This window comes from Coenobita brevimanus, chromosome 14 (genome assembly GCF_032717465.1).
Source record: "Coenobita brevimanus isolate Jiangsu-jjx chromosome 14, ASM3271746v2, whole genome shotgun sequence".
NCBI lineage: Eukaryota > Metazoa > Arthropoda > Malacostraca > Decapoda > Coenobitidae > Coenobita > Coenobita brevimanus.
In genome coordinates this window covers 19,916,385-19,988,473 of record NC_136967.1, presented here as the reverse complement: position 1 = coordinate 19,988,473, position 72,089 = coordinate 19,916,385, and positions in this window count along the sequence as shown.

The window sequence follows — 72,089 nt, the reverse complement described above, 5'->3', positions numbered from 1 at the left end:
AAGAATTTAATCTGTCTAACTTCCTGCTATATAAAAGTCTGTCTTTAGTAACTAGAGGATGCATTTTAGATATTATTCCAGCTGTTCCAGACGATTTTATTCAGCTTCAGTGAGACTTTTCGAACTGAAAGTGTTACATATAGCCTCCAGTAATCCTAGCCATACGAAAGTTTCTGTGCACCACATAAATTCGTTAACGGGTAGCACTAGAAGAATATAAAACTATCTTTTCCTGGTTAACTCTAAAAAATACTTATCAACAGTTCAGAATTCCATTAAAACCCAAGGCAGCAACTCCTTCAATACAATTACGTCTTTTTCACTGTGTTCTTACTATCTCTAGAGCAGGGGTTCCCAACCTGGGGTAAATTACCCCAAGTGGGGTAATTTGGTCTTTTGTGAAGGGTAATGGGGGAGGTAACAAAAAAAAAAAAAATCTAAAAATCATACCAGTTATGATAGACTTCGGACCTATACTAAAATTCAGAGATGAATGTTTGAAGTCATGTTTATTTGGTATCAGTGTTAATAATAAAAATAAATTACTCCTTGCAATAACCCTCTTGGTTTTAGCCTAACCTTTAATTAAGTCCTACATTCAAACTAAAATCTAGGCATCAAAATGTTAAGCGGCTAAAATGCAATTGTGGAAACATAAGCAATGAGGGGTAATGAGTGAAGAGAGGTGTGGAAAATGGGGTAATGGGTAAATAAAGGTTGGGAACCCCTGCTCTAGAGGATCTGGTTCCGCTCAAGAAAGATTTTTATGTTTACTAGAGGTGTTGACAATAACTTTATTTAAATCTTCCAGTACTAGCTTGCACTCCTAAGATGAATAAAATCGTGTGAAGGCAGGGAGTATAAAAAATATATATATATATATATACATATATATATATATATATATATATATATATATATATATATATATATATATATATATATATATAAAGGACGTCCTCGGGATGAAGGGGTTAAATATCAGGGTGGTACGAGCGAGGCAAAAAATCAAGGATGCAGCACACACACACACACACACACACACACACACACACACACACACACACACACACACACACACAAACTTCTGACGCGACACGTAAAAGAAAGAGAACATCCACTAAAAACCCTTTCAACATGCCAGAGTTTTTGTGGTTTTTTCATACAGTTACAAGACGGTGTTATTCTATTTTGCTTAAGGGGATTTATCTTTTAAACTGGAGTACTTAAATTTAGCCTTTATTAATGCCTTCACTCTAAGAGGCCTCCTGAAAGCTGAATGAAACCGTCTAGAGATGGCAGGAGAAAGATACGTTCGTCGTTGTATTTAGGGGACCCCTTTATTACCGCTTCACCTCCAAGAAGGAATAAAATCGTCATGCGGTATCTGGAACATAATATACGGTAATAGTGTAAGGAAGTGAATCCTGGAGTTTTATTTTTTGTGTTAATTATTTGTTTATATTTTTTTTGTAGAGCCTGAATTATGAAAAGATTTCTGTCGTAAGCTTTATAAATTCGTCTCACGTTTACAGTCAGAATACAAAAACAAAACGATCTGAGTTTCTAAGAGCATCATCCCCTTCATTCAGGCGACGCCTTTGTCTACGTCATGCCTGCTGGGAGATAAGTTTTGCACTGAAGGGACAGAAAACAGCCATTATTCAGAGCTTTAAATCGAGGACCTTATTTTAATTCTACCCAAGTTAGGAAAAAGAAAATAGAAGTTAATGACGGCGGTACGTAATCAACCTTATTAAAAAATCTACCTTAAAATAAAAAGTAAAAAACGCCTGGAGATATGATGAATAAAATAGAAATTGTCATCATCTGATAAGAATAAAACAAAAAAAAGGCGCAGTCGTTAGTCCTTCCACACCGACGACTTTTTTATTTTTTCCTGACTAATATACACACTAGATAAGCCCCAGGAAACACCTTTATTCATGAATTGATTGTCCAGGGACTGTACCTAATCACTTCAGTCCCATCAAGGTTTTCCTCACCTGAAATTAATCGTCAGGAGATGGCGAAAGTAAAATAAGATACTGTCTCATCGTGCTGAAATCGTTAGGCGGAAAGCCAGAGAAAAATCTGGGACCGTTCGTTAAACTTAAAATGCTGATGGGAAGTGCTGGAGAAATCATGAAGAAAGAGAGAGAGAGAGAGAGAGAGAGAGAGAGAGAGAGAGAGAGAGAGAGAGACAGGGGAGAGGGGGGGAATGGACTGAAGAGACAGAAAGAAAGACGTGCGGGAATAAAGAACCTGAAAGAGAGAATGAGGAGGAGGAGAGAGAAAAGAGTCACACGTGGCGAGAAAAGAACTCTAAAGAGGAATTAAGAAGCTGGAAAAGAAAGAGATTGGGGTCTGAAGATTGAAGTGAGGTGGTCGTGGGAGAGGCTGAGGAAATGAAGGGAAGAATGATGAGCGGGAAGGGAATGTGTGTGTGTGTGTGTGTGTGTGTGTGTGTGTGTGTGTGTGTGTGTGTGTGTGTGTGTGTGTGTGTGTAATTTACCGGGTTGGTCAGGATCACTTGATGGTCGTGATCGTCAGCTTTTACCCTCCCGGAAGGGAGCTAAGAGCTCATATAGTCCGATCTAAGGGCAAGGCTGTGACATTCTCACACACACACACACACACACACACACACACACACACACACACACACACACGTCCCCTTGCTCAAGGGGGACAGTAACCACCCACTTCGTCAGTGAAACTTTTCGCAACCTGAAAGAGGCGCGAACTCCCGTCTTATAGATGGCAAGCGAGAACTAATCCACTAAGCCAGCGAGCGTAGAGAGAGAGAGAGAGAGAGAGAGAGAGAGAGAGAATTCATCTATAATCACTGACGCTACATACTGAAAACCAGGCTACAAGAGAAAAAAAAAGCGCACACACACACACACACACACACACACACACACACACACACACACACACACACACACACACACACACACTTGGCCATAAAGTGAAAAGGAAAAAAAAAAAACGATGTGTGGAAAGTCTGAAAGCGGCAGTCCCCTCCACGAAGACTAAGCAGGAAAAAAAAAAAAACATGGAAAGAAAGACACACGTAAGATGAAAAAATATATATACAAATGAAAATCCAAGCGAGAAGGGAGGGAATTTCAACAGCAGAAAAAAGAATATTGTAACTGGGAGAAAGAAATGTGTGAAAGGAGAGACCCATAATAAAATGGGAAATGCAAAGACACAATAAAGAATGACAAATAAATGGAACTATAAGGGACACTTTGAAGTTTCCATTTAATACAAATTGAATAAAATAGTCGAATAATAACAATATCATCATCGTCATCATCATCATCGTCAAAATCATTAAATATCCGTCGATTATTTTATCATCCATTCTGGTTTCCTTTTTTCTCCTTTTATTACTGCCCCATCAGGAGTGGAGAGGCATAAGGTTTGTCTATTAAATATGGTAAGGGTGGCTATTCCCGCTCGTCCCTGAATGGTATTATGTAAGAAATCGTAATATAACCACCCTTCTGACTGAACCCTTGCGAACCCCATCTAGTTAGAGTGCCTTAACCCACCACACGATATATCAGCTGTCCATCTGGTTATATGGTTACCACCCAGCGTAGTAAATGGTTCCCTTGTTGCGGGAAAGTATTTTGCTTGTCACTCAGTGTAAGGTCATCCGCACTACATCGAGTGGGTGAAAGGTACGCACATAACTATCATATAAATATTTGGAGAGAGAGAGAGAGAGAGAGAGAGAGAGAGAGAGAGAGAGAGAGAATTCCCCATAAGTCCGCAATAAGTGCTATGCAAGAGAAATTAAGTTACCGCATAATACGAAAAATCTCCTAACATAAAGTATAAGAAAAAGAAAATAAACACCATGAAACTTCAGGAAACAACAAAAATACAACACTCAAGCGAGCGGGAAAGAGGCTGGCCAACAATAACAAAGTATCCTCGAGTCGAAACATGCGCAAAAAGAGGGGAGATTCTAGAACGCAGAGAGAGAGAGAGAGAGAGAGAGAGAGAGAGAGAGAGAGAGAGAGAGAGAATTAATTAATTATTACAACTGCTGAATTATGAAAGCCTAGCTAAAAAGAGAAGGAAAAAGAAAAACGGCTAAGAACTGACATGAGAGAGAAAATCTGAGTGTGTGGGGAAGCCTGAAAGAAGCAGTCCTTTCCACGAGGCCTAAGCAGTAAAAAGGAAAGCAGATAATGTGTAAAGACAGACACTCGCAAGATTAAAAAGAAATGCGCAAAACCACACGAGAAGGAAGGAAGTCCCTACAGCAGTGTATATCTATCTATCTATCTATCTATCTATATATATATATATATATATATATATATATATATATATATATATATATATATATATATATATATATATATATATATGAACCACTGCTGCTGGGAGAAAGACCTAAAAGGAAGGAATGATAATAAAGCAGAAAATAAAACCAAAGATAAACAAAAATGAGAAGATGACAACTTATGAGTATTACTTAAACACAAAGCCGATCGAAATACTGAAATAAAAAAGAGAATGTCATTGACGTGACCATCATCCGAACCGGCTTTTCTCACCTATGAACGGAGTGAAGAAACAAGGCTTGCCTAATAAATACCGACATAATATGGCAGAGGTTAGCGGCCTCACTCATCCAGGAGTGGCAACATGAGAAATAAACCCAACCATTCTTCTAATTAAAACCCTTGCGGACTCCATCCGGTTGGACAGCCTTCACGTAGTGCACTGTCAGGAGTCCATATGATTTTATGATTACGATCCAACATCAGAATGTCGGTAGACACTCTATGTAGGGATGGGGCCGACGCGCCCATAAGCTTTAACAAATATAATCCTCCGTAACTCCCAAACACGGATGTATTAAAAAATTTAAAGGGTCTAGCTTTAATCCTCATGCTAGTCTGTATCTACAAGATTTTATGAAGTAGCTAAAACATAACGCTGACACGCACACACACACACACACACACACACACACACACACACACACACACACACACACACACACACACACACAAAAAAACGTTTTATCCATACTCTTCTTTTCCTTTTTCTTCTTCTGTTTCTTCTTTCTTAGAAACATCCAGCTCTAAAATGGCAAAGCTTATCACAGTTCTTTTTTTAACACGAAACTTTTATTCTTCAGTGCACAGGAAACATTATAGATACTGCACGACAGAGATCAAAAGTAAAAGTTTGGGAATAGGTTAGCCATTACAGTTTCAGATCGATTTTGCCCAAACTTGGCACAAAGGAAAAGGGTGAACAAAGGATGAAACGTTTAAAGTTTGAGAACACTTGGTCAAAACTAGAGGCCCAAGGATCGAGTCATGCTTTCGATCGTTTAACTAAAAAAAAAAAAAAAAAAAAAAAAAAAAATGACATACAGTTTGGATAGAACTTGGTGGAAAGATTTATGATCATCCATTCATTAAATTATTCAAATTTTAGAACAACAGGATAAAGGTAAAGGTCAACGTAAACAATTTTGATCCAGTTTGTACTAAAGTTAATAGAGGATTTCCTGGTCAGGCAAGAATGAGGTATTTCAACGTCGATCTCAATCTGCCAAGGAACAAGGTTACAGAGCTAAGCCAAAAGTTTGAACACAGACCGACCAAGGCGTAGGTGTTACACTCTCCGTGCTCCTTCTGGTAATTTTTCCAGAAAATTTTATTCACCCTATGAGATACTTTTCGAACTGAAGCGGGTTAGTTTGAGCCTTCATTAATTCCTTCACTACTATGACGCCCTTAAACTGAAAAAAACATTTTTATAATGATCTTTTTTATATACATGTGTTTAAAAATCAGTAAAAATACTAAAATTTGTGATGATGTATGGATAGCAATGCACCAAAAAACACAGGAACATGATTGGGAAAGGAAAAACGTCATTCCTATCCCTGCATTTTTTTTTTTACACCAGTACATGACATTATGGTCAAGCATCAGTGCACCCGAAAAGTTTCATGACAATGTTATAACTATTAACCAACGATGCGTTACACAAACGTATGGCACTAAAATGTGGGGATGGGATTACATGTCGTTTTTCCTGTCTCGACCTTCTTCTGTTGTTTCATTTTATCTATTTTATTTTATTTTTTGCGCACTACCATCTCAACATCTTCACCTTATTATTTTGTAAAAATACTTTTAATAAGTGGTTTCCTTGTTACAGAAGACCATTTAGTTTGTCACGGTGTAAAATCGCCCAATGGTAGAACTACTCGTACGTACATCGAGTGAGTATGGTGGACGTCCCAAAGAACAATATAACAGCCAATGAAATGAATTAAGAAAAGGCAGAAAAGTCCCCGACATTTCACAATATATAACCTATTACAAAAAAAGTATACATGTAAATAATTGTTAAATAATTATCAAATAACACAATATCTCTCCTAACATAAAATTTCAATCGAAAAGCCAAAAGAGAAGAAAGTTGCAGGGCAAAGGAGAATAAAATAATCATGAAATTTCAGAGGATGAAAGAAAAAAAACACACAAGCGGGACGGAGTGTTTGCCCAACAACAATAAAACATAAGGGAACTGATAAATGCGCAAAATGAAGGAAGATTCAACGACGGAGAGAGAGAGAGAGAGAGAGAGAGAGACTGTGTGTGTGTGTGTGTGTGTGTGTGTGTGTGTGTGTGTGTGTGTGTGTGTGTGTGTGTGTGTGTGTGTGTGTGTGTGTGTGTGTGTGTGTGTGTGTGTGTGTGTGTGTGTTCCTCAATGAGCATTTGTGTGCGTGACAGTGTGTGTATGAATGAAGTCAACCCACAGCACACAAGCAACAAGTCTCGCTCGCCTGGAAGAGATCAACAAAGACTGGGGGGCTTGAGTGGAGTGGGGAGGGAGCGGTACAAAGCCTCCCTAACAAAGAGAAAGTGACGCCCCCCGCAGCAGTATTAAGAGTTCGGTTCAACCAGCGGACGCCGTGAATCAGGAGCAAAAGCACCCGGACAAAGCGGTCTCTTTAACACGCCATTCTGGGGATCCTGGTGGTTGGAGTGTGGCCAGTTTGTGAAGATCAAGAGAAAAAGAAAAATCCTTAGCCTCATGAGGATTCCATTTTGTCATTTCAACTCACGATTGGTTCCTTTCACACCGAGTGCAGGTCTTCTGGAACTAAATTTTGGATGTTTTGTTGTGTGTGATCTTGTGGAGCTTCTTTTATTGTTTCAAGATCCTTCCTCACCCAATTTCTTAGCTGGGAATTAGGCTTGAAGTGATAAATATGATGATGATGATAACGCAGATATCAAGAAACGAGGTTTGGCCTAAGAAGAAATCAGTATAATCATTTAAGATATAGGAGCTACTTCACCACATGGCCACGGTATCCCATGAGAAGTTATTGGAGTTCACTTCACCACAACATTTCATTATGCGGCAAGTGAACCGTAGTCAAACTTGTGGAATACGTCACAATGCGCCCATTTTAATATATTGTACCACTCAGTGATTAGGAGGTGGAAGAAATAACTGGAGCACTATGCCTACACAAGGAAAAGCGGAATGGGTTAGACGGGACGAAAAATAGTGAACATGTTATCATTTTTATCACGACTGTCCTGGATGAAATTTGGAATTATGCATCTGCCAATAACTGGATGGCTACAAGAAATCTTTCTAAATAGAGAGACAGACAGATTGTTACTATGGTAAATCTGTGAAAACGATGGGAAGAATCACATTCCCCTGAAAATGTTGTCACTTTAATCATCACTATCATCATAATCCACACACACACACACACACACACACACACACACACACACACACACACACACACACACACACACACACACACACACACACACAGGGTGGGCTGCATACAAAAGAAACAGAAAAAAATCCCAGTGAACGGCTAACTCACGCATTCATGCACACGTCTATCAAGCCTTCGAAATGTTTATTCCACCCCACTGGCAAAGACTAACAGCATATTTTTAGTTTTTCATAGTAAGGGAAACTCTGTTGATCTAGTACAGCGAAAGACAGCCTATTATATTCAGCCAATAGCGAGTCCTATGGGAGTGAAAGTGTCAAGAGTGTCATTATTAACCCTCTAAGATCAGTACAACGCTAGTGTTTATTCCAGGTACTGGTACACAATTTTATTCTGCTGAAAGTGATTATGGAAGCCTTGAATTGTTTACAAAAAAAAAAAATAATAACTCACCGCAGCATCTGAAGTGTATGTGTGTGGTGTTTCCAAAGCAATTTTATTTAGAGCAAGAGAAGAGACTTACCACTAGGAAACACTGCTGTTATTTTCCCATAAATCCACACTCGATTCCACCCTTGGGGGGAAAGCTGACATAGCCGTGGTGATGATGTCTGAACAGTGTGTGTGTGTGTGTGTGTGTGTGTGTGTGTGTGTGTGTGTGTGTGTGTGTGTGTGTGTGTGTGTGTGTGTGTGTGTGTGTGTGTGTGTGTGTGTGTGTGTGTGTGTGTGTGTGTGTGTGTGCAATTTGTGGACATGACAAGCAAGCAGATGAATTAAATTCTGTAAATCAATATGACCGTTTAAAGCTCTGAACAATCATTAGCCACAATACACAATTATGACATAAATATTCTAGTTTTTCTTGCTGCTTTCAGGTGACTTAATTCAACTTTCAGGTGAACTTTCATAGTGAACAGGTTAATGACAGGTATTATTAACCCTTTCAGTACTAGAAGTCTACCCCGAACTAAACAAAATCATTCAGGGATAGAATAATTCAGTGGATGGAATAGGTTAATAGATTTTGTGTTACTCTGGGCATGAAGAGGGAGGAAGGATTCGAGGGAAGCAAATTACATTCTGGCCTTTTAAACTTTCACCCATCCAAATATTCATGAATATCGAGAACGTAAAGCCTCATCTCCTCCTCCTCCTCCTCCTCCCGCGCCCGAACTCTCCCTCCCGCAAAATTCTTCCGATTTCATAAGCCTTGGCAGTCATAGCTGGGATGGCCCGGCAGGCTCAGCGCTGGATGCATTATTCATTTGACTGCGGCGAGAATAACTGCTGTTGCTGGGATGGAGAAGAGGGTCTTGCCTCTCATACGATGCGGCAGGACAAGTCATATTTTGAAGTACGAGTAATTTATCTGAACATCATGATCTACAAATGTAAAATAAAAACACGAAAGATTAAAAAAAAAAAAAATGGCTTTGATATAATTATGTGCTATTGCTGGGATGGGTGAGTGGAGGTGGTTCTTCACAGAAGTATGAGAAAACAGAAGAATTCTACCTGCACTGGAAACATATATCATTCAAAAGACGGAAAATTTTTGGCTCGACCTAGACTCTCTTCAGCTAGACAATATATTGTGATGGATTATTAGCACTTCTGTCTCAATGCCATTATAGCTTTGTTCTTTCAATTCTTCCTACCAGCAGACATATTTATTTAGATCAGAAAAAACCCTCAATACAAAGGGATATCCCATATTTGCAATCCAATAATCTCATAAGGCACAATGACACCTTTGTTATTAGTTGCTTCCTACCACCGGGCAATATTAATCAGGATACGAGCGACCAAAGTAGAGAATACACGTAGGTTAAATTTTGAGTAAGAAATAAAAAACGTCAACTAAATAACCAGACAGATGAAAATGCTAGACGAGAGGAAAGAGAAGAATTAAAATAAGAAGTGTGAAAATTTGCATGCGAAATGGAAGGCAAGTAACACCACGCATAATTCCCACCAAGTATTTGCATATTTCGCGGAGAGGCACAATACTATCGTATAAACAGTTCTCTCTCTCCCTCTCTCTCTCTCTGTCTCTCTCTCACGTCACTTGCCCCATCACTAGCCCTTGTGTGCGGCTGACAAGAGGAACACCAGGGTTGTATGGTTTGCCGCTCAATCAGGAGGAAGGAGATGACAGAGGATGAGTAATTTATTAAGGAAATGAATTTAATACCACTACACTGAACCGTTCATGCTGTGACTGTTTTGTTGTCATGGGATAATCGGAGAAACATGCACTTGGACCCTGGTAATGTTTTCTATATTTTATTCTTGTTACAACCGGATGATTTGATTTAGCTTATCGGAGACTCTCACAGCGAACTGGGTCAAGGGAGATTGTTTCTAACGCTTTCAATATAGCGGATCCTTTATAAGTTGAATAACATCGTGTAGTAATAGCAACAACAAAATTTCTAAAGACGTCAGGAGTTGACGTTAGGGTTGACTGGATTAAAATACGTCACGTGTACCATCCCAGCGATGCGTCAGACAGAAGAATCTTTTTCACCATTAGACTAAGTACGGTATCTCTGTAATAAACAGTATCGTATGGAGCGTGAGAATAATATATTTATTTTAAATCAACGCAGTGAAAGAGCTAATATTAGAAGAATCATCGTTACATGGATGGGGTTTGTGGTCCCTGGGTAAGCACATCCAGTTTGCAATGGGATGTTCTCGAGTTCGATTCTTGGGCCAGATAGACTCATGATCGAAGATAATCTCTACGTTGTCCCTGTTCAACTAGCAGTATAACTGAAAAACTGGAGGTAACGTCGATTAAATTTTTGCGGGTCGCGTTCTAGGTTACACAGTGACCTTCGTGCAGTCGATATGCATCGTTTTTAAAAGCCTATTTTCCCTGCTTTGCTAAGCTTGCCTTCTGTCACTGTGCCATCTGAATTTGGCATGAATAGTCTTGTCAGTACTAGACCTCTTTCCTAAGTTGTATAAGATCGTTTGGATGCAGCATAATGTTGACCATGAACATGATATAAACCCTCTCGATGCATCTAAAGATGCTCGTATATGAAACTATTGAATGAAACAGCAATTTAAAGATGCCATTCTACTAAAAACTGATAATCATGTAGTGCTGTCAAATGCAACGTTGATACCAGAGACAACTACAAATGACCATGACACAGACAACACCACATTAATGGTCTCCTTAAACTGAGAAACATCGCGTGACAGCAACAGTTATTGGACAGAGTAGTAGTTAACGTACTGGAAGAATTAGAAGAGTTTATTTCTACCGTCTCCACTGTGGGGCCTCCTGAAGCTTTTTATATCCTAGAGACTCTCAACTGAATACAATAATCAAGAATCAGTCAGAATAAATCATATACGCTTATACCACCGCGGAGAATGGGTTACAGACACAGCTTCTAAACCCATGACTCTGCCGAAATTCTCTTTGCTAATTATAATCATCTAGAATTTGTGAGAAGATATTCAAAAGCGACCATCGTATTGATAAGTTAGTAAGCTGAATATTATTGCCTTGCGGTATACCGGAATAAGCAGAAATACAATCGGCGCAGTGAAGGGATTAGAGGTGTTGGGGATGATGAGATGTGGGCACGAGAGTTGAGATAATGTACTTATGACCACGAGACTGAGACAAAACAGTGAGAAGTGGCATTACAGTGCAGCGAGCACTTTAGAGTTATCAGAGGTATGAACGTGAGAGTGAAATGTGAATATGAGAGGTTGTCTGCATGAGTGAGATGTGGGAATGGGGGTGCGATGTGAACATGAAGATAAAATATTTACATGATGGTCAGATAAAAGCTTAGCACTGGTGGAGATGGTAAGAAATCAGAGTGGTGGTGGTGAAAGTGTGGTGGTGGTGTCGAGTGCGTGAAGGTGGGGGTACTGGGAAAAAAGGGGGGTATCTGGGGAGACATGCGGGAGAGGAAGCGGAGAGAGGGGAAAGATTGGGGGAGGAAAAGAAAGAAAGTCTGAGGGAGGGAAAAAAGGAAAGGCTGGAGGAAGGGAGCAGATGGAAAGACTGGAGGAGGTGGGACTGGGAAAGCACTGTGGAAGAGAAAAAGAGAAAAGCTGCAAGAAGTAAGAAGTAACGACTGAGGGAAGAAGTGGGAGGCTGGGCAGAGAGAAAGGGAAGGCAAGATGCGGTGGTTGTGTAAGACGAGAACATAATAGCGCGTCCGAGAGCTGAGTGTGCTAGTCAGATAGAAAGAGCTGGTCAAAGGGACAGCGACAGAATGAGGCTGCTAACCAGAATAGAGTGGTAGTTTGTGAGGGATAAGTGCAAGTTAATTAGATGGGAAGAAGGAGAGTGCTAGCTAGAAGGAGAGTGTTGGCAGTGTGGTGGCAGTCAGAAGGTGAGTGGTAGTATGTAGTTAGAAGGTGACTGATAGTCAGAAGAGAGTGGAAGTCAAAAAGAAAGTATTGGTCAGAAAAACAGTGTTGGAAATGTAATGGCAGTCAGCTGGACAGTAGTCAGAAGGAAAGTGGTTGTGAGACGGAGAGTATTGGTTTGGGGAATCGTCATCTTAAGGAGTGTGTTAATCAGGTAAAACAAAGTATTAGTCAGAAGGTGAAGATGCTTGCGTGAAGGAGAATGCAAGACAAAAGAACAATGCTAGGCAGATGAGCCATATAATAACATGGGGTAACAAACATATTAATGCACAGTGCCAGTCACTTTCCTTTTACACGTTCGCAACTCTGACCCAACCAATTCGTTTGATAATAACTGATCGGTGCAGCACGATCTCGTTAGACTATGACCAGCTACTGTAAATTAACTGCTGACCTGATCTGTATTTAATTAATTCAATAAAAAGGTCAATTTTAAAGTAAATAAAACATCAGACCGCATGCATACGAGTAAATGAAAGATACAGCTGAAGGAGTTAAAACAGAATAATGTGTGGGAATATTTCCGAATCTTTGCCAGCCAAACTTGCCAGTGCTGCCAAACACCGTACATTTACTTCTTCCAGTTAACCTCAGTCTGTTTTATGCAACTCAGAAGATATCCCTGGTGGTGAAGGGGATGATAAAGGCTGTATCTAACTCCTTAAGTTACAAGACTAACCTTCACTACGAGCCAAAAATGTTGCACAGTAAGCCTCTGTGGCCAGTCGCTTTTCTGTACTTTTTTCTTTTTGCTCTTAACTCCCTAGCACATTAAATAAATAAAATCAATAATTTCATTGCTTTATGTTGTTAATTTGCCAGTTCCCTTCAAGATTAGCTACTACTGGTGTGAGGAACGTTATGATACTTCAGGACATACCCCTGACTTATAAAGAATACTTAAATTATCCATCATGGCATATTCTTTTTAATACACAACGATCATCGCACACCTCATTCTCGGCCTTGTCAGTGGGTGTACGTGTGGAAGTTGCCGAAATAACACTGGCTAAGTAATATTACAACGATGAAATATCATGGTCTTACGTGCACTCCTGAAGAACAGTTTACACTGTACTTTAATTAAATCAAGGCAATGTATTGGCAGAGGTAGGGGTGATAATTGTCTGTTCTATCACAGTCTATTGAAGTCGGTAATGCCAATTATTCTCTCCCGTTTGCTTTCCTGTCTATTTCCTCCTTCCCTTACACCCACAAAAGATATGGGGTTTAATGTGGTAACAGTATTCAGCCATAAGTGAAACCTGTACTCAAAAGGTACTGAAGAAGTTTGGCATTTCTCACTTAGATGATCCCATTACATTCGGTGAGGTCGTCTATGGGTTATTGTTGGTACCCGGCAAATTATATTATTCAACTGTTGGAAGACACCTTGTAATGGCGAGTTAATAGGGATTACTTCTAAGTCTTTTACTACCAGACGTTTGTCTTCAGCTAAATAAAGTCATCAGGTGTTTGCAAGAATGAAATATAAAATGCATCATATTCAAGGGGTTAACATGTCGTGCTGCTTCTCCTGCAATTCTCTCTCCATGGCATCAGAACAATGTGAGGCAACAGACAATGGGGACAATTATGACTATATTACTTAACAAACAGGTTAAATAAAGCACCATCTAGAGGTAAGGGTGTGAAAATAAGTGCCCTTACCCCACTGCTGACTTTATTTGGTTCCGATTCACCACTCACCACACTGAATTTAGAAACCCAAGCAGGATAAAACGTGACACTACTTTTGCGGCTGACAGTACACGGAAGTCTGGTTTAATCTCTCTCTCTCTCTCTCTCTCTCTCCCGGCTGTTGGCTCAAGCGATGCAACAGTGCCAGCGATTGATATCAGAAGACCTCTTACCAACCCCACCCTAGATCATCTTCCTCCATTTCCCCATGCCCTCTCGCAAAACTCTCTCTCTCTCTCTCTCTCTCTCTCTCTCTCTCTCTCTCTCTCTCTCTCTCTCTCTCTCTCTCTCTCTCTCTCTCTCTCTCTCTCTCTCTCTCTCTCTCGTTCCCCGTCGGCCCTCGCCTGTCTATTGTCCTGACGTATAGATCTATTCACCAACTTCTGGACAATAACTACCGGGTACGCACGTGGAAGTTAATCCCCTCCACTGCCAGTGATCTTTCTTAGACTGAACAAGATAGTCTGGAAGTAAAGAGAACAAACTATGTAAAGACTCCATTGCAGTGAAGGGGTAAATGAAGGTTGCGTCCCTTCACTCTCAGAGATCCTTCCCAAGCTGAATAATGGAGTTTGTGGATGAGAAAAATGCAATGGAAAGTAGGATCAGACTCATACTTTTGTTTTCACAATTAGCAAAGATTATTTCGCACAAACCCATAAAAAGGAACCCACAGTAGGGGAGGAGTTAAGTGACTGACGTCTGACGCCGAAGACATTTAATGGCTGGTAACTAGCATACGTTGTTGGTGACAGTACATGCTAGAGAAGCCTACAGTCGCTTCTTAGGGATTCGCGTCTGAGCATACCACATGACCGCTACCCCATCAATTATCCTTCAACGACTAAGTTTTTCATGCACAGTCACACGGGAAGTTTATTGTAATTATAAGCAATTATGTGCTTGTCACTGGAAATTACGTGGTATCCATTTACTTCCATTTACTTAACTCTTGTGCCAATTAAAGACTCGCTGGGATATACCAGGATGTGCATCACCGCTGAGCTTCACTGGTTCTTTTCTTTTTTAATTTATTTGACAGAAGATACATGTAACTGGACTGCAAATAAGTGGCAGGCTCGCTTAAATTGCCAGTTGGGATAGAGTTAAACAGTATTCTTCTCTTTATGCTTCTTTTCATTGTCGGCTTTATATACGAGAATAAAAATAATTGTAGTCAGCTGTGAAATAGTACAACAGCAAACCCTACAATGGTAGTGATTAAGAAAAATGTCAACAGCTCGTTTTTCCGCGCTTTATAATGAAACTGACTGAGGGATCCTTCTGGATGTGTTTCTCAGGAAGTTTCTTTTCCTTGTTTCTTGATTTAAGTCAGCCCCCAAATTGTGATGAACTGAAAGATAGCAGTGAATCCCAATGCTGGAGTGAAGGCAACGCATAACGCAGCTTGCATAAAAATAACCAAGTAGGAAAAGTATTTCCTGTTTGTTGCTCTGCGTAATTCTTACCATGTCTGTTGCAGATAATTACATTCTACATTACCAAAGAAATCTGATTTTGTAGTGAATCTGAAACAACAATAGAAAAAATACAACTGGTTTTATCAACAGTTTTGATCAGATCAAAAAAAAAAGAGAGCAGTTTCTACAAATATGTTTTTCTGTGTGTTTCTTTCTTTCTCTTATGGATGTGTAGGCTTAAATTTAAAAAGAATCCTTGATAAGTGATTTATACAAAACTCGTGTCAAAAATAAAATGCAACACAGCTTATTTGTCACCATCTTGACAAAATGCGGTTCATACTGTATGCTTCCGTGTTTTATTCCATTCCTTACCAGCTGTTGTACAGAACCATAAATGAGCAGCAATGCGAATAAATATTCTGTTATTTCAGTTGTCAGTAAAAGGGAATGTGAAAAACTTTCTATTTTTGTCTCCCTAATTATCTCCCTTTGTCTTAGTTGCTGCATGGAAGAGAAACAATACACATCTGTTTTCATCCTCTCTGATAAACGAGTTTATATTATGCTTGGCTATACGTATTTTTCTTAGTCTTCCACAAGCTATGTGGAATATGATACGAAAATCTCCAGTGATGCAAAAAAAAAAATCTGTTTTTTTCTTTACCAAAATTAAAATATACAACGTAATAGAACGACGACTTTTTTCGGTTCGTGTGTGTGTGTGTGTGTGTGTGTGTGTGTGTGTGTGTGTGTGTGTGTGTGTGTGGTTTTCTTATATACAAGTTTGTATATAGGTTCCAATCCGTATACAACTTTGCTCATCTGTATCCATTCCTATGTATTTATCCCTTCTTATATGTACATACATCTCTTCATACTTATAAATGGATGCGTCTTTGCTTACATATATTTTTTTCTCGCATGTTTGTCATTAATGCTCATATTTTTTTTTCATCCACATCTAGATTTATTCTTCCTATGATTCTGCATGCTATCTTTCTGCGTGCATCTTATCCCTATATAATTCATGAGTATATTTATTTTCTTATCCTTGTTGATCTGTCCTAATCCAAGTTTATTTTTTCCTATCTGCGTGTATCTTTACCCATGGCAGTGAGTGTCTGTGTGCTGGGAACAATAACTGAGCCCCACTAAGCTGCCTTCTCCCTCACTGCTTTCCTTTTGTCCTCTATTTTCAGTTTCTCTTTTCTCCAGCAAATATGTCCTTATCCACGGGCATCTCCTCGTTTTTGTGTCTAGAGTCTTTCTTTTACTTGCGTCTCTTTTCTTACCTTTGCTTATCTCTCCGTGTGTGTGTGTGTGTGTGTGTGTGTGTGTGTGTGTGTGTGTGTGTGTGTGTGTGTGTGTGTGTGTGTGTGTGTGTGTGTGTGTGTGTGTGTGTGTGTGTGTGTGTGTGTGTGTGTGTGTGTGTGTGTGTGTGTGTGTGTGTGTGTGTGTGTGTGTGTGTGTGTGTGTGTGTGTGTGTGTGTGTGTGTGTGTGTGTGTGTGTGTGTGTGTGTGTGTGTGTGTGTGTGTGTGTGTGTGTGTGTGTGTGTCTTTTCCACTGTAGTTTTTCGTATCCGTGTCTGTCTTCTCTTATTCTCGTGGATTTTTTTTCTCTCCGTGCGCATTTTCCATCACTGTGTATTTTCACTAATATACGTGTCTGGTTTCTTATCTCTGATATTTCTTTTTAGCATCTGTCTGTATAAAACCTTTCTGAACGCATCTTCTCTTAACTATATGTGTCTTATGTGTATCATTTCTTATCCATGTTTATCTTTTCATGTTTATGGTTAGCTTTTCTTAACCACGTATATCTTTTTTATTCATGTTTAACATTCTGGTTCATGTGTTCATTTTCTTAACCGTGACTGTTTTCTCAAATTCATGCGTATCTTTCCTTACTCATGCATATCTTTTCTTATACGTTTGTGTCTTATCTATGTATATCTAATCTTATCCACGTGCATTTTTTCCACATTTACCTTTATTATGTTTATCTCTTCCTATATATGTGCTTCCTTTCTTAGTCGTGTGATTCCTTTAATGACGTACACATCTCTTCTTATTCATTTGCATTTTTTTACTCATATGTATCTCTTCTTACTCACGAATATACTTCCTTCTTTGCGTGACTTTACTAAACTATGAGCAGTTTTTCTCATTCGTGCGTTTTTTCTTATCCACGTGCATCTTATCTATGTATTGTCTTTCTTATTTATGTATATCTTCCGTATATCTCCTCCTTTCCATATGTATTCTTCCTTATCCATGTTTATTTCTTCTCATCCATGTATATCTCTTCTTATCTATGTATACCTTCCTTACCCACATGTATTCTTTCTAAGTCATGTATATCATTTCTTATCCATGTAAATATTTCTTACCCATGTGTATTATTTCTCATCCATTTATATCTTATCCACGTACATATCTTCTTATCAATGTGTATTCTATCTTATCCATGCGCATCTTTTCTTATCTACGTGTATTTTTTCTTACCCATATGTATCTTTCCCGTGGCAGTGTTGGTGTGTGTGGTGGGACCCAAGCAAACATTACCATGGCCCCAAAGCTGCCCTCACCCTCCATGCTTTCCTTCCTCAGCCCTCCTCATATATCTTGCCTTCCTCCTTCTGACTCACAATTTCCTCCTTCCTCCTCGTCCTTCCTTTCTTCCATGTCTTCCCCCCCCTCCCTCTCTCTCTCTCTCTCTCTCTCTCTCTCTTTCTCTCTGTGGATGTCCTCACATATCTTCCCTCGCTCCTCCTAACTCATATTTTTCTTCTTTCTCTCTTCTGTCCCTCCTTTTCTCCTCCTTTTCTTGTCTCCTCTCTTGTCGTTCTCTCCTTTTTTTTTTCTTTTCCTCATTCGTGCCCCTCATTTTATCCTCCCATCACCCTTCTTGTCCTGTATTTCCTCTATTTTCTTTTCTTTCCTCCTTTCTTGATGCTCTTCCCTTCCCTTCTTTTCTTTACTTTTCTCACTGTCCTTTTCCTCATAATTCATTTCTGTTGTTATCGTCATTGCTACTTTCCTTTTTTTTTGTATTGTCTCCCCTTCTTCTTTTCTTTTTCTTCCTCTCCCCTTTTCGCTGTTCCTTTCTTCCCTCCTCTCCCACCTCTCGTTATATACTATTCCTTTCTTTCCTCCTCCTTCTAACTCATAATTCCTTTTCTTTATTTTTCAGTCTCTTCTTTTCCTTATCTCTCCCTTCTTTGCCATCCATTTTTCCTTTCACAATTCCTTACGTGTCCTTCTTTTCCTCCTATTTTCCTTCCTGTCGTTTCTTTCTATCCTTCGTTTCTGTTTTTCTCACTTGTCACTCTTCCTCCCGCGTCTCCTTCTGCCGTTCGTGCTATACATCTGGCCTTTCTCCTCCTTTTCAGTCCACAGTTTCTTCCTCTCTCCCTGCTCTTGCTCCTGTCCATCCCCTGCCTTCTCTCATTATCCCCTCCTTTCTTTCTTGCATTTAGTCATGTTTTCTCTCTTTTTGTCCTCTCCTTCCCTCCCCATCTCTTTTCTTTTTGTTCCTAATATCTTCCCTCCTTTTTTTTCTTCTCTCTACTTGTTTTACCCTATTTCGCTCTTCCCCTTTTTTCATCTTTTCACCTTTATCCTCATTTTTCTTTATCTTACTCTCTTGTTCCTCCTTTCTTTCCTACTTTTTCCATTCCCTCCCTTGTCACTGTCCCTTCTTCCTCCGTGTCTCGCACATTACGCACCTCGTTCCATTTTTGTTCCTCCTCATTTATTACTTTTCATTTTATCCTCTTCCATATCCTCTCCTCCTTCCTCTCCTGCCTCATTTCTATTTCTCTGTTCTCCAGATCACTCTTTTCTTTTTCTCTTCCTTCCCATTTCCTTTCCTCTCCCTTTGTCCCCATTTCTTAATTTCCTACATCTTTTTTTTCCATATCGTCATTTTTTAATAATTCCCATCTCTCCTAATTTCCTCCTTTCCTCCTCCCTCTCTCCTACCTCCAGCTCTGTTTTTGTTTTATTTCCACTCCTCTCATTTGTCTCTGTTCATTGTGTCTCATTTTCTTAGTCTCTTTCTCTCTTTCCTTCCATATTCTTCTCTTCCCCTTCCCCATCTTTCATCCCCCTCCACGGTACCCATCCCTTCCCTCCTGTAAGTTATCTGCGTCTTATCGTCCCATTTTTCGTCGTCCCCTTCCCTCTAGCTACGGTTTTATTCTCTTACCTTGTGTCTTCTTCTCCCCTGTTCCCCTTTCTTGCCCGTTCTTCTCACTTGTCTTCCCACCTTCTTCCTACGCCCTCCATTTTCTCAGATTATTAATGACTTCTTTTCCTCTCTCCACTCTCTCCATCACGATCTCCATCCTTTCTTTCTTATTAATCCTCTATTTTGTCCTTCTCCATACCCAATCTTTCCAACACTCTCCCTACTTCCCTTTTTACCAGCATCTGCCTGTTATCTTCCCCTCTCCAGGATGACTGACCCATTTCCCCGTTCCCTTCCTCCTATTCCTCGCACTTCTCTTCCTACATATTCTCTCAGCTCCCTTTCTCCCTTCTCCCTGTCCCCCATTTTATTCCTCGATCCACTCCAGTCATTGATTTCTTGCCCTCTTTTATTCCCTCATGCTTCTCCCTTCTCACTTTTCTCCCTTCTTTCCTCCAGCTTCTCTTATTTGTCCCTCTCCTCCTTCGAGCTTCCTTTCAATATCCCTCTCTCCGTCTCTTCTTCCCTTCCCTCATTCAGTTCCTTTCACTTATCTATCTCCGCCTCCCTTCTTCCATCCTGCTCTTCTTCTCCTCTCCCTTTTATTTCCTCCATTTGTTTTCCGTTTGTCCCCCTTGTCCTTCCATCTTGCCTTTGATCTTCCTCTCTCTTTCCCCTTTCCTTCCTCCAGATTCTCTCGTTTGCTTCCCTTTGCTCTCCCTGTCCCCTCTATTCCTAACTTCAGTTCCTTGCACCTATCTCCTTACTATCTCCCTCACTCCTCTTTTTTCCTACCTCCACTTCCTCCCAGATGATTCCCTCTTCTCTCCCTCTCTTTCCCCTTCATCCATTTACCCTTGCCTATCCCTCTCTGCCTCTTCCCACCTTCCTTCCTCTCTTCTTCCTTCCTCCCCTCTTTTCCTTCCTTCACTTCCTTTAACGTGTCTCCCACCTCTCTCCCTTTCTCCACCCTTCCTCCAGTTCCACTCACCTGTCCCTCTCCGCCTCCCATCTTCCCTCCGCTCCCCCTGTCACATAACTCCACCGCCTCACCCCGGATATTACATCAACTGTGGCAGTCTGGGAACACGACCCCGACCCTGGGCGCCCGGCAAGCAAAAAGGGGCTCTACCTGGGGGCGCTGCAGGGGCCAGAGTCGGCGTGGCACCCGGGAGTAATCTCTCAGGAGTGGGGTGTCGTGAGGACCCCGAAAGGTAATTGCGTTCTTGCTCTCTCCAGGTAGAGGACTGTGGTAATGCAAAAGACCTCCATCTCTCTCTCTCTCTCTCTCTGAACCGTATTCTCGTAGACTCAGCAGGCTTCCGACCACGTCTTATTTACCATTTAATTATCTATGCATATGGCACGAAAATACATTCATATAACGCTCTCACCAATTTGTAATGAGTGGACAACGACGGGCGCTGTTGCTTACCGAACATCAGTTACTCTTCTGGCTGCCATATATCACTGGACAACAGGATACCACAGTCCAGTGCACCACAGAAGGGGGCAAGATCAAGGTTGTGTGACCCATGTATCACTGACTTCTTGCGGCCAAGAAGAGGATCAAAAGGATTGCCGAGTTACCCGCCCCATTAGCCAATAAGCATTGAATCCAAGACTGTTTTCCAGTGTCATAACCGGAGATGAAAACTGGGTAAACGCATATGACCCAATGAAGAAAAGTCAGAGCTGCAAGTAGAAAAAACAAAAAGCTCAAAAGCTTTTCAGTTAAGATCGGCAATGAATTTCGTGAGACTCACATTGTGCACGCATTTGGTATACAAAATTTCTTCCCAGATAAACCAATTTTAATGCAGCTTCCCACCAAGATGTTCTTAAACGTTTATGTGAGGCAGTGAGACACAAAAAATGCGAGACGTAGAGTGGCACGTGGCTGCTTCACCATAACAGTGCATCCAGCCATACAGTCCTCGTTACCCAGCAGTTTTGTTCGGGGAAAAAAAAAATAATTGGTTTTTCATCCATGCTATTTCCCTTAGCTATTGCCGTGCGACTTCTCTTTCTTCCCTAAACTGAAGGTCGTGATGAAATACCATCGCTTTGACTTTTTTTTTTTTTAAATAATAGAACAGAGGAAGGAAAAACATATGAATAAAAAAAAACTAACCCTTACACCAGATTACTGGTGTTCTCTGTTCATAAAATATTTGTAACTGTTAGACTTGAACAGCTGTAGGTTGAAGTTTGGGGGAAACAACTCTGGGGAAGCAAGTTCCAGAGAGATGCAGTTCTGAGAATGAAAATCATTCTGATAGGTAGAAGTTCTGCGATATGGCTGTGTGACATTACAGTACAGTCATGAGCGCTACCAGATGCCCGTGTAGCACGAGGGAAGGCATGGAGAGGTGGCACCATGGACGCAACTTCGTCGGAGCATTTGCTACAAAAATATCTATAAAATAATGCAAGGGAGACAACATTCATTCTTACTTATAGGGGAGGTAGTTGATTAGTCACGACAGGGTTATTAATATTTCTAACAGCTTTGTTCTGAATTTTGTCTAGTTGTTTCAATGTAACCTCTCCACATCCATTCCACAAGGGTGAACGTATTCTAGCTGAGAACGCACATGACTCTTATAAACTCTAGCTACCTGCTCGTCAGTGAAGAAGTTATGGACTCTGTACAATAATCCAAGTTTCTCTGAGGCAATTTTAGCAAGTGATCTGACATGAGAGGTCCAGCTGCAAGCACTGTTGAGACACTGAGAATTTCAATACTTTTGGAGATGGGAATATCTGTAGCACTGAAGGTAATATACGAATCTGGCAATACCTGTCTAATAGTAAATTGTATATATTTAGTTTTACAAGCATTAAATGAGACAAGGTTGTTTTGTCCCCATTCACTGCGCAGATAAGTCTTGATTTATGGAGATGGCTGCACTGAGCTGAGGGTTAGAGATATCAGACTCTGTAAATATGTGCCGGAGTGTGAATGAACTATGAGGTATTGATTCATCTGCATATGAATGGATGGGATTGTGGGTGACAGATAAGAGATCATTAATATGAACCAGGAACAGGGTTGGCGCCAGAACTGATCCCTGCGGCACGCCGGCGTTAACTGAGTGGAAATTGGAATATACATCATCTACTTTTACCCTTAATTTTCTGTCACTGAGATATGAAGAAATCAAAGGGACAAAAGACTTTAGTCCATAGCGAGGGAGTTTGGACAACAGGGAACGGTGCCATACTCTGTCGAAGGCATTAGAAATATCAAGGGCTACTGCATTAGTTTCTCCATGTAGGTCGATTGATTGATGGATGGTATACCGGTAAGTCAGGAGACTATGTCAATGGTGGATCTTTCGAGGCAAAAACCATATTATCTATCACTAATTAAGTTGTTGAATTCAAGATGTTTAACTATGTGCTTATTAACTAAAGTTTCAAATACCTTACCAAAAGAAGAAGCGACAGCTATTGGTCTGAAATCAGAGGGGTCAGAGGAACTTCCTTTCTTTGGAATTGGGTGGATATTGGTTTCTGTCCATGAATTAGGGAATGAAGAAGTACGTATGCATAGTCTGAATAATTTAGCAAGAACAGAGGCAAGTTCTGGGGAACACTTTCTCAAAACAATTGGCGGAATTCCATCTGGGCCTGGAGCTTTGTTGGTAGGTAAATTGTCCAGGATGGATTATATGTATCTTGTCTATATTTTAAGAGGACAAATTTCGGGAGAGTCAAGTTCTTGTACTGGGACGTTCTGGTTGGCACCGTCAATGGTAGAATTTCTGGCAAATGTACTGGCAAAGGTATCTGCTTTCCCACGCAGACCGAAGACAGTCTGAAACGTAGAGAGTCCAGCAGAGCATCAAGAAAGAAGAGTTTCGGCTATACTTCCGTCATTCGCAGGAAAGCTGGAATAAATATGATGATGCTGGGGAAGGGAGAGCCCTTTGAAACCGATAACTAAAATATTTGTCTAATGGTTAATACAACCAAGTTTGCCAACCAATGTCAAATCTTTCAGATCACGGTTTGTTCTGTTTTAATGTTTTATGCTGCTTATGCACACTTTGTAGATATGAAAACAAAAATAAGAGAAAAGAATATTGCGGTGTAGTAAGCTAAAGGAAAAAGGGTGGCAAGAGGAAGATACGTGGGAAGGGGGGGGGGGACTGGATAGGGAGGAAGAACGGAAGCAAAGATGGTAATGATGAAGGGAAAAACAAGATAAGCAAAATGAGGGAGGAAGGGAAAGGAAACGGAAGCAAGGGGACGTGTGCCAAAGGAGTCTCCTAGGACGACGGGAATACAATCCCCCCTCTCTCTCTCTCTCTCTCTCCTAGCTTGTGCCGCCTTCATTTGCATGCGGGGTATTTTCTTTCAATTCACGCCAATTCACTCCTTTATTGTTCCTTTGTTCTCCCTTCGCTCTTTTCAAACGGCACACAAAGGACAGCAAACACCAAAGGTCTTTTGACTTTTTAACAAGTCTCTTTGTAATACAGAAGCACAAAGCGGAAATAAATAATCAGTGGAAAATTCTAGAAAACGCTGAAAACGATGTGAGCGTCTTGCCAGCGGTGAAAAAAAATGTGCCTAATGTACACCAAGGGAGAGTACTCATCTGTGGCACGGAAAAATTGTGGATACTGCAGACTCTTTCCTATTCCTTTTATTTGACTTTTGACTCATTTATTACTGGGATATATGATGGTGATGATTAAGATAAGAATGATGATGATAATGATGTCAGCGATGAAGATGAGAATGATGATAGGGTTGCTGTTGCTGATGGAAATAATGGTCGTGGAGGTGGAGGTGGTCGTGGTGGTGACGATGATAGTGATGGTGGTGGTGATGGTGATGATAAAATCATTTGCGATTACTGCTGAGCTCATCACCTAGGAAGGACAATTATTCGTCAACGGAAAGTGCTAGAGCCTCAAACACTCCTGGGACGACATTCTAATGGGCTTTGAAAATCTCTCCCCCAGTACCACTCCGTTTTTTTCGAAATGACACACTGAATGTGATATATCTTACAAACAAGAGAACATGAAAAGATAATATGAAAACTCAACAGCTAGGGAAGAAATGCTAGGGGGTATCGTTATTTAAGAAGAATTTAACAGCAGAAGCTTGAAATGAGACACCGGTAACAACTTCCAATCCTTGACACACAACCCGCAATTGCTTGGGCACTCTCAGACTCCTATGACACAGTTCCATCTGCATAAAATCACCTGGAGTTACCTGAAATAACAATGGGAGAGAAAATATAGACCGTGCACCGAGACTGTTAATTGCACCATTATAAACGCCCAGGCACCTAGGACTCACTTTCAGGTGCATGACATCGACTGGCGTTACCTAAAATTAAAAAAAATACAAGAGAAACTACGACCATCAGAGATTTACTCGGTGTAATGCAATATGAAACGACATCTGAGATTTTCATTGCTTCTCTTCCACTTGACTGCCTTGGTATTTTCTGCCGCTTCCCATGTGACGTTTGATGAATCCAGCCGTTCCCCCTCGCACAGTGGGTGGGAGAAAGGTCACTGACTCAGGCTGCTGTCGTTTAACCTTTTCAGTATATGTCTGTCTGTCTGTCTGTCTCTCTCTCACTATATATATATTATGCCTTCTTTTACAAGACGATTTTATTCCACTCGAGAGATTTTTTCGAACTGGAGGGTTTAGACACAGCTCCCATCAACCTTTTCACTACTAAGTTAGTGCTCTCCTTAGTTCAATATAATCGCCTGGTGGTAGCATGAAAGAACAACAATAATTCGTCAAAACGAGGCGGTTGGTCACTTCACCACAATTACGTCTTTCGTTCGTTATTACAAGATGGAGTACAAACGGTTTGGGGGAGACCTCTAGAAATGAAGTACGGTAGCTAATGGACAGAGTTTCTAAGCTTTGCAGTGTTAAACGTCCTTCCATAGCTAAACAGAAGTGTCTTGTAGTGGCTTAAAAGGTATCGAAACTATATTACAATTATGTTTAGCTCGGATATTTTACTGCAGCTAACGACAGACGATATTTATACCTGCTGAGGGTCAAAGTCGGCCCGATACTGTTGTATTAAAAAAACAACAACACAATGTAAGGATGAATACAGGGATGGGGTCAGAGGAATATGACGGAGGGGAGTGAGAGCTGGAAAGTGAGAAGCCTGATGGCGGAGGACAGGGTGAAATGGTGGTGATTTGCTTGTGGCCAACTCTTCTGGGATTAAGATGTCTGACTACAAAAAGGCAGACAATACAGTTCTTCCACGATTCTATATATTATGGGAAATTTTTACCGGATTACTGTCCTACTTAGTGGCTGGCTTGGATTCTAGTCTAGTGCCGTATTTTCGTACTCTCGTAAGCCATAGTTAGTGGTGGCCATCCAATCGTTCTCCCAGGCTGAAGGGACGTTGCTGTCAGGGTTTAACAATGAAAGAAAATTTGTTGTCCAGACAACACGAAGAACAGTTCGGGACAATGTTGTTAATCACTTACTCTAGAAAAGTTTTGAAGCATCAACAGGCAGTCTCTCGTTGTGAACTCTGGTTAAGAATTCCCTTCAGACGGGTTGGAGTAGAGGGTTATGCATGGGTCACTAGTGTACAGGTACTGTGCCACAAGGGATAAGAATTTCTTATACTCTATCTGACATCCAAACCGTTAACCTATTTATCCTGTACCGTACTCCTTGTACTAAAATGTGTATGTTAAGCAGAAAAATTTCTCGTGTTCAGGTGACAAAAAAAAAAAAAAAAAAACTCATTAATCCCTACACGACGAAAGGTCAAAAAATGTAGAAGACGATTAAACTTTCGTTATTTTACCTCAAATAATGGACTCTGTGTCGAACCCTTTAAAAGTGAAGCGTCTTGCATTATTTCTGTTCACAAATGTCACTTCGAACAGAATACTTACACTGGTATATGAACTAGACATCGTTCGCTGTATTTGTCGGACCCTTAAAAGAACACGTTTCTCGTTTTGGGACGTTGTCTCTGTCCGGGGATTACGGGACAAAATTAGAACCAATCGCGGGATCCCGGGATCTCCCGGGATTATATATATATTGTTACGGAACAGAGAAAGATAATGTACACTTTAAGTGAGAATACTAAAAATCACTACTGTCCCGTAAAGTTCCAGGTTCAAAACAAAAGAGTTAGGTAAAATTACAAGTTAAAGTTTAATGCTCAAACTAACAACAAAACATTCAGGACTCATAAGGATAATGTAATGGCAAAAAAGAGGTTAAATATATGGTTAACTGAAATAGCCTCTATTAACACAAAATTAGCATGAGTAAATTTATCTAAGTCAGCCCTGATAAAATGAAAATACACTGGGTAATGCTCAGTTAATGCAAGATAAATTATTACAGATACAAACTATTATTAACAATGGCTGACAACATGAATTACAAAAACTCACTAGGCCTACAAATCAACACCCCACGCTACACAGTACAAGAAAAAATGCAACAACAGTTATACTCAAATTACACAGCTGCTAGATGGTTGGAGACTCCCGGAGCACTCACAATAATAATAACGGTACAGGGGAGGACAGAGATGTGAACAAAATGAGGAGTAGATCTAAGTGGCAATGATGCAGAGACTGAGCTCATTATATAGGGGCCAGCAGAGCTTGATACAACTTGTAAGAAGGACGCGCAAATGAAGCCATGGGGACAAAGAGTTGACAATCCCGCTCTGAACAACAGAACGAACGACTTACTCTACTATAACGGTAGAAGGGGGGGACTGAGGCAGAACACGCTCGTGATCAAACATGCAGCATACTGTGCGTTAAAATTACACAAAGGATGATGAAATCATAGGCTATGTAACACCTCCCCACAAAGAAAAAGGAAATTTACAAAGGAAATTTCTTATTACTCTAAAACAATCTGTCTAAAGTCTAGATAAGCAATCTGCAATAACATTTTCTTTCCCCTTGACATGCTGTATGTCTAATGAATACTCCTGAAGTAGACTCCATCTTGTCAATCTCTGATTTTTATCTTTAAACTTACTAAGGAATTTCAGTGGGTTATGATCGGTATAAATGACTATGGGGTCAAAACCAGAACACAAATAAAATGAAAAATGCTGTAAACCCAAAATCAAGGCCAAAAGCTCTTTCTCAATAGTTGAGTAGTTCTTTTGAGGTGGAGTGAACTTCTAACTATAATAAGATACAGGGTGTTCAATACCCTGATCATCCTCTTGCAGCAAAACAGCCCCAGCTCCTGTATCACTTGCATCAACAGCCATCTTAAAAGGCTTAGCAAAATTTGGAGTAGCGAGCACTGGCTGACTTAATAGGATAGCTTTAAGTTTGTTGAAAGAGGATTCACAGTTATCGGTCCATACAAATTCAACTCCCTTTTTCAGTAGGTCTGTAAGTGGTGATACAAGAATAGAAAAGTTAAGTACAAATCTCCTGTAATAACCTACCATTCCCAAAAATCTTTGTAGCTCTTTCCTACTTTTAGGTCTGGGAAGATCACTTATAACCTGAACCTTAGCTCCTGGTGGTGCAACATGTCCATCACCAATTACATACCCAAGGTACTGAACTTTAGCTTGACCAAACTCACACTTTGATAAATTAGCTACAAGATTAGCCTGAACTAAACGGTCAAGAAATTTACTGACATGGCATAGGTGATCTTTCCAGTTGTCACTGAAGATTAATACATCATCAATATAAACAACACACCCTGCCAAACCCTCTGTTACAACATTCATGAGCTTCTGAAATGTGGCTGGTGCATTCTTCATACCATATGGCATTACCGAACATGCAAAAGTCTTTCCTAGTGTTACAAAACATGAGATCTCCCTAGCACGTTCAGTCATAGGTACTTGCCAGTATCCCTTTAACAATCAAACTTACTTATGTACCTAGCCTTTCCGATCTTGTCTATGCAATCTTCCACACGAGGGAGAGGGTAAGTGTCTGTTTTGGTTATCTGATTAACACGTCTGTAGTCGATGCAAAGCCGCTGTGACCCACCTGGCTTAGGGACTAGAGTGACAGGAGAACTCCACTCGCTCTGACAGGGCTCAATCATCTTGTGGTCCAACAGGTAGCCAAGCTCCTTCTGGATGAGAGGAACTTTCACCGGGTTCACACGGTAGGGAGGCAATTTAATTGGCTTTGCATCTCCAACATCGACATCATGCATCAACACAGTGGTTCTTCCTGGAGTGGCACAGAACACTTGCGGGTACTTCTGCAGTAATGCCGAAAACTCCTGCCTTTCCTCGGGAGGTAGATGAGAAAGCTTAGTCTGGAGATCATTCATGATATCAGGATTCTTCCCCAAACTATCACTCAGGCTCATACTGCATGGGAGAGCTTCACTTGCAGACGCGGGTGGAACAGCTACAGTGCAGACTGGATTATTTTCGTCCCGCCTGTGATATAACTTTAGCATGTTGATGTGACATAGTTGCTTGTTCTTTCTACGATCTGGTGTGGCGATGACATAGTTGACATCACTGAGTTTCTTCTCCACGAAATAAGGACCACTAAACTTGGCTTGAAGAGGTTGCCCATGCACCGGTAGCAGAATCAAAACCTGATCTCCTGGCTGAAAGTGGCGTAACCTGGACTTCTTATCATACCAAGTCTTCATCTTCTCCTGAGCAGCTCCTAAATTCTCTCTCGCCAGCTGTAAAGCAGTGGACAGCCGTTCTTTGAACTTCATCACATACTCCAGCAGGTTGATGTCATCTTCCTCCGACAGCCAGCATTCCTTGAGTAGCTTAAGGGGTCCTCTTACTTCATGGCCAAACAGTAGTTCAAAAGGTGAGAAGCCCAGTGATTCAATTGGAGATTCTCTTGCGGCAAACACAACGAATGGAAGACCTTTATCCCAGTCTTTCTGATGTTCCAAACAGTATTTCTTGAGCATCAATTTGAGTGTTTGATGATATCTCTCCAACGCTCCTTGGGTCTGGGGATGGTAAGCTGAAGACGTGATCTGGGTGATGCCCAACTCTTTCAGAGACTGCTTGAAAACATTTGACATGAAATTACTTCCCTGGTCTGACTGTACCTCCTTGGGCAGACCAAACTTTGTGAAGAACCCTAGCATTTCCTTAACCACGTTCTTTGCTGAGATATTTCTAAGTGGAATGGCTTCAGGATAACGAGTAGCCATATCACTCAGGGTCAACACATAAGAAAATCCTGAAGAAGTCTTAGGAAGAGGGCCCACAATATCCACCAACACACGGGTGAAAGGCGCCTCAAAAGGAGGAATGGGAACTAGAGGTGCAACCTTTTCGGTCTGATTACACTTCCCCACAACTTGACAGGTGTGACAAGACTTACAATACCAGGAAACATCCCTGAAGATACCTGGCCAGTAGAAGTGTTTTAAAATGCGTGCCACAGTCTTCCTCACTCCAAGGTGTCCTGCCAAACTGGAATCATGAGCCACTCTAATGATATCCTGCCTACAAACACGAGGGATGACAACTTGATGTACAACCTCCCATTCACAGTCGGCTGATGCTGTTGGGGGTCTCCACTTCCTCATAAGTACTCCTGACTTTACATAATAACAAGTAGAAGCACCGGCTGACTCTTCTTCACTGTAAGCAGAGTTAGCTAGACCTTTCAACTCAGGGTCAGCAACCTGCAACTCAACCAACTCTTGACGAGACAAATTATCAACACTACGGGGTACTGCCTCATCTGGTGAGTGGTCCAAATTAGCAAGAAAAGTGTCAGCTAGGATAACATCATCATCATCATTATCCTCTAAATCACCAGTAACTTTTGACTTAGCCCTAGTGACAGCACATGCAGGGAACACATCAGGGACATCACAATCCTGGGATGCAGCCACTGGCTCACTAGACAACTGAGGAGCTGGACACACTTGACTTCCAACAATATCATTTCCAAGTAAGAAAGTTACACCTGACATTGGGAGTGTCTCAACCAACCCAACCATAACGGAACCATTAACAAAACCAGACTCTAAATTCACTCTGCACAGAGGGACAGAGAAGTAATTATTCCCTACACCTTGTAAGATTACAGTTTCATCAGAGGAATTAACATTAGAGCCTAGAACACTGGTCAGCATAAGGGATTGGCAGGCACCTGTATCACGATATATTTTAACTGATTTCCTGTCATTACTGTCCAGAGGACTGACAAAACCATGAGACAGGAAATTTGCACATGAACTCTTGAGAGTGTCACCCACGTTACTGCTCAAAAGAGGAGCTCCATCATGAGAATTTAAGTTACCCCTCAAAGCAGGTTCAGTTCACTCAGTTAAAGAATTATGGGAACTCTCAAGGGTGGACACTAGACCAATTGACTGAATATGTAAAGACTCCTTTTTGTTCACATCACACTGTCTCCTGAAACATTTCTCCGTAGTATGACCAAGCTTACTACAATAAGTACATTTACTTTTCTGAAATCTAGAGGTGAAGCTGGTATTTACTTCCTGAGAAACATCATCTTTATTCTCTTTCCTGTTACCTGTACTCTGAGTAGAGGCAATGTACTTACTCTCAGCTTTCCCTTTTTCTTTAGAATATCTCTTGTGAGTGAGAAAATATTCATCAGCTAAAACTGCAGCATCAGACAAATTATCTATTCTTCTCTCATCAAGATATAGGCTTACATCTTCATAAATACACCTCTTGAAGTCCTCCAGCAAAATCAACTGCTTAAATTTACCAAAATCAGAATCCACATTCTTAGAATTTAACCACTGCTCTAACAGATCTTCTTTGATTTTTGCATACTCAACATGGGATTGCTTATCTTGCTTGTAAGTTGTCCTAAATTTTACTCTATAAGCTTCAGGAACAAGCTCATAGGCCTTAAGAATCAAGCTCTTAACTACATCATAATTATCAGATTGATCCTGAGGCAAAGATGCATAAGTTACTTGAGCTTTACCGGTGAGAACAGTTTGAAGGAGTACTGGCCAATACTCCTTGGGCCAATTAAAACCTGTAGCTACCCTCTCAAACAACTGAAAATACTTTGTTAAATCAGATTCATTAAAAGGAGGGACAAGTTTAACATTTTTAGCCACATCAAAATCATCAGAGCTAGATGATCCAGTTCCACCTTGTTTCATGCGATACTCATGGTCTGCCTGAATCCTAGCAATTTCAACTTGTGCCTGAGCCTGTATCTGTGCCTCCTTAACGCGAGCCTCCTGCAGGGCTAGCTGTAACTTAGCTAATTCAATCTGCGTTTGCTCATTTGGAGGAGTTACATTAAACAAGCTTTCATTAATCATGTCAACAATTTGATCTTTAGAATGATGAGAGCGAACAGCAATTCCCAATTGTGGAGCAACAAGCTTAAGTTCATTCTTTGTTCTGTTTTCTACATCACACACTGTTTGCACATTTGACAAAAAATCTTTGGCTTCATCAAGTGTAGTAATAGTAGACATCATGAATAAGTAACAGTCACAAAATATCAAGCAATATCCTTATGATAATATCCTGAATATCCTGATATGAGGTCGCCAAATTTATGTTACGGAACAGAGAAAGATAATGTACACTTTAAGTGAGAATACTAAAAATCACTACTGTCCCGTAAAGTTCCAGGTTCAAAACAAAAGAGTTAGGTAAAATTACAAGTTAAAGTTTAATGCTCAAACTAACAACAAAACATTCAGGACTCATAAGGATAATGTAATGGCAAAAAAGAGGTTAAATATATGGTTAACTGAAATAGCCTCTATTAACACAAAATTAGCATGAGTAAATTTATCTAAGTCAGCCCTGATAAAATGAAAATACACTGGGTAATGCTCAGTTAATGCAAGATAAATTATTACAGATACAAACTATTATTAACAATGGCTGACAACATGAATTACAAAAACTCACTAGGCCTACAAATCAACACCCCACGCTACACAGTACAAGAAAAAATGCAACAACAGTTATACTCAAATTACACAGCTGCTAGATGGTTGGAGACTTCCTGAGCACTCACAATAATAATAACGGTACAGGGGAGGACAGAGATGTGAACAAAATGAGGAGTAGATCTAAGTGGCAATGATGCAGAGACTGAGCTCATTATATAGGGGCCAGCAGAGCTTGATACAACTTGTAAGAAGGACGCGCAAATGAAGCCATGGGGACAAAGAGTTGACAATCCCGCTCTGAACAACAGAACGAACGACTTACTCTACTATAACGGTAGAAGGGGGGGACTGAGGCAGAACACGCTCGTGATCAAACATGCAGCATACTGTGCGTTAAAATTACACAAAGGATGATGAAATCATAGGCTACGTAACAATATATATATATATATATATATATATATATATATATATATATATATATATATATATATATATATATATTACAGGCAGACTATGAAATCAGTCCATTTGTGAAATGGGTGTAATATGGGTTGGGTTAATTTAGGCTGTGGATAGTAGGCTTGGATAATCTGGGCTATTTAGGTAAGGTTAGGTTACATTAGTGCGGTTAGGTTAGGATAGGTTAATTTAGGTGAACGCTTAAAAAAAAAAATAGCGTTCATCTACGTTAACCTAACGAAACCTAACTTAACGTAAACTAGCCTCAACTTAGCCTAGATAATCCCGGACTAACCTAAGTGCAGCCTGAATTAACCTAACCAAATTTAACCCATCCTATTTCACACTAATTCCACGAAATGACTGAGCATTTCATGAAATGGCTGATTTCACAGTCTGGCTGTAACATACATAAATACAGTATATATATATAGATATATATATACACGGTATATAATTTGTACCATATGTAAATACGTTTGGAATATAACAGTAGATCAACCAAATAATTACTTTCATATATCGAAAAATAATGTAATAATAGTGGCAATGGAATATGAATAGAAATGTAAGCAAGTTAGTATATATATTCGTATGTTTATTCAAGAGAAACATAGGATTTACAATACCCTTCATTTATTAAACAAACTAAATGCAGTCACTTTCATTTCACGAAAACAATAATAATGGCAATGAAATACATGACACGAAAAAAAAATTGTGCTGCCATAGGGGTATTTGCCTTCTTAGTGTGACTGGTAAAATATATGGTAGAATACTCATTGATAGGGTTAGGCATATGACAGAGGAGCTAGTTGGAGAAGAACAAGGGGGATTTAGGAAGTGAAAAGGGTGTGTAGATCAGATATTTGTTCTAAGATGTTTAGTGGAGAAGTATCTAGAGAAGGGAAGGAAAGTGTATGCTGCCTTCATGGACTTAGAGAAAGCTTATGACAGAATAGATAGGCAAGGTATGTGGAAGGTATTAAGAATATATGGAGTGGAGGGGAAATTGTTGAGTGCTGTGAAGAGTATGTACGAGGGAGCTAGGGCTACGGTGCGAGTGGATGGTGAGCTGAGTGAGTTCTTTGATCTCAATGTGGGACTGAAACAGGGGTGTGTGATGTCTCCATGGCTGTTTAATACATATATGGATGGGGTTGTAAAGGAGGTGCAAGCTAGGGCAGTGGATGTGGGGGTGGCCCTAATGAATAAGGGTGAGATTTGGAAGCTTCCGGTGTTGCTGTTTGCTGATGATACAGTATTGTTGAGTGAAGATGAATGGGAGTTGCAAGGTTTGGTGAATGAATTTGGGACAGTATGTAGGAGGAGGAAGCTGAAAGTTAATGTAAACAAAAGTAAAGTTATGGTGTTTGAGAGGAATGAAGTCACAGAGTGTGCAGTGGGGTTGGATGGTGAGGATATGGAGAATGTGAGTGCATTCAAGTACTTGGGTAGTGTGATGAGTAAGGATGGAACTTTGGGGGATGAAGTACGTGAAAGGGTACAGCAGGGAAGAAAGGTTGTTGGTACACTGAAAGCAGTGATGAGAAATAGGGAGGTGAGTATGGAAGTTAAGAAGTCACTGCATGATGGTATTGTGATCCCTACCCTGACGTATGGAAGCGAGGCGTGGATCTTGCAAGAGGGGAACAAGTCAAGAATGAGAGCAGTGGAAATGAGTTACTTGAGAGGAGCATGTGGAGTGACGTGGAGGGACAGGTTGACGAATGAAGAAGTGAAGGAACGTTGTGGGGTAGATGTGGATGTGGTTGAAAAGATTAGGAGAAATACACTGAGGTGGTTTGGACATGTGGAGAGAATGGAGAATGAAAGACTGACTAAGAGGGTGTATGTAGGTGAGGTGGAGGGAGGGAGAGGGAGGGGTAGACCGAGGATGAGGTGGAGGGATGGAGTTGAGAGGTATATGAGGGAGGGGGGGTGAGTTGGGGGAAGGGTAGTCGAATGGTGGGTGACAGAGTGACTTGGAGGCGTTTTGTCTGCGGCCACCCTTTGCGGGATTAGGGCGTCGGGCTATAGATAGAGATAGATAGACGATCCATCATATAAAGCAAAAGCGTATCCTATGTGTTTATGTTTACATGAAGTGTTAAAAAAAATTGCACAACCTTTCTACTGATAACTGAAAGACAGCTTTCCTTTTGAGGGGGGACGGGGGGGGGGTGTAAATATTCAGTCATCTTGCTGACAATTAAAATAACTGAAAATAAAACTAGTTTTGATATCACAATTCATAACGTAGTATATATCATAAACTAAAAGTTGCAATTGAGTAGCTTTGTAGTTTTTGAAACATGTTCTCAAAAAACTTAAGCAATCCATGCTCCTGTCATTCAAGCACGCTCTCATTTTTGTACTGAATAGTCCAGCTACTGAGATGGCTCATTTCGTTTCCACTCAAGTTGGAGGGATCGACTTCAACGAATTCAGCAAATTAATGATATCGGGTATTCTTTGACCAGTTGCTTCAAAAACTTTGAGTTCTTTGCCAAGGTATTTGCTTACTCTGCTAACATCGCTAATGCTGGAGTTGGATGATCTTGCACACTTAAAAGATTCAGTTTGCATCTGAATAGCAACTTCCAATTTTTCAGCTAGAGTCATGGGTTGCACTAGGTGAGTTTCTGTTTCATCCTCTAATGGTGAGCTAGAGCTTGTCTCTGTTTTCGCATCAGAAAGTCTTCCCAAGATTTTCTTTCCAGGTGCCATAAGGGGATTTTTGTGGTAAAGCTGGTAAGCTTACTCCAATTCCGGTATAACATATTTACCTAGCATTCAAGTAGTGCAAAGATCCCACCAAGACATTACAGCTCCTTTCATCAATTTTTTTTTATTAAAGATTCTAGTATTTTCTTTGCGAATGCTGAGATTTGCTCAAGTTCTTTGATGATGAAACAAAAAACTCCTTCAGCACTTAGCAAAGTTACATCACAACTGCACAATCTCTAAGCTCCTTTTTTTGCTGGGTGCAAAGTTAACACAGTGTCACTAAATTTTAGTGCTGAATATTCTTTGTCACTGATATCATGATTTATCTTGCAGTCTAGTAGAGCTTTGGCAACTACTGAATAAACTTCTAGGAATCATGCAAGCATGGCCAATAGACAGTTCCAACTAGTTTTAGAGTCCAAAATTTACTTTATTCATAAGTATGTTCAATTTCAACACAGTTTTGTAGAGTTTCATCTCGAAATGGTGACTTTCTGAATATTCTCACAATTTTTCTTACCTTGTTAATAGTATCACATCCATTAAAATTTCCAGTTCATCTTTAGTATCATCAGACTTATCAAAAATCTTTTCATTAACCCATGGCATCTGGCATTTATTTCTGCTGACCCTTCCCCAACCAAAGATTTCTGGAAAATTACTATTTTTTAAACCATAATATCTCACCTAATACTTAACCAAAAATTTAAAAAATAAGCTTAATACTCACCAATCCTTCAACTTCCACCTGATGGCCTCATATTGCACAGGTAGTGTGTAGAGTCAGAGCGAAAGCCTTGGATGTGTGGTAACTTTTTGTGTTTTTTGTGGCTGTGACCATATGTGTGACACAAGCAAGGCTTATACTAGCCCTTCACAATAAAAAACACTTTCAGAATACCACAGTCAACCACAAACATCATTTCCTTGCAGGCTTTGAGAAGTGTGGTGTGAGTGTGCAGTGGTGTGAGCAGGGGAGTGCAGTCACTATGGCAACGACCTTGAGGCAGGCTGGTGACGTCTCACCGGACACAGGTAAAACTTTTTGCATAGGTCCATCCATGATGGAGGTAAACAGGTAACTGAAGCGTGACTGAGATGCGTGCAGGAGGGTTTCCAGCGTTTTTGATGTGGTGGTAATAACCTGCAAAATAATCAAACAATGACGCGAAATACTAGATCAAGAATACATGCTACCCGGGTGTCTCCAGGCAGTCATCTATACATGAAACCCGGACGGCATGGGTTAATGTCCAGTTCTCTGGTTGAAAAACTCGTGTCAATTTCAAATGTTGTTTCAAAGTCATCACTGTACAGTAGTTCTCATGTTCCTCTTCTTTATCTTCTTCCACATTAGTTTCACTCACATTGTCCACAATAGGGTTTTTCTTGTAGAGAATATCGCACACAGCAAGGTGTATGCTGTTTGTAACATAGATGATGCACACAATTTATCAAGTTTCCAAATTTTACCATTACACTTGCACTATCTGTTATGCAGGCAACCACATGCTTTTCAAGTGAAAGATCAAACTCTGCTGATTTATTCTCCACAGCTTCAACAACCTTTTCTGTAGACCTTGTCCAGTAATGCTAACCATACCTAAATTGCAAAATTTAATTTCATCAGCAAGAATATTAATATTCAAGTACCATTTGTTTCCTAGTGAAGAGTAGTCGTTAAGAGAGAGACAAAACCTTGATCTCATTTTCGGTTTACCACATTTCTCATCATTGCTTTAGTCAGCCTGTACTGTTTATTGGTGAGTCCCATCACAATGCTAGGATTTTTTTAAAGTGAATAATCTTTGTCGCTTATTGCCTGTCATATGAAATCACTCTTGGTAACACTATTCACAAAAAATCCATCCACAACTACAAGTTTATTCACAACCAGTTCTCTTGTTTCCTGATTCATTAACTTCTTCTGAGTAAGTTTTCGTTTAGTTCAGTTTGATATACTTGTTTCACAACCATCAGTTGCAGCACGCTTAGCAGTGACTTCAGAAGTCTTTTCCTATTGAATGTTTGTTTTTTAGATGTCGTGGTAAGCCACCTGTCGACCATCCTTGACACATAATCTTCGCTCTGCACTTTTTACACCTGGCACTCTCTTCATGACTGTCCTTGTCATAATACTGCAAAACAAATGCTTTGGTGCGCTCAGCGATCTTAGCAAAGAAACAGACATCAAAACTCAGAAACAGAGAAACATACTCAGAACAGGTAAGGATATCACCTTGAAATACCATAGTACTTCCTCCTTTTGCATTAAATTGGCAGACTTGTTGGTGTTGCCTGGCTCCTGGGCAAGCTGCTACGCGGTTAACTGACCCCTTGCCAGATGTTCTATGATTACCGCCAAATGCGATAATTTGTCCCTCTGAACGATAAACAAGAGCATGCATGTGTTATTTCGATAATTTTAATAAATGTGTCACATTTCAATCAATACTGTGCTAGTTATTTACGTAATATTCATATACTAATTTAAATGCCGTAATTCTCCAGTTTCACAAAAAGTGCAGTAAATAGTTTAATGTAATATGAGAATCAATCACATTTTTATCATGGTGACATGACTTTTGATGAATGTAGAGCTGACGACCTGCCGTATTTAACGAGCAGGTGTACTCTGGAGAACTCTAGCATCCAGTTCCTGTGACATCCTGGTTGCTTTACAGGCTGCAGCCCGCAGTGCGGCAGTTATAACCATACCGCCGTTATGAAAACAGATCAACTTGCAGAGCTTTTGTATAATAAATGTTCTTTCTGTGCATACAAATAAAAATAAATAAATACCGGTAAATAAAATAACTAAAGTAGGCAACTTTTCATAAATATTCTTGTCTGCACAATTTTGTCCTGGGATTATCAGGGACAAAGGAATACATCTCGGGATTTTTGAACCCTGAAAATCGTGCGGGATCCCAGGAAAGAAACCCTAGGCACAACACAGTTAAACAGAAATATTTAATTCAAATACTTGTACATCATTCATAAGGAGATATTTGGGGAAGGGGAGGGGGAGGGCGAGGAGCAGTTAATGTCACTCTCCCCACCCAGTTCAAGACCTACACTGAAAGAGAGAGAGATGGGCGAGCCGCCAAGTCGACTAGCACCACGCTGGCTGGCATAAGATACATAAAAAGGGCCTAAAAAATACCCCAAACGAACCTTTGTCAGGTGTCGGCTGGCATGACCAGGTAATATTGCCTGACATCCAGTTAGACACAAGGAAGGTTCTTGGAGTCGCCCTGGGTGCTTTAGTCTGGCCCAATTTTCTCCTTGGTACAACGATTCAGACCCAGCGCTGAAAAAAAAAAAAAAAAAAAAAAGTCATCTGGACCGTCTTCTGGTATAAATCTGGACCGAGATTGTTGTATCTTATCAATAATGAATATTTCCATTTAAGAGTACGATTTTTCTATTTAAATAATTCATGACACTGTAATGTCATGATAACACAACACAGCACTTATTTACTCAGATTTTTACACCTGTTGTGAAAATTCTTCCGATGCCCAGTAATGACAAGTATGTGCTCCTTTCATATTTATATAAAAAGGAAGAAAGAAAAGAAAAGAAAGAAAAAAACTTGCTCCTCTCACCTTCCCTTTTCAGAAGAAGAGATCAAAAGAAGCCACTGAAACGATGAATCAGAGGTCTGCGTCTTATGCAGGTCGTTTCGAGTTACCGAGTTACCTTCATTTTTATGTGCTGCATCTCTGATAACTTTTTTCTTATTCGCTCAAGTTTAACCTTTTGACTTCTAAGGATTTCATATACTTCAATATAATCGGTAGTCAGAAAAAAAAAAATCTGTCTACAGCAATGAAAGGGTCAACTACCAAAATCCATTAATGCTATTAATTATTTGGCAAACTCGGCAATTATACCTCAAAAATGCAAATTAGAAAACCACTTAATTAATCATTAACTTTGTAATCACTACCATTTCTGTCAACAAGGCGAAACTGAGTAATTGTAGCCTGAATACATAACTGAGTATATCCACAAAAGGAATGCGTTAATGGAAACACTTTTAACCATTTAATTATTTATATTTGTCTCAACTAGACAAAACCTTCCCGTGGTAATTTACGCAGAACACGATAAAATATTACGGAACTAATCTCAGCGTACTGAAATGTTCTGTTTATCTCCAACACGTGGTGGCACTGTGCACACTGGGTGTAGTAGCTGTAGCGTCCACCAGGACCGTAGGGCAAGACGCCTGCATCTCATTGTCGGAAGGACCCTGGTCCGATCCTGGTGAGATATTGTCTACCACAAGGGGACGCCGGTTCCCTACACATTGTATGTTCTGTTGCCTACTTGTGGTCGACGGGTCTGCTCGACAAAGCAGATTGGGGTAAAGTACCAACAAAGGCAACATTTCTATGATGGTAGAAAATGTTCCAGGATTTTCGTACTGTAAGAAACAAGACTCCCTCTTTTCAGACGGTCTCCGGCGTACCCTATTGTTTTCACCCTTTTATGCACTTCGTCTCTCTTACTGCCTTCATATGTTCTCAGTCTCTTCCCCTTCCTCCATTCCCATCGTCCATCTGTCCTCGATTGCTCTTCCTCCCTTTATATGGTCCGTCTCTCTTTCTCCTTCGTAAATTCTCTCTCTCTCTCTCTCTCTCTCTCTCATTCACTTTATTCACTGCAGTATATGTCTCGCTGTAGGAAAAAAAAATGGAGATACAAGTAGTTTATAAACACTTCACCACCAGAAGTTCCCCTTACACTGAATGAACTGACCAATGGAAATAAATATTAAAAACAAATATGTTACCGTACTGAAGTTCAGTAACTATTTCTTTACCTGTGGATGGATTCTCTGTGTTAATCTTGTCCGGGATGAGCAACAACAAAATATATTAGTCTGACCTCACTTGAAGGGTTCTTGTCATCTTAAATAATTTCACGACCCCTCAGTTCCATTTCCATCTTGTGTTGTTAACTCTTCTTTGCAATGCAGCCTGAACGTTCAGCAGGCAATTTCTTCACTACGAAGACACCTTTCCATTTTGATCTAGCTACCTTCAGACATCATAAGAAAGGTGTTATAGATTACCATTATTTACCCCTTCGCTATTAGGGGGTTCTCCAAGGCAGAGTACTTGTATCCTGTAATCGTCTGGCGGCAGTAAAAAAAAAAAAAAAAAAAAAATATGGCATCATATTTCCGAAGGTGTAAATAACATATTATTTAACTTCACCCAAACTTAAGCTCCATTAGCATTTAGTGCTTGTCTCCTCTCCCTTGGTATACCGCCCAAGTGTCATGTTAAATAATACGAGTATCTAATATGACATCTTCATTTTTCGTATAATCTAGACTGTCACATTTGGTCTAGCAGTGGCTTTTAATAATCGAGGACTTAGATATTGCCTTAATTAACTCCTTAGCTACTAAACAGATTATAATCGTCTCGTGTTGCCATGAATAAACTAAAATATGACGTCATCGTACCAGTAACTTTTCCGTACCACTGAGCTCCATTTTCAATACACTTGTCTCCCCCCGCCATTTCCAAGCCACCCACACGTCCGGCAAATCAATAAACACTACCAAGACCCTTTTTTTTCAATCTATGACAGGCTTTCCATACTTGAAGAGTTATTTATACTCTTCACTAACCCTTTCCTTACTAGGCTGAATAATAAACTAAACAGTAATAAACTAAAGCAAGACATATTCATAATGAAGGGGTAAACGCCAACCTGGTTCATCTCTCACGGTTTTCGGTTCCATTTCCATGCATCCCCGTCTCCTGTTCTTTTCCGCGCCACCTGAAATTCCTGTAAATTAATAAATACTACCACGCGGAATAACAAAAATAAAATGCACCCCTGAAAAATCAAACCGCATTTTACTCGGCCCCACACCGCTATTGACTACAGCCTGGCATAAATCAGTTATTGTTTGGGAAGAATGTCGCCGTAATTGATCACAGAATGTACTGTTGTTTTCCGCCTGCGTGTTTATTTCATGATACGCCGATTTTTTGGCAACGCCCACGGTAATATTTTCAAAGCTAAAATGCGCATACTTTCCGTTCTTCCGGGATGGGATGTAGTGTCGTAAAATATTAAAATAACTTACCTCAATAAACTGGTATTTTTAAAGCACTAAAGTAATATTTTGAAAGCCGAAATGCGTTTACTTCCTGTGCCTGCGGCGTAGGATATTGTGGCATAAAAACAATTAAAACAATGGGCTTCAATTATCAGCGGTGCATCCTCGGAAATTATACTGAGAATATTACGACACCAGATGAAGCAAGGTATTATTCTCAGCAATATAGAGCACCGAACAAAATATACCAAGTGACCTGGATTTCTCTGGTAAAATATCAGCCAGCAGTTCCTGTCGATCGGCTTGAGTAGTTACAACGATCAGTTTCCAAAGCAACTCTCTCTCTCTCTCTCTCTCTCTCTCTCTCTCTCTCTCTCTCTCTCTCTCTCTCTCTCTCTCTATTTACCCATCTATCTACCACTAAACTACTTGGACACAACCAGTTCAGATATGTAGCATTTTTCTGGAGCACGTCAACATCCTTACCACTTAAACACAACATATTTTCTCTCTCTATTCAGACTCTCTCGACTCCATCTTTTATTTCATCAGTATAATATCTAGCCGCCACTAGTTCAGATACCAGCAATTTTCCTGGGGCACATCGGTATCTAAACTCCAGGACAATACTATTTTTTTTTTTCAATCTAATTTCCAGCAGACGATATTATTTAGCGAAGAAAGCTGTCATACTTAGAGGATGCAAGAACTATATGCCAGGTAAACTCATCAGTGTGAAAGGCCCTTCCGTACTGAAAGAAAAAAATAATAAAAATCCTCGGTCTAAATGAGTTAAACGCCATTACTCTTGTTTTACCATTGTATTTCAAGAGTGGAAAGAATTGATGTTTGTATCTGTATGTCTGACTAGATATTACAGTATATGACGCCGCATCCTATGAGGAATGGCCTTGACAAATTAACCTTAAGGCGATTTGTTCCTGACTCAATAACGACCCTCTTCCCATGACACGCCATGCTCCATCACATACTCTTGCCACTTATCATTCCACCTCGTTATTGGTTTTCCCTCTCCTCCCTCACCGCTTCACTTCCTCACACGCTTCCAATCAGTCTGCCAGTCTCCATTACAAAACGATGAGGAAGAGAAATAATTTTTTATGGAACCTTTTAATTAAAGTTCTAGATTTACAGTTATGTATTTCCTTCAAAAGCTGTATCATCTATGTCGTGGGCCTCTGCTAATGTCAGTTATATTCATTTTCTTCACCGACCCCGTATACATTTATATTTCAGTCGTAATCACTGCAAAGGGAAAGTAAGCCTCAATCTTTTATGGTTATATACAGAGCGACCGTGGTTACTAAATCTAATCAACTTAAATCTTACATTATAGAGTGCAGACAGCAATGACATGAAGACAGGCCAGGCACGTGTCATCTGCGTCACATGTTTCAAGTATACACCTTTAACATCCGAACCGGCGAAAGAGGAACGGAAATAAAGAGATTACGGTTGTTTGTGTTCCGTCTGGATAACTCAATAACAATAATAAGGGTATGGTAACAGCTGGTCCCACGGTATCCCCTGCAAGTAGTAGTAGGGGGTCGAGGCTAGGTTAATGTATTCCAGATCAATTATTAAGGGTTGGTGTAAAGCGTGCTCGGATGTTTGGGCCACGGACGTTTGGGCCACGGACGTTTGAGCCATGGACCACCACCCTAGGATGTTTTGTGCATAGGTGAGGTGAGGTGAGGTGAGGTGAGGTGAGGTTAGGTTAGGTTAGGTTAGGTTGGTGACCCATGGCCCAAATGTCCGTTGCCGAAACGTCCTACATTAGGTGTACGGACTACCAACATGGTAGGATTTCATGATGGAAAAACCTTTACCCGCCTCTTGGAGATTCGAATCGACGCGAGCAAGGCACATAACCTTCATCCTGACTGGTGTAGCAGTTCACTAGATGAAAAGGATTGTGATATTTTAATAGTCTCGATTCCTTTTATTCTCGACACATTACCCTTCCAATAAAAGAAAACTTATCCGGTTACGAAAGGCCTCGAGAAAGATAAGGTATGCTATATCTAAAATACAAAACCAAAGCATTCCCCCACGAATGCGTATCGTCTATCATCATTTAAAAAAAAAAAAATCAGTACTACTCTGGCAGTCGGAGGCATATTAGCACAACTTCGCCAAAATCGAATAAAAAGTCTTAGGATTTCACTGTTTACTCCTACTAATTTAAATACCACGCTAAATTTCAGAAGCCTGAAGTCATGGGTATTAGGCTATGCAGGCAAAGGTCATTGAGTATAACAGGCCTTTGAAATTTTTCCAATAGTTACCCTTCAAATAACTGTTTTCATTGAGGAAACGATAGAAAATAATGAATAATTGCAAGCTACAAGAAAACTTTCGAGGGAATTTTCCTTGCCAAATTCTCTGGCATTAGGAGGCATATCATCGCAGCTTTGCCAAAACTATTAGTGAACAAGCCATATATATATCCCGGGACACTTCCCACAAAGTTTGGATAGAATCTGCCACTTAGTTTTTATATATTTTGGTATCAGCCACACACACACACACACACACACACACACACACACACACACACACACAAATGCAAGCAATTACGTCATCGGCTCGCTTGGGGGTGCGGTAATAATAAAACGTGTGTGTGTGTGTGTGTGTGTGTGTGTGTGTGTGTGTGTGTGTGTGTGTGTGTGTGTGTGTGTGTGTGTGTGTGTGTGTGTGTGTGTGTGTGTGTGTGTGTGTGTGTGTGTGTGTGTGTGTGTGTGTGTGTGTGTGTGTGTGCTATCGAAATATTCAAAGGGAATCTATTTGGATGCATGAAACTTGACACAGTTTGTACGCCTTGTTACTAAACGGATCACTGAACCCTGGTATGGGTGCGAGGAATCACATCTTACAAAAGGGCTCTTCTTAATATGAACTCGAGGTTATTGAGCAGGCGGAGAGGTGTGTAAGTCAGTGGCTGTGTGGCAAGGTGTTGACGTGGTATATTGTGTGGGTGAGGGTGGACAGGAGGAATTGATTTCGTGGGTGAAACGACGGGAATAGGCACACAGGGTGCACTGATCAGCTTTGGTGGGTTGATTGGTTGTGAATGGACTCACAAGGTGCACTGGAGAACAGTGAAGGGTTGTATGAGAGAATGGGCACAAAGGGTGGACTGGTAGCTAGAGGAAAGCCAATGAATGTGTAGGCAGGGCGACAGTTAAGGTTACTCATGATTTGTCTAACCCAAAGAAAACTGAGTAATTTTTTTAACTAACAAAATATGTATGGATTCCTTATATTCTTCTCTTCAGACAAAGCCAAAAGTAAAGACAAATAATCTGGTCGGTTATGTAATGCATCGTAAGTAATTGAGAATTTCCTCTTCCTATAAATGCATTATTAGATTCAAATGACTCAAAACACTAGAAAAAAAATATTCTTCAAATCTTCCTCAGTTTTCTTTGACAACTAATGAATAAGCACTACACAGTCTATACCTTTTTATATCAAATATGTTTTATACGTCAGATACAATAAAAGACGTAATATCCTAAGGACGAGATTAAAAACTTCGTCTATATGAATTTCTTCTGCGCACAAGTACGAGTACATTCCTCCACACTCTTGCCAGGCGGCCAAAGTTTTCATCAGTCGAACATTAAAAGCCTTATATCAAACCGTCTCATGTGGTCAGGAGATAACCCTTTCAGTGCAACAGATATCCCCTAAGCTAAGTAAAACCATGGGACATATGCCATAAAATCGTCTTCTAGTAATAATAGCACAATTAGAGGAATTCACAATGAAGTAGTCAATTTGGACACGCCAAAAATAAACCCACTATTAGAGCCTTGTTAGTGTGGATCAGCGTGAGGAAGGCACACACACACACACACACACACACACACACACACACACACACACACACACACACACACACACACACACACACACACACACACACACACACACACACACACACACACACACACACACAGGGGTAGCGGAAGGACAAAATGTTCCTGTTTGGGTCCGACAACAGCAATAGTAAAATAACTGCAAAGACTGTACTGATGGAGCTAGTGTCGGGAAAAAAAAAATGATGAAAGCTTGCTTGTGAAGGAACTATACCCGACACATTATTTTTATTTATTTATTTATTCATTCATTCATTTATCTGATTATTTATATTTTCATCCGTTTAGAGGAAATGGTTAAAAAGTTCCCATCAAGATTCGCCCTCTACCGCCACCATCATCGTTCTGACCTATATTCCCACCATAAGATGAAAAAAAAAAAAAAAAGTAGCAGCCAATCCTTTATGATCCCTATGGGGTCTCGTAGGGCCCGGGCTGTATGCGAGTCCAAGGCTTGGCTACCAAAGTCCAGACTGTTTTTAGCCGTAGGAAACCACCCTAAGCTGTTGGTTATCTCTTGGAATCAAACCACGGCGCGTTAGTGCACGGCTTTTTTTTTTTTTTTTTTTACCACTGTTACGTCATCCGTCCCCAGTAACAATAATGAAATATAAATGAAGACATCGTACTGATAGAGTTAATGCCGATGAAGGAACTGATGAAGACACAAAAAGGCTATTGCTAGAGCCTTGCTAGCGAAGGGCGGCGGGAAGTTAGAACAGGCGCACGTACGTAGAGGGAAGGGGTAAAAATGTTCCTCTCAAGGTTTGCCCGTAATGAAAGCGGTGGCGGGAACACCAGGCATTATGCAAATAGTCCCGCGCTGCCCGGATTAAAAACGCGCCTACCCTGGTTATGACTCGAGGCAGAATTGACTTTCATAATTATTACCACGCACAATATGACCTCTCACACACCGCCTTCTCCATCGCACCGGCTACGCATAGTGTTCTGGTTCTTAACGGTGGCACCATCTCTGGGAAGGACTCTTTCCATCCGCTTCTCAGTTACAATTTTAGGATGCGATCTGCTTCAATCCCTTTGACTTTAGCGAAGTCACACCACACCACTCCACACCACACCACAAATACACCAAACCACACAACACACAAAATCACTCTCCGCGCCGTACCATACCAAGGACATTAACCTCAGTGCCCTGAAGCTACCGCATCTAGCACTGGTATATTTATCCACTTAGTGATCTCATTTTCCTTTCTGTTCTTAAGCTCCTTTACTTTAGGTGTTTACTCTGAGCCGAATATATTTTCATAACTATTGCCTCGTACAATATGATTTCTCTCACACCGAGGTCACCATTTCACCGACAAGTTCTGATTAGTACTGCCATTTCCATGCCATTCACATTCCCATTCTTAGAGTTACAGTTATGGTGGAAAAGGGAACGACCCTTAATTACTTCATTTTTACCTCACACCATACTATGTGGGAAGAAGGGTCAGGGTGATGATGGTGATGATGATGATGATAATGATGATGATGATGATGATGATGATGATGATGATAATGATGATGATGAGGAGGAGGATATTTCGCCGCTGAAGACCGTTGAGAAAGAGAGAGAGAAAAAAAAGATCCCACTTGCTCTTCTATGTATAAGTCGAGTTAAAGGATCGGGAACAGAACTGAATCCCCCCTCTTCAAAGTGGCGTTGGATGGAGCGACCCCACACCTAAGTACTCTACCCTAGTGTTGCTCTGTACGTGCCATGACATAGGAAAGAGATTGTAGAGTCAGGCACATAAACTCATCTACTCTTCATCCACACCTGGTGCGCTATTAGACCACGTTTGTTACTTTCGCCCCTCATGTATCCAATCAATCAGTCATCTATGGGCAGACAAAAACAGATCTTCTCGGGGCATGGGAACGTTCACCAGTAGAGGACAGTGAGAAAAGTGGTGGAATATTTGGCGAATTAATATACCAGACTGTAGACTGCCCGAGGCAACTGGGCTTCCTTTTTCCTTTGACCTAGTGAGATTAAAGAGCCTCCCTCTGGCTCTAACCGCTCTGGGTGAATGGGGGAAATTGAGTTAGGACGATGATGATATGGTATGACGATTTTGAAGAGAGAGAGAGAGAGGCACACACACACACACACACACACACACACACACACACACACACACACACACACACACACACACACACACACACAGAGCAAGAGAGATCCCCCGCCAGTTTCAATCAATTCCTAAGGGCAGACAAAATCCCGCCCAGCCAATTCCAAGCGCAGGTCTCGAAACAGGATCGCCAATAGAGGTGCGACAGGACGAGGGGGGCAGGGTTGTGGTGTGGAGGGGATGAGGAGGGGATGGAAATGGGGCTGAAAGGAGAGTCGCAGGGGATGAGGAGTATGAAAAAAAGGGGTGGAGGGGATGGGAGGGAGTAAAGATGTCACAAGGGATGAAGGAGAGGGGGTTGAAAGGAAGGAAGTAAGGGGTGGAAGTAGGCGGTGGCGATGGAACGGGGTGACGAGGTGGAGAGGTTTAGAAGTGAAGTGGGGGTTGAAAGGAGGGAAGAAAGGTGTTGCAGGGTCACAGTGAAACAAGGGACGAGGCAAGGGGATGGAGGAAAATAGGGTTTGAGGGGTGGGATGGAGAAAACGGGGGACAGGGGGATGAAGGGAACTAAGGGCTGCGAGGTGGAAGGTGAGAGAACGAATAGGAGGGGGGGGGGGAGAAGGGAAAGTAGGGGATGAGGGGTCGAAGTGACAAGGGAGAGGGTAGGAAACAGAGGTTGAGAGGTGGGGGTGAAAGCAGGGAGGATAGAGGACGACAAGGAGGGACAGGAAGAAAAGAGAAATTGATACGAGAAGGGGTAAAGAGGTGAGGTGAAAGATGGAGAGAGGGAAGAAGGGAGTGACAAGAAGAAGAGGGAGAACTGACAAGCGTGGGACGGGTTTGAAAGAAGAGAGGGGTGGGGTGGGAAATGTGGTAGAGATTTCTAGGGGAAAAGGGGTTGAAACAGAGGAGGAGAGTAACAGGAGCAGGAGCAATTGGAAAGAACCGAGGGTACTAGAGGAAAGGAACGTAGCTTGAATAGTGAGTGAACGTATGTGAGAGCCATTTTACAGGGAAATTTGAGAATAGTTTTCTTACTTTTTCTCCTTGTCATATTTCTGGATCTCTTTCACTCCAAGGATTAATGTCGCACAGGGATGAGACTATGGTGTTTTTGATGATGACAAAATGGGAAACAGGTGACTTGGATTAAAGGGGATAACGGTTCACTGAAATAGGGAGTGACTTCGATAGAGAGGTAAATGTGAAAGTTAAAGTTTGAAGAAGTAAGAGTAGGTAGTCGTACAGAAGGCATGGAAGTGTTAAAAAAAAAAAAAAAAGTAGGGATGGGCTGAAAATAACGGGGGGAGAGGGAAGGGCTAAAATAGGGGAAATGGAGGATTAAGGGATGAAGAGAGGAAGAGACTGGGAAGAAGGGTTGATTGGGGTGAATGACCTGAAAGGGAGGATATGGATCCGAAAAACGGGCAAAAAGAGACGAGAAATTATTGAGTTGAAAGGGAGGTTGAAAGGAGGGAAGGGTTGAAACGAGGGGAGGGGTAGAAAGGGGAACAAAAATGGCTGAAATGGAAATAGCGGATTCAAAGAGAAAGATGATGCTGACAGGAAGAAGAGACTGAACAAGTGGAGAAGATGAAATGGGTGGGGTGGGGTCTGGGAAAGAATAGGGAGTCTAAAACGATCGTAGGAAGCCAGGAGGACAGGGGGATGTGATGAGAAAGTTAAAGGGTGTAATAGACAAAGGGCATGGTTATAGAGGGAAATACTAAGGGGGAAAGTTGAAAGGAAGGAAGAGAATGGAAGTAGGAGAAGTTAAGAGGAGTTCACAGTGCATGGTGGGAAAGAGAGGAAGGGGATGAAAAGAGGGTTGAAATGAGTGGAGTGTCAGAATGAGGAGTTTGTACAAAGGCAACATGGCAGTGAAGAGCGAGGGAGTGTCGGTGGTATAAGCAGGTTCGATTCTTGGGAAGCCATGTAAACTTTAGGCACTGTATTAGAAATGCAGGAGGAAACCGGACTGTAATTTTTAATGTTGTGTGTCGTAGTACTGGATGGATCTTAGGAAGAACTGAATGTCCAGTATTATAATTATGGTGTAGTTGATAAGCACTGATCTGAACGCTCTTTTCTGTAGACGGGGACGTGATGAAAGTTAGTCGACAAGGGAATGTAAAAGAGCGAATGAGTTCTCGGAAAGGAGTATGGAAATTTTGGTAGAGGGTACGATTTTCCAGAAGAGACCCAGCCGATCATTACTCCCATCCCTAGCCAGTTTTCTCATCGCGTCCTGATTGCCTGCAACAAGACATGGATGAGAGCTTTAGGGGGATGGGATAGGGGAAAATTGGAAAAAGTTGAGGTCAGAGAAGGGAAAGGGAAAAAGTTAAGATTCAGCAATATGACTGACGAGTTAAATAACGATAATAACAGCAACCACCACCACCACCACAACAACAACAGTAATGACCATAACTGTGAGAACTTCCCTCCAAACTTAAAGCGAAAAACACAGTCAACAAGCTACTATTAAAAGAACCTGAGGGGGGGAAGGACGATAATCAATGCAAAACCCAAGTCTGGGAAGGGGCCGGAAAGGGTAGCCAGGTAGAGCGGGGGAAGAGGGGGACGTCTTGAAAGTTTAACGCTGGGAAAGAGACGGATAGCTAGAGCGATAAAAGTTAAATGGGAAAGAGACGGGCGGAATGAACCAAAGGGAGGCAAGAGTGGTTCAGTGAAACAGAAACCAGCGAAGGGGTGGGTAGCACTTTGAGTGACAAAAGGTGTTTAACAAAAAATAGATGAAAGCAAAAAAAAAAAAAAAACAGATAGAAAGACATAGATAGGCACACTGACAGGCAGACTGATAGACAGATACATAGATAGATAGATAAAACTTAGCAGAATTAGTACATCATCATCATCATCATCTTCATCCAAACTTCTCTTCCCACCTACAGATAGGGTAAAGCAGAGTTAGTATACAGTATTAGAAAAAGACCTAAAAGGGGCAGTGGGAAGAAAAGGTGATTCAGGGAAAGAGAAACTGAGGGAAGACTTTGAGTGGCAGATGGTAGTGAAGAAACATGGGCAGGTTAGGAGGATTTTCTCGGCTGAACTGTTAGAAAGCCGAAGAAGAGTTAGAATGTCAGAATTATAAGTGAGCCAGATTGCTATAAGACAGGAATACGATTGCCGTACGTAGAGGACAGCACCGTAGGGGCGGGAAATACGAAGGAGGGAAGGTAAAACAAGTGGTTGAGGGAAACAGAAGTCAGAGGATGGGGTCACTGGACGAGAGATAAAAGTGGGTAAAAAAGACATTATAAAGGATATTTCTGAGTTAGAATGCTAGCAGATGGTTGGAGTGTTGATAAGCTAAATTTGTTAAAAGAATCGGTGGAATGGGAGAAGAAAGTAGGAGGGTTTGAATTTTAGAAGATAGTTGGGGCTGGAATGTATGATATATACTACAGCTAGATTATTGGAAAGCAGTAGTAAGATGGACGTATTAGGAAAAGGTATTACGAAGGCATGAGGGATGAAAATATGAGTGACTTAGTGAGACAGGATTGGGCAGCGGGGGGTTGGTGTGTGGGGGAAGAGAAAGAATTTGAGCGACAGAGATCAGCGGAGGAAAAGTGAGAGAAACTTTGGGGGGGTCGGAATATTTGAAGAAAGTAGTACGGTTTTTTGTCAGAGAAACTGTGAAAGGTTTGAGATATGAGAATAGAGTACTGGTGGTTGAACTTTAGAACAGCGTAGTATAGTCGGAAAGTTGGAGAAATGATGAGGCCAAAGAGCTATAAGGCAGTAAAAGGTTCCATATATTACAAAAGGTAGGGAGGCAGTAGCTATGACCGTGAGGGACAGAAGAGCGGCTTAGTGAAGAGGAACCAGTGCATGAGGATACTGAATGACAGATTGCAGAATGTGAAAGACAGGAGGCTTCTCGGGGTTGAAATATTAGAGAGTTGTAGAGCTGGAATGTCTGAACTGACAGTAGCAGGGATGGAAGATTATAGGAAGGCAGCACGAAGGCAGGCTGAATGAACCGGGCAGAGAGGGAGAGATTTCAGTGAAAAAGGAACCAAGGGAAATTGTGGGGAACGGGTGTAGCGGAAAAAAAAATGGTAGGGGACTTTTGTAGGTCGGAATATTAGAAGGCAATATAAGGGAGCCAGGGGAAGTGGACCCGAGAGAAGAGTGTGTCCCTGCAATATGGAAGGGTTTTGAGAGACATAAACCAGAGGAAATAAATGTTGGGAAAAAAGGAGCAATTTTGTATTTTAAAAAATTTCTGTGCTGAAATATCAGAATACATAGGTAGGCTTGCGGATCTGGAAACACATATGACTGAGCGAATTGTTGGGGAATACTGAAGATATTACGCATACATGGAATAGAAGACATGACGCATGCTGTGGCGTGTATGAAAATTTGCTGAAGTGAAAATGTTTTACACTGGTATCAGAGCATGTTAAAGAATATACGGTATAAATATCTAAATGATGGCTCAATATCAGTAGGCTACTGAAGTGAGACAATGGTTTGTTGTGTCTCCATGGTTGCTTTATTGTGAATGGAATTTTTGTAGCCTGAGTCAGATTTTTTTATGTTTGTCAGAGGCAAAGTGTGACATATATATATATATATATATATATATATATATATATATATATATAAAGATAGAGAGAGAGAGAGAGAGAGAGAGAGAGAGAGAGAGGGGGGGGGGACAATAATTTACAGTGCGATGTATTTGTGAATGGAGAGAAACTCGAACTGGTGGAAGAACTAAGGCAAAAGACACTAAAGAAGTAGAGAACAGAGTGGTCAAATCGAGAAAAGTGGCTGGTGCTATGAAGGCTATGATGTGGAAAATGAGACACGAGTACAGTTTGTAAAAGGATTTTATGACGGTGTATTTATGCCAGTATAAAGACATGGGTGTGAGACTTCACGAATGATAGGAGAATCAGCAACCTAGACTGAGTGCAGCGGACATGTGGCTATTCAGGTGTGTTAATGAAGTGTGTAGGCTGGAAAGGACACGAGATGTAGAAATTCATGCAGGATGTGGAGCAATCAAATTAATCAATCGAAAGGCAGAAGAAAGTTCGACTGAATGATATCGCCACAAAGAATGGATGTGAGTACAGTGGTGAAATGGGTTTGTATGCTAGTGAGTTTGAGAGCTGGAGGCTGCTTAGCAGACCAAGAAAGTAGGTGAACATTGCGGATGAATGAGTGAATAAGCAGGGTAAGAAAACTGAGGAAGCATAATCAGCTGCCGAACAATAGGAATGGATGGTTGACGACATACGTACTGAGATGCATATGAAAAGTCTCTGCTCGACAGGTATTTTAAGATCTATTTTTGAGTGAACTGTTTAGACTGAGAGATGGAGCACAGAATGTCTAGGTCTTGAATGATGAGGGAATGGATACAGGGGCACTCAGATGACTGCCATATTTTCGTGTTGTACTGGTTCCGTTTTTATGGATCCCTTCCATCACACTTGTAAGTGAAAAAAAAAAAAAGTTAGGATATTAATGATGATGATAATGATGATGATGATGTTTGTCTGACTGATTGATTGAGTGACTGACTGATGATGTTGAATTGAAAAGAGGCAGGTAGGCTAGATCAGAGGGAACAGCGATTCACGGAAATAAAGTGACTCAGTGAGGTATGAGTGGAAAAACTTGATTGAAGGAACAGAGGTGAGTAGTGTAGTTTTATAAAAGTGAGGATCGTGTGTATTATCCCTGAACGGTTGCAGTTCAACGATTTGCATGATACTTCGAGATTCAGCAGAGAAATATGAATTACTGACAATCTGGCAGAAATGAGAACAATAGTTAAATTTTACAGATGCCAAGAGAATGGCACAACCAGAAAGAAATGCTAACAATAGGAAAAGGACATGTGTAGCAGGCATAACAGGGAGAATTAGGAATAAGATGGTATTGGCACACCCAAGTAATAGGGCAACAACAGAAAAACAGAGGGATAGGAAAATGTTAGCAATGCATACTAAAGGACAAAGTAAGAGGACGCCGGGGGAAGAGGGGATGAATAAAACAGGACGAGTGGCTTACTAGAGCTGGAAGGAACTTAGAGGGACAGACAGTAAAAGAAAATGATTCGTGTAGAAAATAAATTGTTAATCCTTTTATGGTCGCGTCGTCTCCCGTATTTTATTCCCGACGATTTTATTCAGCTGCAAATGTGCACAGAAGCCTGAACGATAATACTGGTACCATCAACCCCCTATGATCAGAACAACTCTAGTATCTTTCTAGTATTCTCTTCCACCCTACGCCAGATGATTTTATTCGGCTAAGATAGTCATTGGAGCCTGAGAGTGTTAGCTCAAAATCCCAAATGTGTGGAAGGATTACGGATGACGAAAGCACTGTACTAGAGGGAAAATGGGTTCATTGAAAGGACACACACACACACACACACACACACTGCTCAACAAGGTCAAGTTGATAGTACAGTCAGGGAAAAAAGATAGTCTGCTATTCCACTGCGTCTACCCCATGTCCTTCATACCCTTCACATTCCTCCCTAGTGCTTTGTATCAATAAGAATCATATGGGCTGAAAAAAAAAAATGTATCTAACCCCTCTCAGCCTAGTAATAGTACGCATCAAAACAGTGAGCAAATTTCTGTCCCCGACCGTAAAACACAAAATGAAAACAAAAAAGAAACAGAAAAAAGCGCAGAATGAGGAATTTGTGAGACCATTAGACGACAGAGTAGCAGGGGAATTGGGTAAAGGCAATTCAGAGCCGGATGGGAAGCTGAATGTGAGGCAGATTGAGTCATTGATTGATTTAGGATGCCCAGGTCCGGCACTCCACCCATTACGGATATTGACGCCCAAACCAATCCGAAAAAGCAGTCTCATAATTTACGCGGCGATGGCCAGATGGAAGGCGAGGGTGGGAATGGGAGCACCGGCGCTGATATGTGAGAAATTATTGGCATCGACATAATCACGAAGAAATAGGCAAATACGATCAACAGCTACCCCTGCGATGATGGGAGAATATTAACAGTTCAAAAACACATGAATATATATAAAAATTGTACACGGAAAAAATAAGAATTAACCTCTTCCTTACGTGAGGTCGTTCTTGAACTCAATGGAATCGTTCGGATATATTAAAAACGTACCAGATTTATAGATCACTGCAATATAAAGGTTAACGGAGAAATTTTCTGCCTGCTTCTTTATCATAGGTCTTATCTAAGGTGAATAAAATCACGTTCAGGTAGCAAGAATTATAGGAGACGTTATCGTACAGGGAGGCCTAGTATAACAGCCAAATTATATTACTGATACTTAGAAGATACTGGGAGGGCAGCTGCATCTGAGGGATTTACTTAGCGCAATGCACGTTAATATTCCCTGACATCACTACTATATTTTTCGGACAAGAGCAGAGTCTTCAGTAACATCACACATGGGAATATTACCACGCCATTCGCTAAAAGATGCTGATAGGTAAGAGCCACGATAGTGCCTCCTAAAACCACAAGGTTAATGCCTCCCAGGCTTCTGTGTAGTCTTTTATTTTAGTAGTGTATCTGAAACTAATATCCCTTGCACTGGAAGTCACAGTAATACATTAATTTTTACACTCCTTTATATACTGCTGCTTTTTCTCTTAATTCTCCATATCAAAATTTTTCCTTACGGCCATCTATAGTATCGCTCGTCTAATTTCTATCGCTCGCCGTATACCCCCTCAATCAGAATACCCCAAATTTTTTCTTTCCTTCCATCTTTCTTTCTTTTTTTTTTTTTTTTTTTTTTTTTTTTGCTGCTACCAGATAATTTCATTCATATTAAGGGGGACTTCTCAAAATGGAACAATTATATATATTCTTTAGTAATCCTTTCCTTGATATATCACTCAGAGGTGTAACGAAATCGTTTGGAGGATGCAAGAATAAACTAAAGACATATGGTATTGTTGTGAAAGAGAAAAGAAATATTCAGTATATCATCTGCTTTTCAAAGGGCTGAGAAATGATGAGATGGAAAGAAATATGCTAAATCTTCCACTTTTCAAAACGCACTGAAATTATGGAATGAATAAACAAAATCTATTCACACATATATTTCATCGGGTCCTCCATCATGAAAGGGAAATGACTATATTCATTCTCACCCATTTTACAAGCAGGTGCTGAAACTCTGAGGGCGAATCGACAATATTCAATCTCTTCTATTTTCTGTGGGATTCAAAATGTATTTGAGGGGATGGACAAACTATTTTCAAACGGGTGCTGAAATCATAACAGGGAACGGGAAATATCAGTGTCGGAATGTAGGGATGGTAAAGATGCGACCATTAGCCACAGCAAAAATAATTCTTCACAACTGCCAAGCAAAGAGTTTTAAAGCCTTCTGGTCATCTAGCCTTATTCATTCAGCATTTCTAGTTCCAAAATGACCTCCGAAGTAACACAGTACTAAAGCTGAAGTGCTAAACACAATTATTAAACTCTGATTTCTCCTCCTTTCTTCTTCTTTATTAGGCTAGCTCTAAAATACCATAAACAATCATTTCGTTTTCTACAGAAGGATTTCATTTTCCATTGACGATAAGCAGTATTCATTGACGAAATAGGATCATAGGTCACAGATCTGGAATATGTTAACTTTCAAAGTACTGACCCGGTTTCGACCAAACTTGGTGGAAGGGTTGGTGGACAGCATTGGGTCAAGTGATAAAATTTTGTGAACAGTCGGGCAAAGATAAGGGTCACAGACAGGGCCAAAGTTTCGGCTCCAAATCTCAAAAAGTTAGTATTTGATTTACGCGCAAGTAAGCTGTGACAATTATAATATAAGCACTGGTTTACTCAAAAATAATTTCGCCGTGATTACGTTGGCCAGCTACATGCTGCCCTAACTGTTAGTCGCGTTTTCTCTTTCTGGCAGTTCTTGTATTCTATTTTTCTCGTTTAATTGTGGCAGGCACGTCTACCTTTTAGATTAACCGATTCCGACCAGACCTGGATATAATGACCAGCCTATGACCTAGTTGTGTCCACGAGTAGTTGCCTAGCAACGGCCGAAAAAGTTTTTTTTCTTTTTTTTCTTTTCACGTTTTGAGCTGTAGAAGCATTACTATTGGGCGTAGAAAGACCTCACGTCGGATGTGTTCCATTCACTTTTCTCCTCTTTCCTCTAGTTATCGAGTGACAACCCCGAGAAGATTGGCCTCAGCATCCCTTGCAATCTTGTTTAACTGTGGCAGGCATTTCTACCCTTCAGAATTAACTGATTCCAAACAAACCTGAACACAGTGACCACTGACCAGCCTATGACCTAACTGTGTCCGCAAGGTTTTGGTTGCTAGGCAACTACTTGTTGCCTAGCATCGGCCCCCTTAACCCCTCCGTGGCCGGGGGTCTGGAAATTTTGGAACCCAGTGGCCAGCCCGGGCACCGTCTTTTTGTTCAGATTTTGAAAACCATTTTTTTTTTTACCAAACTGTACATAAACGTCTGGCGCACCTGGCAAAACAATTTCTAACTTCCTAAACCCATCCTGTGCTTCACAGTGAAGTGCTAAAAAATTCGCAAAATGAAAAATAAGCAGAGGGGTGAAAGAACATTGAACAAAGAAACATTGAAATTTCCACCCCCAAAAAAAATTCAGTGATGCTGAAATGGTTTGAAATTACTAGATATGTGTATTTTGAACAAAATCAGTACTTAGTATGGAAGGTTTCATAAAAGAATGATTTTTTTTCAATTATTTTTGGTTTATCGTGTTTATGAAAGTCTCTAGTTATTTCTGTTGTCTGGGTGGGTTAGTTTAATTTTTAGACTCTCACCAGATAACAGTCCTCCTCTGTGTGTACAGGCTGAACAGCAGCGGCTAAATTCGACAGGCCCACTTAGAGCTGGCCATCGTCGCCTACTGTTTTGTTACATTTATTACTCAACCGTGCAAGCCGTAACAGTATTAAAAGAAAAATGTAAGGATGAGGCTCCATGAGCATACATCTGCCTTGTTCCTATGATGTCTGGTACTGTGCCATCCCTACATTTTCATATATTTTACAAAATGCATTGTTATACTTGTTATCCAAGAGAATCTAACATGATAAGATTAAGATAATATTTTCAGTCTCACCCATTATCCACCATGTTAAATCTCAGCAATTATTCAACGTATCTTAAAACGACGGGAGGAAAATATCAGTTATTCAATCTGGTATAACTACAAAGGAGTATTGAAATTATAAGATATCAAAAACATATTGAGTCTCTCACTTTTTCCAACAGATCCTAAAACGATGAGAAGGGCAAAATGATAACCAGTCATACCTTACTTCTGGCACGTAGTAAAATAATGAGATGGAATAGACAATACCCATTTCTGCCTATTTTCCACGGGATCCTGAAATGATAACAGCGATTGGACAATCCTATAACTGTGAAAGAGAAGGGATAGCATTCAGTTTTACCCATTCACTTTTGGCTATTTTCTAACGGGTCTGACAGTGATGAAACTGGAAGTGCTATATTGAATGTTATTTTCCATTAAGTCTCAAAACGATGAAACACAAATGGCTGTACTTTGACTCAACTATTTTCTAGCAAGTCAAGCAAAGATGAAAACAAAAGGAAAATTGTATTTTCATAAATTTTCGAGATGTGTCAGTAGAATTACATCCAGCCTCACCCAATTTCCGTTGGGTCCTGAAACGATGAAAAGGGAAAGGGACAATAATGAGTCCCGCCTATTCAATCTCATCTATTTTCTGTCGGTTCCCGAAATCCTGACGCGTACAAATCCAGGTGATCCTCCCGACGCAGGTAGCAAACAGGCGGGGCAGCGGCAGGAGAGGCCCTAATACCGGGGTTTACGCAGCTTTGTTTCTCACTGCGCCCTGCACACCCCACCAATTATACCGAGGGGGAGAAGGCTACTTACCAGAGTCAAGTAGAGTTTGGTAGTTGATGCGGACACTAACCTGGAAAGAAAATAAGTTCAGTAAGCCATGTGCAATTTTCTTGTAAATAAATACAAATGTGGATTTAAATAATGCCTCATTTCATAAAGATAACCAAGACAGTGGGCCAGGACTCTCGAAACAGTGATGCGATCTTCGGAGTTCAACACATTTTCCAGAACACTGTGTTTCACAAGTGTTAAACTAAACAGTGCAACTATTGTCCACTTCAGTAGTGCTATCTACTCATCTTAATATGAGTTTCAACAATAATCTATCAGATCAACTTAGAGGAGTCCTCTTGTATCGAAGGGGTGAGATACAATCTCCATCTCCCTTCAGTATCATGGAAATCTTTAACAGTTGACAGCTTAGAAACTTTCTCCACTATTGGAGGCTGTTTCGAACGGGAATCGGAAAGAAAGTATCAGGAAAAAAAGTAACAGTAAAAAAGTAACAACTTTTCCTAGGTTAGGTCAGGTTAGATTAGGTCAGGTTAGGTTAGGTTAGGTTAGATTAGGTCAGGTTAGGTTAGGTTAGATTAGGTTAGGTTAGGTTAGATTAGCTCTTTCCCTTACGTTTTTTACTGTCACTTTTTTTCCTGACACTTTCTTTCCGGGAATCGTTTCTAACTCCTTAGGGACAAGGGGTGTCTCCTAAACTACATTAAATCTCCCAGCGTTAGCCAGCACACAATACAACATACATCCTTGAAATGAAAGAGTTACCTCTTTAATATAATGGCATCGTATAACTTTCCCGCTGACGCAAACTTACCGTACTCCTTTAGCAGAGGAGAGGTTCTCGCAGTAAAGGACACAATAAACCTTCAAGCCTCGCGGAATAACTTACCTATTTTACTCCAGCTAATAACAAACGATTTTACTTGGCAGGTCAGAGGGGTAAACGCCAGTAGCATTAGCAATATAGCATTTCCTTTATACTTAATTCCTGCTTCCACCAAAGGACCATGATTAACTTTGGGGAGATCCCACGCGATGACAAAATTAAAAGAACATTAAACCTCGGTGATCTACTGTATACTGAAAGTGCTACGTCCCTGCCCTTTAATAAGAGTCAGTCCGCCCATGTTACATAATTAGCCTCGCGTCCAGCCGTTCCCGCGCCCTGGCAAATCGCATCGGATTACAGGAAAATCTAGTTTAATTGGTGCTTAAGAGAAGATTCGATTACAGGGCCCGTGCAAGTCATCAACGAGGCATTGTAGCACCCAGATAGCCAGTGTAGATTCCAGTCCCAGCCTCCTCCTCCCTCTCCTCCTCCCCCAGTCTGAGCTGCAGCCCCCGCCCCCCATCCTGCCTGCCACCTCCCCTCTAGGACCCACTCTCCCTCTCCTAGTTCTCTTACCCTTTCCACCTCATCCCTTCCCCACGATATCTGCCATATGCTCCCTACTCTCCGTAGCCCCTTTTCTTCCCTTGCTCCCTCCCCTCTTTCTCTCACCCTGCTCCCTGCACGCTCTCTGCCCCTGTCCTCTTTCACTCCCTCCTGTCCATCGTCCCTTCCTCCTGTCTCCTTTCCCTTCCCACTACTTTCGGCTCCCTTTCCCCATCGTCCTGCCTCCCTCCATCTCAGAAACATTTCCATCCACTACTCCATCCCCCATCCTTTCCCCGTACAGAAGCTTCCTAATTTTAATCAGCGTAGGTTGCTGTGCCACTCTCTCTCTCTCTTTCTCTCTCTCTCTCTCTCTCTCTCTCTCTCTCTCTCTCTCTCTTGTCGTATGTGTTCTCAGCATTATTTCCTCTGGTAATTCGCTTATTCTTTTCTTACATACAAGTACACGTATTTGTAGGAAGGGAGTGCTTATCTGCAGTTATGGAAACATATATGAGTGAACTTGTTCCGCACCTCGGGATCTCTATAGTTGTTCCTTGACCTCTACACCACGATAAGCGTGTTTTTTCTTGCTCATATACATACGATTTATTCTCAACAAATGGGATACCTCTTGAAGTATAGGGGTTAGTGAAGGGTACTCGTACATGTAACTCCTGTTCGAAAATGTGATCATAAGCAGATTAACTTCGACTGGAATTAGCAAAATATAAGTATCATCATCATCATCACCATCATCAGGCTGATCAGTCCACCGCAGGACAAAGGCCTCTCCCATCTTTTTCCACATGGGACAATTGGTTGTCAGCCTGTGCCGTCCAGTCTCGGCGAATCTTCGAATCTCATTTCACAGTTTTGCCCTCTGCCTTCTCCTCTCACTCCATCTCAAGGCTGCCATTCACTAACCCTGGTTTTCAGTCTTTTATCTGTTCTACGAAGGCCGTGATCTGCCCACATCCATTATTTATTTATTTTTTTTTTTTTTGTAGTGATTATAACCTCTACTTTTGGCTGTTCCCTTTCCCAGGACGCTCTATTCCAGTCCTCTTTAAACACATCTAAGTATACGTTCCAAGGATTTCGTTAGACCATGTTTCTGATCCATAAGTTAGGAGAGGTAGGTCACAATGACTCTATAACCGTATCTTCTGGCATGGTCGTAACTAGTTATCTTTCATGTAGTTATTTTTACCAAAAGACCTCCACCCCATTCCTATTCTCCGCTTGATTTCACTGTCATGGTCTGGGTCAGCCTGAACTGCCCGTCCTAAGTGAATGTATTCCCCATCACATTCTAGTTCTTCATTTTCTACTTCTAGTGGGCGAGAACAAATATTTCTGTTAAACATGATCTTCGTCTTCTTCATATTCATTTTCAACCCTTCCATCAGATTCTCCTTGTAGTTCCTCCCCTGATTCGCTAAAAAGGACTATGTCGTCTGCAAATCTAAGCTTCTTCAACCACTCTCCATTTATGTTAATTCTTTTGCTATTCCATTCTAAAATTCCGAAAACGTCCTCACGGCAAGCAGCAAATAACTTAGGTGAAACTGTGCCTCATTGTCTAACACCTTTCTTAACAGGGGTTTGTTGGCTGTCCTTATGGAGTTTTATGTAGGCCATGCTATCTCTATAATTATCTTCTAGTTCTTTATCAAAACTTTCTTCTGCACCTTGTCCTCGTATTCCTTTGATTATAGCAGCTATTTAAACGAGTCAAATGCTTTTGTAGCCTATACAACAGGTAGAAGACTAACTGAACGATAAGATGTAAACAATGGTAAAGGAATTAATCAGGCACTGCTAGGGTCGTTATGAAGCTGATCATGAGAAAAAGGGTAATGACTACCAAAAAAAAAAAAAAAAATGTTTAGGAACCACAGCTTTAAGTGCTACACTCACGGATGTAGTTCACCCCTCGAAACCTTTAACGAGTTTTTCGTATCATTCTTGCTATTCCCGAACAGTTTTATACAATGCTGACATCATCAATGTGGCAAAGGGGTTAATAAAGACTAATTCTAACCCCTCAAGTTCGAGAAATCTCTCCTAAGCTTAGTCTATCTATCTATCTATCTATAGCCCGACGCCCTAATCCCGCAAAGGGTGGCCGCAGACAAAACGCCTCCAAGTCACTCTGTCACCCACCATTTGACTACCCTCCCCCCAGCTCACCCCCCCCTCCCTCATATATCTCTCAACTCCATCCCTCCATCTCATCCTCGGTCTACCCCTCCCTCTCCCTCCCTCCACCTCACCTACATACACCCTCTTAGTCAGTCTTTCATTCTCCATTCTCTCCACATGTCCAAACCACCTCAGTGTATTTCTCCTAATCTTCTCAACCACATCCACATCTACCCCACAACGTTCCTTCACTTCTTCATTCGTCAACCTGTCCCTCCACGTCACTCCAAATGCTCCTCTCAAGTAACTCATTTCCACTGCTCTCACTCTTGACTTGTTCCCCTCTTGCAAGGTCCACGCCTCGCTTCCATACGTCAGGGTAGGGATCACAATGCCATCATGCAGTGACTTCTTAACTTCCATACTCACCTCCCTATTTCTCATCACTGCTTTCAGTGTACCAACAACCTTCCTTCCCTGCTGTACCTTTTCACACACTTCATCCCCCAAAGTTCCATCCTTACTCATCACACTACCCAAGTACTTGAATGCACTCACATTCTCCATATCCTCACCATCCAGTCTCACTGCACACTCTGTGACTTCATTCCTCTCAAACACCATAACTTTACTTTTGTTTACATTAACTGTCAGCTTCCTCCTCCTACACACTGTCCCAAATTCATTCACCAAACCTTGCAACTCCCATTCTTCTTCACTCAACAATACTGTATCATCAGCAAACAGCAACACCGGAAGCTTCCAAATCTCACCCTCATTCATTAGGGCCAGCCCCAGCTTAGTGAAATCGTCTATATTTGGCAAGCACAACATAAAAAAGCATCCTTGGGGAGGGGGGGAATGGTGAACTGAATTTATTAACATCAAACGCAGGCAACTTAAACTCCATAAACTAGTGTTTGAAAGGTCAAATAAGGTCTCTGATCCGTTGTGTGGAAACCTACTGTATGCAATTTCTCATTCCTCCTTCTTCCTCTTCTTTCAACCAGAACTCAGTTGGGTGCAGTTACGAGTAATTTGCTTCTTCACCAAATCGCTTCAGACTTGATAACTATACAGCATTGGTTCCTTGGGCAACAAACCCCAGACACCTTTTACATTTTCCTTTTAAATTTTGGTCTTTTAAAAGAATAATTTGAGGGTCAGTGGTCAAATAACACAGACAAATTCCGACATCCGATGTTCTTGTATGTTCATCATTTATCTTAACATTTTTGCACAGAAATATGTCAGTGTCCTGCACGTGTTTGAAGACCATCTTCCATTCTCTTGGGAGTATTGGCAAACTTGCAGTTCTGATCATTGTATAATAATTTCTTGTAAGGTAGTTATGTTCATTGTGGTCTATGCTAGTATCGCTTTAACACAGCAAAAAATTTAATTTTCACAGGGCATGGGGATTAACAGTTAAGGTAAATGGCTTGCAATTTACAGCTTATAACGTAAGCTGATTTCTGAAGTACGCGCGCGCGCTTGCACACACACACACACACACACACACACACACACACACACACACACACACACACACACACACACACACACACACACACACACACACACACATTCTGAAGTGATAAGGCTTCCAATGAGCAACTTGTGATTATTACCCGTCCCCACCCCGGAGTGGCTCAGGGAAGGGTTTTGTTTTCACTTGGTTTGTCTGTAAATAACTTTACGCAAAAACTACTGGTGCGATTTGACTAAAATTACAGGAATGATGGGCTATGAAGGTTATCGTAAGGTCATAACCTTCTGATCATCTAATTAAATTTTGGGCCAAATTGAGCCAAGGCCCAGCCTGTTGGCCCAAAAAATTTAAAAAAAAGAATCTTCATTTTTCGTCATAACTCCTTTCAAATTCGTCATATCATTACATCAGGGGAGTCACCCCTCAGTTAGTGGTAGGGGGTCAGTGTCAGGTGGGTCGGGTCTAAAATTTCAAATGGGCATAAAATCGTCAATTTTCACCCGATTAACCCCAAAGTTGATGTGTAACACCGATGACCAGATATCCTGTTGTGTTTATACGTCAGCAATACAATGACTGCCGCGGACGGGTTTGTTGTGCCCGGCACCGCTTCTTGTTTGTTCAGAAATGAAATCTTATATTGTGGTGATCTCTTAGTAAATCAATCAATCAATCAATCAATCAATCAATTCAGCAAATCGCTGCAGAATGGTATCAAAATTTTCCAGTGCTCACAATCAAACATACACTCGCCCTCAACTTACCTCTATATACATGTGTCTCCCTTAATACATTTACCACGAGGAAGCAGGTGGTTAACTGATAAACGTGTTCAATTTGCAAACAGAAGAATCAGAGTTCAGCTTTGAAGTCTGTCAGACTCGTGGACACTGATTAATTCCCTCCTTGTCCCAAATCAATCACCAATACAATTGAGGACCTGGACGTAGTATCATGTATTCCTGGTTTTATTCTGGGGGGAGAATGAAACGTAACAAAAATTGACTGTTTGCCTTAACGGCCATCGTGCAGCTGATAGGCGCTAACCCTAAGCCTTCTTATTATTTAACCCCTTCATTATGATTAGTTTTCAGTCTGATTTGTCACACTGAACCCCTTAATAAGATGACGCCTTTTTCTTTTTCTCATAATTTTTCCAGACAGTCTTGTTCAGCTCGGAAGACACTTCATGACCTGGAGAGGTTAGCTATATTCATCATTATCCCCGCCACCACTAGGAATATTTAAGTTGGGCAAAAATTGTCTCATGGACGTAATATTAAACTTTGAAAATACGTCACGGATTCAAGGTTGAAGCGATATTTGGCAGCTTAGTTAATATCTCTTATGGAAAAGGAGTCAATATTTCACCAATGATCCTTTCAATACATTGGCAATATTTGCACTTTTATTCTTACAAACATACGAGAATATTCAACAATTTGGGCGGAATCTCTTACGGTGCAGGGATTACTGCTTAGGATTCCCTGGATCAGTGTCACTATTTCAGACTCTGAAAGACCTTAATCCCCTGTACCAAGAGAGGTCTTTCCTGAAATGAAATTCCAGCAAATTGTCTGGCGAGATTACAGGTAGGTAGATAGATAGATATAATCATTGTATTATGGATATAATAGAGGGAATCTTTATTCTTTTATATTATGATAGGTCTTTATTCACGCTACATAAACTGGCTTTACGGCAACAAGAAAAAAAATCGTATTGAAAGGATGCTGAGCCATATTGTTATTGTGGCATAAAGGATTTTCCAGCACCATTTCTTTGCGATATATATTGCATGAAATATTTTAATAATTGTTTGTATGATATTAAGGTGATTTTAATATCGACATAGTTTGCATATAGTCCATACACGACGACATGAGGGTGGAACGAGCAAAGTAAATCGCTCTCTAGGAGGTGTTAGGAAATATTATTATCAAACGAGTAAGGACCTAATAATCTGTGGGTCGTATTACTGTTCTCATTGTACCCTACCTTGGTTTAAAACTATCATCTCTCCACCTTGAATGCTGGGATGTAACAATAAATTAACACTAGAATACGACACAAGTAACAAAGATGCGTTATTGAAAAGATGTGATTGCGTAGTATTGTCGTATTCTACCTATGAGTCACGCGAAACAAGCCACAAAAGGACAAAAATCTTGGTCAAGTTACGGAGAACAGAGATTTGTCTACACAGAGCACGAATCCAGACTGTGATGTCTGACAGATGTGATGGCAATGGAACCTGTCTGACCGTTCTGTATCGTTCGGTATTAAGCTGAAACCGTGATAGGTTCGCTAATCACAGCAAATTATTATTTGTATTCCGAAAATGATCGTCAGAAATTGAGCGACTGCATTCACTTTCGCGCACTTAGGTTTAACTATAGTCATGAAGCCTATTTTATTACAAGCCAGCATGCGTAGCGCGGAAATGGTTACTCAACTGTACGTTCAGCTGAGAATAAGCGGCCCGACACGACCCGGCCCGGCCAGACACGACTCGGTCCGACCGCGATAATTTTAGGAGGATAATAACTTTTCTACTATGTGAAACATAGAAAAGATTTTTTTCAGCAGGTAGTAGATACATTCAATATATATATATATATATATATATATATATATATATATATATATATATATATATATATATATATATATATATATATATATATATATATATGTTATTATTTTTTTCTTTACAATATATCCGCTCATGAGACCAAGGGAACCCCTTTGAATCCCAACTTTCCAAGGAAATGTACCGAGGGCTTCAACTGACATGCTCCACTATGAAATCGACTGTAAGCACTATGAAAGTTACATGCGAGGTATGAGTTGTTTTTCAATTTCATATGTTGATTGCGCGCTAGCCTGCGTGAGTGCATGTGTGTGTGTGTGTGTGTGTGTGTGTGTGTGTGTGTGTGTGTGTGTGTGTGTGTGTGTGTGTGTGTGTGTGTGTGTGTGTGTGTGTGTGTGAGAGAGAGAGAGAGAGAGAGAGAGAGAGAGAGAGAGAAGACGTGAAAGCAAGTAACTCAATTTTTCTTATGGTATTGTTCAACTACCTCACCATAAATGTTGACAGTTTACAACAAGAAGAAATTATGATGACAGGCATATGTACAAACGCTCGCTCGCTCATAACGCTCTCACAAAGCACACTTTACTGGTCATTCGTGAAGTGACTGTGGTTCACGTTTTCGTACACAGCAAGTTGTTTGAACGTGATGCAGGGATTATCAGAAGATGGTAAAGAAAGGTATACTGTTAGGAATAATTAGTGGAAATGGTGGAAAAGACTAAGTAACACAGACACGGAAGTGTATGCTGGCAGGAAATTGAAGTAAAAGTGTTGTGGTGGAAAAAACTAACTACCTCAGACATAGAAGGGTACACTGGCAGGTACTGAAAGCATTAATGGGGTGAGATGTTACCAATTCTCCTATACCAACAAACATATGCATCACTGGGGATAGACAGCCACCAAGGACGCAAAAGGTACAGTTCATGGTGTCACATATGCAGCGAGGGAATCCTGTTGTTAGGGTTGGATTTAGTAACTGAGTAACACGTCTGAGGTTCTGAGCTAAAGAGGCATGATTCCACTATTTCCAAACAGGGTTGAGTATTACAGGCTAGTTTAACAATAACCCATGAGGTTCTGACAGTTTCGAGGCCGTACGTTTTTACACACGAAAAGAGAAGTAAATAATGAAAAACAACAAATCTACTGAAGAGAGAACCTGTATTTTTTTTTTTTACACAGAAAAAATCATCAGAGAAATTACCAATATGCCGGGAACCGAACCCGGGACTCTCAGGTGAGATCCAGGCAGCATACCATTACACCACGACCAGGTAAAAGTTAACTCACATTGTCACAATCTTGTAACCAACGTCCCTCCGCCCCCGACTGTGGGCCTGAAGAGGGTGAGTTAATCCCCTGGCATTCGGATGTCAGACATAGGGAATGAAGGAGCGGGCACAGACAGTAGGAGCTGTTAAGAAGTTGTCCAATTATCGTGGAGTCCTAACAGGATATCGAGTTGGCAGAGAATAGCACAGGGTTCAGAGCTTCCTGGGGACCGCTAGTGAGTACAAAGCAATCAGGAACATCAACTGCTGTTGTTGTGTGACCCAGGTTTGTCTTGCTGGGCAGACCTATCAACCACAGGCAGGCAACCGCCCCCGGAGAGCCGTCCCGAACAATGAACCGATGTTTTAGGGTACATAAGTAAAAACAGAAAACCAACATTCATAAACATACCGATGAAGAATCTGTGCTAAACAATATATGTTGGTATATTTCATTCAATAGAAGCAGAATCTTGGAGGGATGATAATTATGTACGCATTGATTCAGTAGACAGCAACCGTCGACATGCAAAAATCGGTAAAGATCGATGAGGGATAATCAACGGGAGATATATTACACCAGATTCTGAAATGATGCTTCATTTAGTATGTGGCATTAATTCATGTATAAGAAAATTTGTTCTCAGCTTAGGGGACGTGTGCAATTTCATAGAGGGCGGGGAGGAAGAGGATCCAGGAAAAAAAAAATGATTTGCCTGAATAAGTTTGTGTCAGTCAGGAAGAATCTTCGATTTACAATCATTCTTGAGTTATTCTGTCTCTGCTTCAGCCTTTGAAGCATGTCTGTATCCCTGTACAGTAGGTGTCATTCCTTATGTCTGTCCCCTGCCCACTTCTCTGTTCCCTCTTTTATTGTTCTGACCGTCTCAAGAGAATGATGAAGATCTCAAGGAGTCTGGTATCAAAGTATGAAACATAACTTTCCAGAACTCTTGCAACAAAAAGTTGCCGTATCATCAGGCTTGTTTTCCGCTTCCCGCTCATTACACAAGTCTAGCCCTCCGTTTTTCTTTCCCTATTTAAAATTTAAAATTGTAGCAACTTCAGGAGCAACTCGCCAGCTACGTAAGCATTTGTCAACTTCTTGTCTGTCGCACTAAGGCTTTTATTTTTTACGCGCGCGTACGTGCGTGCGTGCGTGTGTGTGTGTGTGTGTGTGTGTGTGTGTGTGTGTGTGTGTGTGTGTGTGTGTGTGTGTGTGTGTGTGTGTGTGTGTTTATACCTTATTTTGTTGATTTTTTTTTTTTTTATTATGTACGCTTACCGCGGGGCATAGTTATAGCTGATTTTGGACAAAATGAATCGTGAATCTCTTGCATGACCTTGGTTGGTCGTTTCCCGTCAAAGCGTGGTAATGTTAGGTAAGGTTAGGGACTTTTTCCCGTACTGTACATTCTAGATGTTTACATATTATTTCATACATGTATTCTAAATTATTATGATAATATGATAACGAATTATTGTCGTGGGGCACAGTCAGAGCTCAATTTTATGATAACTATCATCAGTAATTGCTGTTTCACATAACTTCGACATGTCCCGCGTTTCCCCAGCAAAACATGGACGTTTCCCCGTACTGTGCGCCTTTAAGAAGTTTCCTCTTAATTCATACATGTAATATACTTTAGTGAATGAAATTTTACTGAATAAAAATAATACGACAAAGAATGTTTACCAAGAAGCACAGTTAGAAGTGAATATTACATAATTCACTGCGATTCGCTTTCACGACCGATCTATGAGTCACTATGATAGGTAGGTCATGTCTTAGAGAAATCATGGACATAGGTTAGGTTATGGTCGGTTCCAAATGTTCAGTTTTTTCAAGACATTAACCTTTTATTTTCTACATATGCTTTAATTTACTGAAAGAATATATATATATATATATATATATATATATATATATATATATATATATATATATATATATATATATATATATATATACACTCCCTCTTCTGTATTTCATTCCTTCATTCTTTCCTCTTCCTTCTGCCTATGGGTGACTCTACACTGAGTGACAAGCCAAATGGTGTCCTGTACACCAGGAAACTATTTACTACGCTGGGTGGTATCCATCTAACCCAATTTTGGCGCCTGGTGGTTTAGTGGGTAATTATTGTGCTCCAATCGGATTGAGCCCGTGAAGGTTTATATCCAAGGGATGGTTGGGGTATATTGCTCACGTAATGCCGCTCAGGGATGAGTGAGGTTGGTCACTCATCTTAAATGTCAGGACCAACTGCCTAGCCCTGGGCTCCTACTCTCCTGGGGCAACGAAGGATTGGATGATGGATGGATGAATGGATATATATATATATAAAGAACGATCGCCGTGAGGCATAGCTATTGCTAAATTTTGACAATATTATTAGTGAGGCACTTGCATCATATTGCCCAAAACATTGTTTACCCTACCACTCTATAACTGCCACTTTTTTCATTTAAAAAAAATTGCAAAGATGTGAGTCAGGCCTGGTCGTATTAGTTAAATATGGTGATATGCTCAAGTGAATAACGGGCAAACGTCTTACGGTGACAAGTTTTTACGGGGAAGTCTTTGGTATAAAATGAAATAGTACATCAGAACGTAAGAAGAGAGACCAAATGAAGAAATTCAAGGATTACCATCATTAAACAACTGCATTTTCCAGTGACTAAGTGTTACTAGTATTGAAAAAAAAAAAAAAATCTTCACTAGCCGCCTTGCATATGCTCCTCCTCAGTTTAGTATTATTCCAATATGGTTTAATTTGCACTTATAAACTGGTTTAGAATCGTCATAGATACTATTTAGAATGTTTTTTTCTCTCCTGTTCCCTTAGAATTTATCGGCCTCCATATTTTCCGTTAATGATTTTGTTGTGTGGGTATCCTGAGTAAAATGAGAAACACTTAAGTAACTCATCAGGGCACTCAGGCTTATCGTCCACAACGTGCACTTATGAACGTTAAGTAGGTTGGTCGGTATCAGTCAAGTATTCTGTCCACAGTTAAGTAAGACTCATGAAAAGTGCTGTCTTTTAAATATAATTAGCAATATGTATTTTGGTAGGTACCGGCTCTATGGCCTTGGTGGGAACATTCCACATTGTGAGATTCGTTACTTATTCCTCCAAGAACTGGTTGTTGATTTCTAAGCTTTTGTATGCTTTAATTTTATCTCCATTGTAATGTGAATGCTCTTGTATGAAAGGTAAGGGTAGGGCAAACCTGGCAGATCTTCCAACTTCATGTCCACCAAGACATTTTATTTTACTTTGCTGGTAAATTTGGCAGGCAAATTGTAGTGCATATGCACACCCAAAATACCCCTTTTTTTTTTCTATGCAACATCGCCACTCTACTCCTATATTTCCCACGACCTTAGAAAACTTAACACTTTGTGCTGACGTCTCCAACGATCGTAATTAGCTGCTTGTATTCGGAGGTGGCGCTCACGTTGTTATATACAATTATATGACAACCAATTATTTAAAAATAAGTCACATGGAGAACGGAGGAAGGGGTGTATGACCACGAACATCAACTGCTGTAGGAAGCGTGACCATAAAAATGTTAAGAACCATTGTACTGGAAACAGAATTTACATGTAATACTGTATATGCAAGGAAAAATCCGTAGGTAACAAAAGTAGCTAGGCAATCAGTAGTACAAAGCAACGAAGATGTACACCAGCAGAAACAGCTATTAAGACAGCAACTGCTCAAAAATAAGGTCAGGGACTATCACAACTGTTTCCATTCACCGCGTGTTGGACATTGGGAATCCTTTCAAATGAACAACGTAGGTAACATTAAAACGTTAATATGGAAGCTCAATCTAGTTGCTGTGGACTTAATGGCAACCACTAAGGTCAAAAATGGTCCTGACTGAGGATGTACTGTACTCATATACTGAAATGTGAATAATGTTGTATGTGGGCATATCTCAAACCATAGGAAAGGATGTACAGTATGTAGGTACAGTTTCAGTTGACGACTACAGCAGTTGGTTAATCAACATAAAACAACAGCCAGTAATAGAATATAAGAAAGACGCCAGCAAGTAAAGAATCAGGGAACAACCACAGCGGAAGGGAAGTCAGCGAGGCAAGTTAGCCAAAGTAGAATCAATAGAGGAAGTCTGAGAGTGCTGAGTCAGGGAGATACAGTAGCAGGAGGGGGGCTTGTAGGGGTTAGTGGTAAGAAGAAGAAAGGAGATGAAAGAAAGGATTGTGGCGGAAAGGAGAGACAGAATTGTTGTTGCTGCTACTGTTGTTGTTATCGTTATTGTTCTTGTAACCCTAGACTCATTTGGACGTGAACCCACTGGACCACAGGGAACTGGCCACTTCAGTCAGGCGCTCCAGGAGATCTTTTGTGAAGGTTATGTTTAAGGACTGTCTGCTGTGATAGTGAGGGGCAAGCAGCAAGTTAGTGTGTTGTGGCCTGAGGGGTTGCAACACACTGAATAAAGAGACTCAATAAGGTGCATTAAAAGAAACAAGATCAGGTTCAGACAATTGGAGAGGCATGGAGGGGAGCTAAAAGAAAACCAGCTGGCAGTATCAGAATCATCAAGAGACATCAGAGAAACAGCAGAATCAGAGTGGAGAAGAAATGTTTGAAA